The sequence below is a fragment of the Tachyglossus aculeatus genome, chromosome 1 (assembly GCF_015852505.1).
Source record: "Tachyglossus aculeatus isolate mTacAcu1 chromosome 1, mTacAcu1.pri, whole genome shotgun sequence".
NCBI classification, from domain to species: Eukaryota; Metazoa; Chordata; class Mammalia; order Monotremata; family Tachyglossidae; genus Tachyglossus; species Tachyglossus aculeatus.
Window position 1 is genome coordinate 98197577 of NC_052066.1, and position 71300 is coordinate 98268876.

The following is a 71300-nucleotide window of genomic DNA, read 5'->3' on the forward strand; positions in this document are numbered from 1 at the left end:
ACACAGTGAGCGCTCAATAAATACGATTGATTGATTGAAGTAGCCGGCCGCACGCGCACGGCCGGTGGGCGTGGCCCCCCTCCTCCCGCCCCTTTCCCGTGGACCAATGGGAGGGCTCGGTGGGGGCGCGCGCCGCGGGGCTCCGCCCCCTCGGAACGTCCGCGCGGCGGCCCCTCCCCCCCGTTATTCGTTCATTCATTCAATCGTATTTATTGAGCGCTTCCCGTGTGCAGAGCACCGTACTAAGCGCTTGGCGGCGCGCGCCCCCGCCGAGTCCTCCGATAGGTCACGCGCACCGGCGCGTGCGGACGGGGGGGAGGGGCCTCGTCGTCGCTGCCTCAGGGACGCGCCCGCCCCCATGGTCGCACTGAGGGGGCGGGACCCCGCGGCGCGCGCCCCCAACCGAGCCCTCCTATTGGCCCACGGGCAGGGGGCGGGAGGAGCGGGCCACGCCCACCGGCCCGGCGCGTGCGGACGGGGGGGAGGGGCCTCGTCGTCGCTGCCTCAGGGACGCGCCCCCCCCACAGCTGTCGCTCTGAGGGGGCGGGGCCCCGCGGCGCGCGCCCCCAACCGAGCCCTCCTATTGGCCCACGGGAAGGGGGCGGGAGGAGGGGGACACGCCCACCGGCCCGGCGCGTGCGGACGGGGGGAGGGGCCTCGTCGTCGCTGCCTCAGGGACGCGCCCCCCCCCACATTGGTCGCTCTGAGGGGGCGGGGCCCCGCGGCGCGCGCCCCCAACCGAGCCCTCCTATTGGCCCACGGGCAGGGGGCGGGAGGAGCGGGCCACGCCCACCGGCCCGGCCCGTGCGGACGGGGGGGAGGGGCCTCGTCGTCGCTGCCTCAGGGACGCGCCCCCCCCCCAACGGTCTCTCTGAGGGGGCGGGGCCCCGCGGCGCGCGCCCCCACCGAGCCCTCCTATTGGTCGACGGGCAGGGGGCGGGAGGAGGGGGCCACGCCCACCGGCCCGGCGCATGCGGCCGGGGGAGGGGCGTCCATCGCCGCCACCGCGGGGAGGCGCCCCTCCCCCATCGCTCTCAGAGGGGCGGGGCGGCGCGCGCCCCCAGCGAGTCCCCTTATAGGTCACTCAGTCGTATTTATTGAGCGCTCAGAGCGTACCGTATTAAGCGCTTGCGAAGTACAACTCGGCAACATAGCGACGGTCGCTACCCACCAGCGGGCTCCCCACAGTCTAGTAGGGGGAGACGGACAACAAAACAAGCGGACGGTCGCACGCGGTTAGCCAGTGGGCGTGGCCCCCCTGCCCGTGGACCTATAGGAGGGCTCGGAGAGGGAGCGCGCCGCGGGGCCCCGCCCCCTCGGAGGGGCGGGGAAGGGAAGGAGGTGAGGGAGCAGCAGGAACGCTGCAGCCCCCCCCCCATCAGCCGCACTCGCCCGGCCGGTGGGCGTGGCCACGCCCTCCCGCCCCCTGCCCGCGGGCTTATAAGGGGCTCGCTCCGCCCCCGCCCCTTCAGAGCGAGGGGCGCCCCTCCCCCGGCCGGTGGGCGTGGCCTTCTCCTCCCGCCCCCTGCCCGTGGACCAATAGGCGGGCTCGGTGGGGGCGCGCGCCGCGGGGGGACGTCGGAGGTCCCTCCCCCGGCCGCACGCGCCTGGCCGGTGGGCGTGGCCACTCCTCCCTCGCCCCTCAGTGGCTCACTCCCGGCCGGTGGGCGTGGCTCCCCCCTCCCGCCCCCTGTCCGTGGACTTATAGGAGGACTCGGTGAGGGCGCGCGCCGGGGAAGGGGGGGAGAAGCGCGTCCCCGCGGCGGCCGGCCTGGTGGGCGTGGCCACCCCCTCGCCCGGCCCTCAGTCACACGCTCCAGGCCGGCGCGCGTGACCGCGTCCTCCCTCCCCCTACTGGTGGACCTATAAGGGGACTCGCACCGCCCCCTCAGAGCGACGGGGGGGGGAGCGCGTTCCCGCGGAGAAGACACCAGAAGCCCCTCCCCCGGTCGCGCGCGCCGGGCCGGTGGGCGTGACCACGTCTTCCCGCCCCCTACCGGTGGACCAATAAGGGGACTCCCTGGAGGCGCGCGCTGCCCCGACCCCGCCCCGTCAGAGCGAGGGGAGGGGGGGAGCGCGTTCCCGCGGCAGACGCCGAAGGCCCCTCTCCCGGTCGCACGCGCCGGACCGGTGGGCGTGGCAACGCCCGCCCTCCCTCTAAGCGTGGACCTATATAAGGGGACTCGCCGGGGGCGCGCGCCGCCCCGGCCCCGCCCCCTCAGAGCGACGGGGGGAGCGCGTTTCCGCGGGGAAGACACCAGAGGCCCCCTCCACCGATCGCACGGGCCGCCCCGGTGCGCGTGACCACGTCCTCCCTCCCCCCTATCGGTGGACCTATAAGGGGGCGCGCGCCGCCCCGTCCCCGCTCCCTGAGAGCGACTGTGAGCCCACTGTTGGGTAGGGACCGTCTCTAGATGTTGCCAACTTGTACCTCCCAAGCGCTTAGTACAGTGCTCTGCACACAGTAAGCGCTCAATAAATACGATTGATTGCTTGACGGGAGAAAGGGGGAGCGCCTTCCCGCGGCGAAGACGGCGGAGGCCCCTCCCCCGGTGGCACGCGCCGGGCCGGTGGGCGTGGCAACGCCCTCCCGTCCTCTAAGCGCGGACCTATCAGGGGACTCGCTGGGGGCGCGCCCCGCCCCCTCAGAGCGACCGTGGGGGAGCGCGTTCCCGCGGCGAAGAGGGCGGTGGGCGTGGCCACGCGCTCCCGCCCCCTACCCGCGGACCTATCAGGGGGCTCGCACCAACCCGGCCCCGCCCCCTCAGAGATGGGGGGCGCGTTCCAGCGGCGAAGAGGCCGGTGGGCGTGGCCACGCGCTCCCGCCCCCTACTCGCGGACCTATCAGGGGACTCGCTGGGGGCGCGCCCCGCCCCCTCAGAGGAACCGGGGGGGCGCGTTCCCGCGGCGAAGAGGGCGGTGGGCGTGGGCACGCGCTCCCGCCCCCAACCCGCGGACCTATCAGGGGGCTCGCTGGGGGCGCGCCCCGCCCCCTCAGAGCGACCGTGAGGGGGAGCGCGTTCCCGCGGCGAAGAGGGCGGCGGGCGTGGCCACGCGCTCCCGCCCCCTACCCGCGGACCTATCAGGGGACTCGCTGGGGGCGCGCCCCGCCCCCTCAGAGCGACCGTGGGGGGGGAGCGCGTTCCCGCGGCGAAGAGGGCGGTGGGCGTGGCCACGCGCTCCCGCCCCGTACCCGCGGACCTATCAGGGGACTCGCTGGGGGCGCGCCCCGCCCCCTCAGAGGAACCGGGGGGTGAGCGCGTTCCCGCGGCGAAGAGGGCGGCGGGCGTGGCCACGCGCTCCCGCCCCCTACCCGCGGACCTATCAGGGGACTCGCTGGGGGCGCGCCCCGCCCCCTCAGAGCGACCGGGGGGGGGGAGCGCGTTCCCGCGGCGAAGAGGGCGGCGGGCGTGGCCACGCGCTCCCGCCCCCTACCGGCGGACCTATCAGGGGACTCGCACCGCCCCGGCCCCGCCCCCTCGGAGATCGGGGGGGCGCGTTCCCGCGGCGAAGAGGGCGGCGGGCGTGGCCACGCGCTCCCGCCCCCCGCCCGCGGACCTATCAGGGGTCTCGCTGGGGGCGCGCGCCCCCCGCCCTCCCGCCTCGGTGGGCGTGTCCCCGCCCGCCCGCGGGGGCGCGCCCCGCTCCTTCCCGCCCCGCCCCGCCCCGTCCCGTCCCGCTATAAGTGTGGGGCGCGGCGGGAGCCGGGGCGGCTGGGCTCGGCGCGGCGCGGGGAGTGTGGGGTCGGGTCGGGTCCGTTCCCGGGATGTGGCGGGGGGGCCCGCCGAAGCTGGGCCGCGTGTCCCGGCTGCTGAAGCTGGTGGCGCTGGTGGGCGTGCTGCTGCTGACGGCGCTGCAGTCGCCGTCGCTGCTGGCCTCGTGGCAGCGCAACGCCCTGGCCGACCGCCGCTTCCTGCAGCTGCACAAGTGCCCGGCCTGCTTCGGCACCAGCTGGTGCCGCCGGTTCCTGGGCGGCCAGGTGGCGCTGGAGGCGTGGGGCCGCCTCCGCCTGCTGGACTTCCTCAACGTGAAGAACGTCTACTTCGGCCAGTCGGGCGAGCCCCGGGAGCCCGGCGGCCGCCGGCGGGTGGTGCTCAAGCGGCTGGGCTCCCCGCGAGAGCTGGCCCAGCTCGACCAGGGCATCTGCAAGCGGGCCACGGGCCGCCCGCGCTGCGACCTGCCGCAGGCCCTGCCCCGGACCGAGTTCGCCCGCCTCAACGGCGACGTGCGCCTGCTCACCCCCGAGGCCGTGGAGGGCTGGTCCGACCTGGTGCACTGCCCCTCGCAGCGCCTGCTCGACCGCCTGGTCCGCCGCTACGCCGAGACCAAGGACTCGGGGAGCTTCCTGCTGCGCAACCTCAAGGACTCGGAGCGGATGCAGCTGCTGCTCACGCTCGCCTTCAACCCGGAGCCCCTCGTGCTGCAGGTCGGGACCGGGGGGTGGGGGGAGGAAGGACCGCTCCCTTCTGCCGCTGCTCCCTTTCCCGCGCGGCTCCCGGAGCGGGGGGGGGTTCCCTCTTTCGCCGCCAGGGGGCGCCCGAAAGCAGTGTGGGGGGGAGAGAGGGTACCCCCCCTTCACCGCCGGGGGGCGCCCAAAAGTAGGGGGGAGAGGGTTCCCCCTCTTCGCCGCCAGGGGGCGCCCGAAAGTAGTGTGTGAGGGAGAGAGGGTTTCCCCCCCCTTCACCGCCAGGGGGCGCCCAAAAGTAGTGTGGGGGGGAGAGGGTTCCCCCCCTTCACCGCCAGGGGGCGCCCAAAAGTAGGGGGGAGAGGGTTCCCCCCTTCGCCGCCAGGGGGCTCCCAAAAGTAGTGTGGAGGGAGAGAGGGTTCCCCCTCTTCACCGCCAGGGGGCGCCCAAAAGTAGTGTGGGGGGGGAGAGAGGGTTCCCCCTCTTCACCGCCAGGGGGCGCCCAAAAGTAGTGTGGGGGGGAGAGAGGGTTCCCCCCCTTCACCGCCAGGGGGCGCCCAAAAGTAGTGTCGGGGGGAGAGAGGGTTCCCCCCCTTCACCGCCAGGGGGCGCCCAAAAGTAGTGTGGGGGGAGAGAGGGTCCCCCCCTTCGCCGTCAGGGGGCGCCCAAAAGTAGTGGGGGGGGGTGGAGAGGGTTCCCCGCCGCCAGGGGGCGCCCAGAGGTAGTGGGGGGGAGGATTTCCCCCCCTTCGTCACCAGGGGGCGCTCAGAAGCAACGGGAGTCTCCCCCCCCCCCCCCCGCTGCCCCAGAAGTAGTAATAATAGTAGTAGTATTAAGCGCTTACTACGTGCAAAGCACTGTTCTAAACGCTGGGGAGGTTACAGTAATAATAATAATAATGATGTGACTGTGAGCCCACTGTTGGGTAGGGACTGTCTCTATATGTTGCCAATTTGTACTTCCCAAGCGCTTAGTACAGTGCTCTGCACACAGTAAGTGCTCAATAAATATGGTTGATGGTAATGATGGCATTTATTAAGCGCTTACTATGCGCAAAGCACCGTTCTAAGCGCTGGGGAGGTTACAGTAATAATAATGATGGCATTTATTAAGCGCTTACTATGCGCAAAGCACCGTTCTAAGCGCTGGGGAGGTGACGAGGTGATCAGGTTGTCCCACGGGGGGGGCCTCACAGTCTTCATCCCCGTTTTGCAGATGAGGGAATAGAGGCACAGAGAAGCGAAGTGACCTGGCCAAAGTCACCCAGCTGACAAGTGGCGGAGCTGGGATTTGAACCCAGGACTTCTGACTCCAAAGCCCTGGCTCTTGCCACTGAGCCACGCTGCTTCTCTAAGCAGCTGGTGTGTGCCCCCCCCCCTTCGTCGCCAGGGGGCGCCCAGAAGCAACGGGAGTTTGTTTTTTTTATAGCATTTATTAAGCGCTTACTATGTGCAAAGCACTGTTCTAAGCGCTGAAGGAGATACAAGGTGATCAGGTTGTCCCACGGGGGGCTCACAGTCTTCATCCCCATTTAACAGATGAGGGAACAGGGACAGAGAAGTGAACAGCTGACAAGTGGCGGAGCCGGGATTTGAACCCACGACCTCTGACTCCAAAGCCCAGGCTCTTTCCACTGAGCCATGCTGCTTCTAGGGGGAGAGTTCCCCCTCTGCCGCCAGGGTCGCCCAGAAGTAGTAATAATAATAATAGTATTAAGCACTTACTATGTGTAAAGCACCGTTCTAAGCGCTGGGGAGGTTACAAGGTAATCAGGTTGTCCCACGGGGGGCTCACAGTCTTCATCCCCATTTTACAGATGAGGGAACTGAGGCACAGAGAAGTGAAGTGACTTGCCCAAAGTCACACAGCTGACAAGTGGCACAGTCGGGATTTGAACCCACGACCTCTGACTCCAATGACCAGGCTCTTTCCACGGAGCCACGGTAATAATAATAATGATAATAATGATAGTATTTGTTAAGCACTTACTATGTGCAAAGCACTGTTCTGAGCGCTGGGGAGGTTACAAGGCGATCAAGTTGTCCCACAGGGCGCTCACAGTTTTAATCCCTATTTTATAGATGAGGCAACTGAGGCACAGTGAAGTGACTTGCCCAAAGTCACACAGCTGACATTTGGAGGTGGAATTTGAACCCGTGACCGCTGACTCTAGACTGTGAGCCCACTGTTGGGTAGGGACCGTCTCTATGTGTTGCCGACTTGTACCTCCCAAGCGCTTAGTACAGTGCTCTGCATGCAGTAAGCACTCAATAAATACGATTGAATGAATCATTCATCCCATTTTACAGATGAGCTAAGTGAGGCACAGAGAAGTGAAGTGACCTTCCCAAAATCACACAGCTGACAGTTGGCAGTGCCGGGATTTGAACCCATGACCGCTGACTCCAAAGCCTGGGCTAGCTGCTCCGGCCCCACAGCTCCCGTAGTTAGCAGTAGTATTCATCGTATTGAGCGCTTACATTGTGCAAAGCACTGCACGAAGCGCTTGGGTGAGGCTTAGTGGAAAGAGCACGGGTTTGGGAGACAGGACGTGGGTTCCAATCCCGGCTCCGACACTTGTCGACTGTGACCTGGGGCAAGCCACTTTAACTGCTCTGCGCCTCACTTAGCTCCTCTGTGAAATGGGGATGGAGACCGAGCTCCACGTACCTTGTATCTACCCCAGCGGTTAGAACAGTGCTTGGCGCATAGCGCTTAACAAATACCATCATTATTGCTAATAAGAAGCATGGCGTAGTAGAGCACGGTGCTGGGAGTCAGAAGGTCATGGGTTCTAATCCGAACCCTGCTGCCGATGTGCTGTGTGACCTTATTCATTCATTTAATCGTATTTATTGAGCGCTTACTGTGTGCAGAGCACTGTACTAAGCGCTTGGGAAGTGCAAGTTGGCAACATATAGAGAGGGTCCCTACCCAACAGTGGGCTAACAGTCTGGAAGGGGGATTTACCTTAGGTAAGTCGCTTTACTTCTCTGGGCCTCAGTGACCTCATCTGTAAAACGAGGAATAAGATTGAGCCCTATGCTGGGCGGGGACTGCGTACAACCCGACTGGCTGGGCTCCACCGCAGCGCTTAGTACAGTGCCTGGCATCTAATAAATGCCATCATTGTTAGTATCAGATGCATTCCCCGGAGAAGCAGCGTGGCTCAGGGGCAAGAGCCCGGGCTATGGAGTCAGAGGTCATGGGTTCAGGTCCCGGCTCTGCCAATTGTCAGCTGTGTGACTTTGGGCAAGTCGCTTCACTTCTCTGGGCCTCAGTTCCCTCATCTGTAAAAGGGGATGCAGACTGTGAGCCCCCCCGTGGGACAATCTGATCACCTTGTAACCTCCCCAGCGCGTAGAACGGTGCTTGGCACATAGTAAGCGCTTAATAAATGTAAAAAAAAAAAAAAAAAAATCCCTGCCCACAACGACCTCACAATCTAGAGGGGGAGATGGACATTAATATAAATAAATAGATCTCAGACCTCTCCCTCCCCCCACCCTTTTATGGGATTTCTTAAAGCGTCTGCTAAGCGCTGGGGGCACATGCAAGATCATCATCATCATCAATCGTATTTATTGAGCGCTTACTGTGTGCAGAGCACTGTACTAAGCGCTTGGGAAGTACAAATTGGCAACATATAGAGACAATCCCTACCCAACAGTGGGCTCACAGTCTAAAAGGTCATCAGATTGGAAACAACCCCCGTCCCACCCGGGGCTCACAGTCTTCATCCCCATTTTACAGACGAGGGAAGGGAGGCGCAGGAGAAGTGACTTGTCCAAGGTCACACAGCAGATGAGGGCAGGGGCTGGGATTAGAGCCTCGGGGGTTGGAAGGGAGGGGACCGTCCCTTCGGTGCTTGTTTCCCAGGCCCTGCATCTGTCCCGCAGTGCTTCGCAGAGGGTTCACTGCACCTTCACCCCGGCTTCGCGAGCCCTTCTTTGCCACGTGGCTGGAGGAGATGATCGCATTTAGTTCAGCGCTTTGCCCACAGTGAACGCTCAATAAATACGGTTAAGTGCGCTAGCCAAGGGGCTGAACCCCACCGAGGAGGAAAAAGCAGCTCCTCGCCCCCCGAAAATCTGGGTGCGGAGCCGGAGGGGGATCCCCGCCTCTCAGGGAGCCTTAAAAATGCCCAGGACCCTTCTGCACCGGCCCTCGGAAGCAGCCCGTGCTCAAGAAGGGCTCTCCAAGCTTCATTTTTAAGAGCTTGTTTCTGCATAGTAAAGGGAGTCCAGTTTCAGAGCTAAAAACTTGCAAAAAAAAAAAAAAAAAAAAAAAGTTGGTTCCCAGGCTTAGAATCCAACTTCGTTCCTGAACTATTCGCTCTTGTTAGAACTGTAGTAGCTGACTTTGGTATTGTGTCAAAAAGAGCAAAATATTCCATTTATATTTGTATTTCCCACCTCCCCCAGCGTTCAGTACAGTACCTGACATGTAGCGCTTAGCATAGTATTGTTATTATTATTATTATCTTAACACTTTAATCTTCTAAATGTAGCACTCTGCCCCCACGCCCTATCTTTTAAGAATATGGAATCGTAAATATCCAAACCGTTGCTGGCAGGAACGGATGGGATGATAATGAATTGGTGAAGCGTTTGCCCCTTAGTTTTATACAGTTTTCCCCGTCCCCCTGTAAGGAAAGCCCCGCTATTTTTCTGGTCACCTATGGACCGTGATAAGTGATACAATTCAACCAAAGTGGTTGGGAATCCTAAGGGCTTCCTTAAATTCGACTAGATTACAATCTGTGGGTTCCCTTATCCGGTGTGATCCTAGAGGAGCCCAAGTACACGTATATATGTTTGTACATATTACTCTATTTTACTTGTTCATATCTATTCTATTTATTTTATTTTGTTAGTGTCTTTGGTTTTGTTCTCTGTTTCCCCCTTTTAGACTGTGAGCCCACTGTTGGGCAGGGACTGTCTCTATATGTTGCCAATTTGTACTTCCCAAGCGCTTAGTACAGTGCCCTGCACACAGTAAGCGCTCAATAAATACGATTGATGAAGTACACAAACTGTCTCCCAAGCTCAGCACCCGATCAAATAGCACTGATTTGGTAATGTGGGGTTGGGGAGAAGGAATGTCTTGAGGGAAGAGAAGCTCCAAATATGAGTGAGTTAAGTAACTCATTTACTTCCCCGGGATTAAGGAGACTGCAGTGTGATCCAACCAATTTTAAGGATTTTTAGCCAGAAAATAGATTAACTTTAGACCTATTTGTGATGGCAAAACCAGCATTTTTTTAAAAAAAAAAGGTTAGTAAAGTAGTTCTTGAGGTTTGGCTTCAAACTTAAAAATGGTTTGCCTTTGAGTTCAGCTATATCTTACTAAAGTCTCCTTTTAAAAATAACTCCATGCAAATTAATTGCACTGTTCCCTAAAAAAAAACCTTGTGAAATTGTTGACTTACTGGTAGAATTTACATCTTCAAAATGTATAAACTAAATCTCTGCAACGAACTCCATCCAGATCTGTGTCTGGTTAGTCACCATTTACAATGCAGGGGAAAAACAAGTCTTTTTTGGGGGGTGGGGAACTGCCGATCCAACTACATTGGCAAAAATTAGTGTTCCAACTTTTCAATCTTCAGCACACAGCTTCCTCTTCCATCTCTCCTCACCCTCCCCTTAAAAAAAATACCGTTGGCTCAGTGCAAAAGCAAACATTCCTAGAGTGTGTGGGAGGTAGGAGAATGTTTATGTGACTCTAAAGTTCCTTTCAGTGTAGAAAAGTGACAATAATATCAACAACGAGGAACTCTAAGCAGGAACGGCTTCTTTTCCATTCCCTTAAACTTCTCTTGAGATTTACTTGGGAGAAATCAAAGATCTGAGGAGGAACTCTCAGTTATCCCCTTAGAAAAGGAAGTGATTTTGTTGCTGACATCGTATTTGTTATGTTTTAGCCTTGTGAAAGTCCTGAATAAGCTAAGCACGGCAATCAATCAATCAATCAATCGTATTTATTGAGCGCTTACTGTGTGCAGAGCACTGTACTAAGCGCTTGGGAAGTACAAATTGGCATCACATAGAGACAGTCCCTACCCAACAGTGGGCTCACAGTCTAAAAGGGGGAGACAGAGAACAGAACCAAACATACCAACAAAATAAAATAGGATAGATAAAATAAGTAGGCAACTGGTTCTGCTTTTCGGTGGGGAAGCTGCTTGGCTCTGTGCTGTAGCCTGTCTTTTAAAATGCCAAATTCATGGTGTTTAAGAAGCTACAAGCAGGGGTAGCACCGAATAGAGGCGTTTGGATCTGAAGGGAGTGAGAGATAGTCCGAGGGACTCTTTGGGCCTTTTTTTAATCACCCAATTCTAATTAGAGCCGGTAGCAGCAGAGTCTTTTGGCAAAGAGCTTTAAAAGGTGTAGCGTTACTAACAGTACATTGGTGCGGCCGGAGAGGGAGGTGGAAGGAACGGGCGAGTCAAGGGGTCCGGGATTTGGGGTGGCTGGTTCTGAGACTGTGGACAAGCAATGAGGGCTGGGTTACTGTATCCCTGAGTGGGAGGTGTGGGTGTGGGGAGAAAGGGTAGCAGCAAAGACACCTCACCATTGGCCTCGAAGCTCTCCATCACCTCGCCCCCTCCTACCTCACCTCGATTTTCAAAATCTACAACCCAGCCCGCACACTCCGCTCCTCTAGTGCTGACCTTCTCCCTGTGCTTCCATCTCGCCTGTCTCCCCGCCGACCCCTCACCCATATTCTGCCTCCATCCTGGAACACCCACTCTCCTTAGATTTGACGACCGTTACTTCCCACCCCCCTTCAAAGCCTACACTCCTCCAAGAAGCCTTCCCTGACTAAGCCACCTTTTTTCTCCCACTCCCTCTGCATCACCCTAACTTGCTCCCCTTGTTCTTCCCCCTTCCCAGCCCCACAGCACTTGTGTACGTGTCTGCAATTTATATTATTTATTTATTATATATAAAAATAATTATTATTTATTATTATTAATTTATTTATCATCATCATCAATCGTATTTATTGAGCGCTTACTGTGTGCAGAGCACTGTACTAAGCGCTTGGGAAGTACAAATTGGCAACATATAGAGACAGTCCCTGCCCAACAGTGGGCTCACAGTCTAAAAGGGGGAGACAGAGAACAGAACCAAACATACTAACAAAATAAAATGCATATCTATTCTATTTATTTTATTTTTTGTCAGTATGTTTGGTTTTGTTCTCTGTCTCCCCCTTCTAGACTGTGAGCCCGCTGCTGGGTAGTGACTGTCTCTATGTGTTGCCGACTTGTACTTCCCAAGCGCTTAGTACAGTGCTCTGCACGCAGCGCTCAATAAATACGATTGATTGATTGATTAATGTCTGTCTCTCCCCACCCAAGTCCCCAACCAACACCCCAGGACTGTAGACTCAATCTGGGCAGGGAATGTTTGTTTAGTGTTATACTCCCAAGCGGTTAGTACAGTGCTGTGCACACAATAAGTGCTCAATAAATACGATGGAATGGAAGAATTAGGGAACATGTAGGGCCGATTTTCACTTGTTGTGAAGGATAGGTTTTTCTTGATGGTAATAATAATGGCAATTGTTAAGTACTTACTATGTGCAAAGCACTGTTCTAAGCGCTGGGGAGGTAACAAGATGATCAGGTTGTCCCACGGGGGGCACACAGTCTTAATCCCCATTTTACAGATGAGGTAACTGAGGCACAGAGAGGTTAAGTGACTTGCCCAAAGTCACACAGCTGACAATTGGCAGAGCTGGGATTTGAACCCATGACCTCTAATTCCCAAGCCCGTGCTCTTTCCCCGAGGCACGCTGCTTCTCTCATAATAATTGTGGTATTTAAGTGCTTTACTTTGTGACAAATGCTGTAGTTTTTTTCTTACCGATTGACTTGGGTTTATTTGATCTCTCTAATTTTTAGCAGGATCAGAAAAGGCTTTCACAGTGAGTTATGATCTTGGACCTTGATAGGTGGAGATGATTTGAGCTGATACACCCAGTGACTTGGAGGGTTGTGAGGCCTTTTTATTAGAGGTTAGAAGCTCAGCTTCAGATTTATTTGAGATACGGATTATTTTAAAATGGCAGTGATTAAGGCATGTGGAGTGAGCTTTATCTCTAGCCAGTTTAAAGGTTTTGACGGCAGGAAGCCCTTCATTCGTAATCGATGTAATTTTCATACATCTTAAACTGGGATTAACTCCAGAGAGTCTGTTTCGGTCTCTTCCTTTTAGACTGTAAACTCGAGGGCAGGAACTGAACCTTTTCCTTATTTGTACTCTTGAGTGCTTAGCTTCACTCGCTCTGCAAACAGGCACTCAAATACTAATGGCTTTGCTGAAGGTAGAAGGCTGGCTGAGATGATTTCACTGTCTAGCCTGATCCTAGGATGTATTCAAAGCCATAAACTCGAGGGCACGCTGGAACCCTTCTTAAATGTGGAATCCCTGCATGCTGGATGACCATCTGCCCGAACCAGTTGGTCTTCTGCCATGTCCCTTGTCTGATTCTTAATTCATGTGATGGGGGCTGGGAGGGGGGAGTGGGTGGAGGGGCAGTAATAGCACTTAGAAAATTCCCCGGGCAGTCCTGTGATGTGATGATAATGATGATGGTATTTGTGAAGCGCTTACTATGTGCCAAGCACTGTTCTAAGCGCTGGGGTAGATACAAGGTAACCAGGTTGTCCCACGTGGAGCTCACAGTCTTAATCCCCATTTTACAGTTGAGGGAACTGAGGCACAGAGAAGTTGTGACGTGCCCGAAGTCACACAGCTGATGAGTGACAAAGCCGGGATTAGAACCCGTGACCTCTGACTCCCAAGCCTGTGCTCTTTTCACTAAGCCAGTTTGGAACCACTTACCTTTAGTTGAACTAATAATTATGATACTACTATGTGCCAGGCATTGTGCCAAGCCCTGGAGAATCTGATGAGATACAGTACCTGTCCCACATGGAGCTCAGTCAATAGGGTGGGAGAGCAAGTATCTTACTTTCATTTCATAGTTGGGGAAACCGAGGCCCAGAGAAATTTCAACTTTCAACGGCCATTGGCTGTGCTGGGTTCAGACCCCAGATCTTTTACTCCCTCTAACTGTAATTCAAGTGTCTGTGTTCCCTGGTAGATGGTAAGATCCTTCAGGGCACAGATCATGTCTTCTGCCTTTTCTGTATCCTCCCAAGAGCTTAGTACAGTGCTGTTCACTAAGAAGGCACTCAGCAAATACTCTTGATGATATTTGCAGTGCTTCGTTCTGCTTGTGACGTCTTAGGTATGGGGTCTTCGCCATACCCTAAGAGCCACCCTCTTTCTGGCCCATCCATCCGCTGCTTTTGTTTTCCAGCATTCCACAGCCACGAGACTTTATTGCCCTAAAAGTGTTTCCTCTTCTATTTACTCTTAAATTGGTCTGTTGTCATATCTCTTAAGTGAATGTTTGGGAGACTTGTACTTACAGTGACTGCAAATCTTTGTTAAGTAGGCTGCGATGAGCTGTCCAAGTAATGTAAGGTGGCACCCACCTAGATTATCACCTGTCAGGCTGGTGAATTCCAATTGCCTTCCCTGCCAGTCCTGCATTTATAGCTCATCGCGGCTGCAACAGTTGTGGATATCAGATTGATTTTTTTTTTAATATCACACTATTTTGAGTGTATCTGTAGTGCCTTTCTTTTATTTGATTCTTACCGATTTTGGTTGCAGTGGACTTGATTTCCCTAAACATTCTTTCTTAGCTGCGAGTGAGTAATTGAAGAAGGAAGGGAGTGTCTGGCTCTGATTTTTTTTTTTTTTGTTTTTTGTTTTCTGTTTTCTTTTAGACTTTGCTTTTTTTTTTTTTCCCTCCCTTCCCCTGGTGTGGGGCTTGTGGTCCAGAAAACAGCTTAAACAGCGCTTTTAAAATCAACCTTAGCCAGTTTAGGCTGGAGAGGATGAATGCCTGAAGGCCAACCCTGGTCCTTGGTTGTGAACTGCAAAGCTTAGTATTTGCGGGGGGGGGGGGGGGGGGGGGGGGGGGGGGGGAGAATGCTCTCTAACACCAGATATTGCCAACCCTAGACCAGAATTTCATTGCCTAAATTGTGAGCTATCCAGTAGTAAAAAGCATTTTGGTACTAAATTAATTTTCTCTTTGCCTTTTGAAATTCCAATATTCTTAAAAACCAGTCCTTGTAGACTGCAGTGCAAAGGAAATAATAATAAATAATGATGGTATTTAAGCGCTCACTATGTGCCAGATACTGTACTAAGTGCAGGGGTGGATACAAGCAGATTGATTTGGACACAGTCCCTGTCCCACGTGGGGTTCACAGTCTCAATCCTTATTTTACAGATGAGGGAACTGAGGCCCGGAGAAGTGAAGTGATTTACCCAAGGTCACACAGCAGGAAAGTGGCAGATCCAGGATTAGAACCCATGACCTTCCCAGGCCCATGCTCTATCCATTTTGCCATGCTGCTTCTTCAGAACCTCAGCATTGAAAGTGTGAGAAGCACCAGTTTAGCTGTTAAAATTCTGCTTGCTTTATTATTCTGGTCCAGTATATTATGTGGACAGCAGAAATTAGGGCACATGGTTCCACTGGAAGTGAAGTAAAAATGAAACGGGGGAGAGGGGCAAGAAAGTGTTGAATCATCCCTGTAACTACATTAGGTTCCCCTCCCAGTCAGTCTGTGCAATGGGTGACCACTTTCCATTTAGTCCCCCTTTTCATCTGCCATGCCATGATAAATTCCAAAAGTGCTAGGACAATTAGGTATATGGTTACCCTGTTTTTATAATCTCTGCAGTGGCCTATGAATTCCCAGTTATGGCTGTGACAATTTCTGTGGATTTTTCTTTATCCAAGGTTTTACATCCAACTAGGTGGGTCAGGTTTCTCCAAATGCTGTCTCTGGATTGGGTTTGTCTTGGATCCCTCCGCATCTAATTGCCTTTTAAGCCACTCAATCGACCCGGTCAGTCAATTGTATTTTTTGAGTGCTTATTGTGTGTGGAGCACTGTATTAAGTGCTTGGGAGAGTACAGTGTAACAGACACATTCCCTACCCTCAACAAGCTTACAGTCTAGAGGGGGAGATGGACATTAATATAAATGAATTACAGATATGTACTTAAGTGCTGTGGGGGTGGATAAAGGGAGAAAATGTCAGGGCAGAGCAGAAGGGAGTGGGAGAAGAGGAAAGGAGGTTAGTCAGGGAAGGTCTTTTGGAGGAGAGGCCTCCCTCCCAAAGTGCTTAGAGAAGCAGTGTGGCTAAGTGGAAAGAGCATGGGCTCGGGAGTCAGAGGTCATGGGTTCTAATTTTGCTCCACCACTTGTCAGCTGTGTCTTTGGGCATGTCACTTAAATTCTCTGTGTTGCAGTTTCCTCATCTGTAAAATGGAGTTTAAGACTGTGAGCCCCACGTGGGACAGCCTGATTTCCTTGTACCCCCCCCCCCCCAGCACTTAGAACAGTGCTTGGCACATAGTGCTTAACAAATACCATGATTAGTAGTAGTAGTAGTAGTAGTAGTAGTACAGTGCTCTGCACACAGTAAGTGCTCAATAAATACAATTGAAAGAACGAATGAATGATCTACTGCAACCTAACCTGTACATTTCACTCTAAAGCCCACCAACTCTGTTCTATTGTACTCCCCCAATTGCTTAGTACAGTGTTTCACACTCAGTAATATTGATATTTCTATCTCCCCACCTACCCCAATGCCCACATCCTCCCTCTGGCTTGGAACTCGTGGTTTAGTGGAAGGAGCACGGGCTCGGGAGTCAGGACCCAAGTTCTAATCTCAGCCCTGCCACTTGTTTTCTGAGTCATATTGGGAAAGTCACTTAACTTTTCTGTGCCTAGGTTACCTCATCTGAAGAATGGGGATTAAGGCTACGAGCTCCCAATGGGACTTGGACTGTCCATCCTGCTTATCTTGTTTCTTCACTTAGTACAGTGCTTGGCACATAGTAAACAAATAATAACACTAACCATTATTATTAAACATATGCCATTTTTTGAAAAAAAAAGTCTCCCCTTTCCCACAGACCTTCTTTCCTCACCTTCAAAGCCATCCTAAAATCACATGTCCAAAGGGCCTCCCCCAAACTGAGCTTTCGCTTCCCCTACCCACTTTCTCCTCTTACCTAAGTACCCAGACTGAGCCCCTTCCTTCCTCTCCCCCCCATCCCCCTCTCCATCCCCCATCTTACCTCCTTCCCTTCCCCACAGCATCTGTATATATGTATATATGTTTGTGCATATTTATTACTCTATTTATTTATTTATTTATTTTACTTGTACATATCTATTCTATTTATTTTATTTTTTTAGTATGTTTGGTTTTGTTCTCTGTCTCCCCCTTTTAGACTGTGAGCCCACTGTTGGGTTGGGACTGTCTCTATATGTTGCCAATTTGTACTTCCCAAGCGCTTAGTACAGTGCTCTGCACATAGTAAGCGCTCAATAAATACGACTGATGATGATGATGAAGTACTCTTTTATTTGTTAAGCTCTTACTTGTGCCAGGCACTGTACTAAGCCCTGGGGCAGATACAGGCTAATCAGATTGGACACAGTCCGTGTCCCATGTGGGGCTCATAGTCTTAAACCCCATTTTACAGATGGGGTAACAGGCACAGAAAAGTTAAGTGACTTGCCCAGGGTCACACAGCAGACAAGCAGCAGAGCCAAGTCCTTCTGACTCTCAGGCCTGTGCCGTAGCCACGAGGCCACCCTGCTTTTTCTAAGCTTTGGATCTGTTCCCCTTAAGCACTTGACAGTCACGCCACCCATGGAACTCCTATCCATGTTCGTAAACTCTGCCAATTCCCTTATCCCGTAATTGATTTTAATGTCTGTCCGTCCCCATTTCTCCCTTCCATCCATAAGCCCCTTCTTGGCAGAGAGCGGATCTGCCAACTCTATTGTCTTGTACTCCTCTAAGAGGTTAGTACAGAGCTCTGCGCTCAGTAAGTACCATTTATTGAGTTTGGATGCCGACTCCTGAGGATTTTTCATATTTATTGAGCGCTTACTGTGTGCAGAGCACTCCCTCACCGCTCCTCTGTAGCCTGTCACAGGGCTGTAGAGTTTTAAATGCTAGGAAGGTGCTCTTGGAAGCCTGAGAAAACCGGCTGTCAATCAGCTGCCAATTTGTACATGGGTACAAATTAGTCCCACGGACATGACCAAAAAACTGTACCTATATATTGGTGATCTCCCCTCACTCCCAGTCCCCCAGCCTGTTAGGAAGGGGCTTCTGGCAAGCCTCGATTTAAATCACCCTTTTTTGGAGGAAAGAAATTCTTTCAAACAAAAAAATTATCCATTTGCTTATGAAGTTTATCTGGGCGCTTGCGTTCCTCCCCTTCCTGTCCCATCCCCTGACCCTCAACCCATAAATAGCGTGGAAGCAAGAATTTAGGCATGATTCATATTTTGCGACAACAAAAAACTTACCAAACACATTTATCTCTTTAAATATGATAGAGGGAAGAGGCAAAAGAAAGGAATATCATTTTCCAAAGCACAGATTAAAGTGCTTATCTCCAACACTGATAAACTCATCTCCAGAATGATTATTGAAATACCGGATCCCAGACTATTCTTGTTGAAGATTTTAGCGGAATGCCTCTTTGGTTTTCGATCCAGGGGCATTTTAAAATTTGTTTTGAATGTCAGATGATAAACTATAAAAGAAAAAAAAAGTCAGTTTGCCAACCAGTCCATGTGGTATGTTGACTTAGTACAGTGCTCTGCATGCAGTAAGTGCTCAATAAATACGATTGATTGATTGATTTGAGTGTTTGCTGTACATGTACATCGCTGTGGAGAGCTCCAAGAAATGGAAGACAGGACTTAGTCCTTGGATCTGGTGACATAAATGTTATGTACTAAAGTGCACAAGCTAGGTGTTCTTAAAGTAAGGTTCTTAAAACTGAGCATTCCGCTTTTCTGAAGGTATTGTCAAACTTAAAGAAGAGGCTTTATAAAATTTGTACAAGAGCATAGATAGCTAAAGTGGTTGCTTTGGACCCATTCTTAAAATAGCTGGCTTTTTCTTTTCTTTTTTGAACTAGAACCTTAGGGATTCCATCTTAACATTCAGGCACTCCTCTTGCAGAGGGAGATGAGTCAGTTTGTTTATTTCAGACCGGGACCTTGGAATTAAGCCACTGTCAATACATCCAACATTGCTACCAGCGTGTTCCGAGGGTATATGGTAGTTAGGGAGGAAGTTTGTGGCTTTCTTTTACAGAAATGATGGCTTTACTAGAGACGAGTGGTTTTTTTTTTTCCACTTGAATACACTGACATCCAAAACCTTATATCTAATTGTTGCAAGGTTGCCTGATTAACAATCTTCGTTAAAACAAAAAATAATTTCCTTGCTTTTGGAGTTTGGGAGTATGGATTTTACCCCCTTCTCCTCCCTTCCTCCTCCCCCCCCCCCCCCCCCAAATAGTGCAGAGGCAGGAATTTAGGTAAAATTCATATTCTGTGATTTACAAAAAAAATTTACTAAAATTGATCTCTTTGAGTGCTTAAATATGGACTCTTCCAATGGACTATCAAGCCTGATGTAAAGTCCCTAAAGTAGGCGATGGCGTGCTTGACGGAATATTGGAATTGCTGCAAGATTCAGGGTCAGCCTCTCCTTGAAAGATGGCTCTGGGTGTGGGGGGCGATCAGAATAGAAGCCATGGAATAAGCTTAGCTTTGTAGTTCAATTCTTAACTGTTGGTAAAATTCCTTCTTGCATTTCAGAGCCTTGCAAGTGTAACTTTATACAGTTCATTAAAGTGTGTCTGCAGTTTTTCCATGTTGAGTAGATTGTCAAACAGGCAGATCCACCATTTACACTGAAAAGCCCCATCAGCGCCCTGCTTGGTAACCTGGTGGCTAACTACTTCGTGCCATAAATGGGAATTTACGTGATATTCTGGAACCCTAATTTAACCCCTGCCCCCATTACATTTTGGGGTAGATTTCAATTGTTTTTAATTTCCTTTAGAATAAATGTACTTTTGTTGAGTTACTCCACAGTGAGTGCAGACTTTTTTGAGGTCAGCCTTGACGACTCTTAAATAATCCACAAAAGATGCATTTTGTCCTACCAATGCCAGTTTAAACCCATTCATTTGAAAAGCTTCCAAAAGTGTGGACAGCAAGACAAAAAAATCCTGTAGTCTCTTATGTGAGGCATAATCTGAATCTGTTACCATTGCCAAAACTGTTGCTGCACTGAGTGTTTTATATTCCTACACTTGCTGTTTATCCTCCTGTGCTAGTGACTTGGAAAATGAAATCTGGGTGGGGGTTGTCCTCTGTTGGTTGGAATGGGGCCAGTAACAAGGAGTAGTCTGTACATTTTCAGATGTTGGCAGAATTCCCTCATCTTGTTGTCAAAGAACCATTTTATTATCACAAAGGAATATTTGGATCAAGCGTACAATGTAGCATGTGAATTTTATACCAATATTGTTCTGGGGGGGGGGGGGGGGAACGGGTGGGTTGCAAGTTGTTTACCAGACCCAAGTATTCATATCGAAGCACCAATACTTCAGATGCTGCAGGCAGTACAAGAAATGTATGGAAAGCTCAATTCCTCCTTCGTAACTTTCCCTGAGCTTGCCTTGCAGTGTCCAGAACAGTCCCAGAGTTCAACACCGTGCCTCACTGTGGGTGGGAGAATGAAATAGCTAGCAGTAAGGAGTGTTTCCAAAAGATAGCTTGGTCTGGCACGTTTGTAGGCCACCTGCAGCTAATTGATCATCTGTGCTGCGAATCAGAATGGCCTGGTGGAAAGAACACAGGGCCCAGGTTCTAATCAGCAACTTATAAATACAAGGGAAGCAGCATGGCTCAGTGGAAAGAGCACAGGCTTTAAAGTCAGAGGTCAGGGGTTCAAATCCCTGCTCCGTCAGTTGTCAGCTGTGTGACTTTGGGCAAGTCACTTAACTTCTCTGTGCCTCATCTGTAAAATGGGGATTAAGACTGTGAGCCCCCTCAACCTGATCACCTTGTAACCTCCCCAGCACTTAAAAAAGTGCTTTGCACATTATAAGTGCTTAATAAATACCATTTATTATTATTATTATTATTATTGGTGACCTGTGGCCCTTGCTTCCCAAGTCAGGTTGCCTGGAAGAGATTAAAGTTACAAAACCGCTGGAATAGCCTTGATCCCGAGCAGTTATCTCAGAAGCCTTTGCTGTCAAACAGTCCAGGAAGACTGTTGTTGAATTAATGTTTTCCACTGTTCAAGCGACTGTATTTATTGAGTAACTGTTGTGGACGAAGCACTTGGAAGGCATACGTGATCCTTGCCCACAAGACGTTTATGGTCTAACCCGGGAGACTGACACAAGATGATTTTATTTTTTAGCTGGGAGTAAGAAGTGCTTAAACAGCAGACCCTAAATTGTCGCGTATTGAGTAGGAGGGATGAAGGGGGTGCAGAAGTGCTGAGACAACGATTGGGAGGGTGTAACCTGGGGAAAAAGGAAAATGGAATTTGTTAGGTACTTAGTAAGGGCCCAGCATCTTTCTGAATGCTGGAGTCGTTCGTCCCTGTCCCACATAGAGCCACAGCCTAAGCCGGAGGAAGAATGGGAATTCAATCCCCATTTTACAGATGACAGAGCTTCATGAATTAATTTTACTATACTGATTAAAAAATAAGGCAAGTTCCACCGGGTGACAGCCCTAAAACTAGTCTGAAAACAACATTGCAACTTCAGAACATGATCACCTGAGATCTGGACTTGATCTTTATGGTCTGAGGAAGGAAGCCCTTTAGTCTGACACTCTTACCCCCAATATTTTGACCCAAGCTCTTTCCTGTTGGTCTCTTGGCTTGTTGGGGGTAGTACTGAAACTTTCTGAAGGCACCACGAGCCCAAGAACTCTAATTTTGAGGGAAAAGTGGATGTTTAAAAGAAGGCTTCTCTGTTCTTTACTCCGTCGAATTTTCAGTGACCTGGTTTGTTTAAAGAAATTCCTTGAAAGTGAAATGGGTGTAGACCGAAGAATTTTATAAACTAGTTTAGCAAAACCTTCATTTCAGAATGTTTTTTTTTTTTCTCTGAACAGCTATCAAGTACAGTAGGTGACTTGTTTTAGCTTCCCTTTCTACAATCAGGCGTTGTTGCTGATGACCACACAATATGGCTCAGTTTCAGAAACTGGGCAGCGTGAAGCTGCATGACATAGTGGATAGAGCATGGGCCTGGGGGGTCAAGGAGGTCTTAGGTTCTAATCCCAGATCTGCCACTTGTCTGCTGTGTGACCTTGGGCAAGTCACTTCTCTGTGCCTCCGTCACCTCCTCTGTAAAGTAGGGATGGAGACTGTGTCCAACTTTATTTGCTTGTATCCACCCCAGCCCTTAGTACTGTCCTGGCACATAGTAAGCGCTTAACAAATATCATTATTATTACTGTTAATAATAGAAACCCGTTAGGTCACTTGTACATTGAATGCATCAGTGAGTTTCCAAGAGGGTTTCTGTGGCTTGTCTGGTCTGATTCCAGGTTTAAGCATCAGTATTAGGAGGGTTTGCAACTTGGTATTTCCAGCCCTATTGTTTGTTTCTACCTACATTGCAGCTGGTCACGCTGTTGACATGTGCCCTCACAGTAAAAGAGGCACACAGCCCCGTATCAACTCCTGATGGTTTTTTTTACTCTGTTATAAATGTTTCAAAACCTCAAATTATTTTTTTCAGGTTTTTAAACCTGTGGTATATTATACCTTGTTCCCTGCTCAAGGTATTTTTTAAAAAAACAAATTTCTTGGACCTATTTGCCTCTTACCAGTTAGAAGCCTCAGGCAGCTCAGGTCTGCTGGATGGCCTCCCTGTACGAGGAATCGGTCCTTTGAAGGAGCGTGGTTATTTTTTATTTTTTTATATATATATTTTTGAGGTGGAATATGATCAGTTTCCCATTTTGCCCTCCATATACTTTGGAAAGGTTCTGCAAGGATGAATTGGATAAATTAGATAACACTCCCCCGATGCTGTAAGAAAAGAATTCAGGTCATTATACTGAAGAATTCTGGGCTCTTTTGGCCACTGGGGAACACTGAGAACGGATCATTTTTCTCATCATTTGTAAAATCTGATGAGGGCTTTTCTATATCTGGAAACATAAATATTCATAGCTTTAGAACAATTGCAAATATGGATTTATAAATCTTAGTGACTTTTGAAAAGAGAACTATTTCTTTTGAAAATGAAGACTTATCTAAGATCCACAACATAGATGTGTGTTTCATTGTTTCTTAATGTAACATTATAATGGGAAGCAACTTTAAACTAAGCTGTAAAAGTTGTTTGTATGTGCTTTGTAACGCCATCCACTACCAAGTGGGAGGAGAAATCTAGGTCTTTCACAAATTTACTGTAGCAGAGTGGCGTTTATTTTTTATTTCCCAAGTACGCTTACTGTAGCAGCCTTGCAACACCCAAATTCCTCAGACTAGTAAATACTTGCATTAGGTATAAAGGATCTGTAACAAACAATACAGGGTTCTAAATGTATTTTACTACCCAGAATTTATTTGGAGTTTAATCTTTGTGGCCGCTGCAGATTGCATCTCTATAAAATAAGTTTTTATTTTTTATTTTTTTAACAGAGCTTTCCATCAGATGAGGGGTGGCCATTTGCAAAATACCTTGGAGCATGTGGAAGGATGGTGGCTGTGAATTACGTGGGAGAAGAGCTTTGGAGTTACTTCTATGCCCCGTGGGAAAAACGAGTGGATCTGGCGTGGCAACTGATGGAAATAGCTGAGCAACTTACCAACAATGACTTTGAATTTGCACTCTACCTCCTTGACGTCAGCTTTGACAACTTTGCTGTTGGTCCTAGAGATGGGAAGGTGATCATCGTGGATGCTGAGAATGTTTTGGTTGCAGACAAAAGATTAATCCGACAGAGTAAGTGTGTGACTTGAATGGTCACTTCCTCTACTCGTCCACCCCAGTCCTCAATTGCCCTTTCTTTGAGTACTCTTTTTTTGTTTTTTCTTGAATTTAATCATGCTTCAAATAGTTAACAAACCAGTCTCAATTAAGAATACAACCACTGGAGTGCTTTGGGGATGAAGAGAAGTTGTAGCTTTAGAAGCTAATTATCTGGAGAATGTCAATCTATCCAAACCAGTTGGTGGGGAAGGAGGCGCCTGATAGCCGACTTCTGCCTGTTTAGTTATATGGGCTGCTGCTGATGGCTAAAGCCCATCTCGACAACTGACCCTGCTTGTGTGACCTCAGGCAATTAACTTGATTTCTGTAAAAACCCGTGTCAACAATTTAAATTTCAGGCTAAAAATCCCCACAGTTGGTCCGGAAGAGACTGAGCCGCTGAGGCTCTCCTTGAGTTTTATCTGTCAGTATTAATGCTCAATACTTCGAATTGTTCTCAAGAATTGGAAAGCTATGTTAAAATATAAAGGGGCCTTTTCAAGAAGTCACTGGGGAATGCTGTTAAAAGCTACACTTGGTAGCATTTACGGGCTTTGACTTCATCACAAGATGGAAGCCAATAAAATGTTCGTAGATGCTCTTCAAGACGTAAATGCAGTAGCACCAGTAATAGATGAGGCACACAGATGGAAATTCCTGGAAGCTCAGCCTTCTGGTCTAGCCCTAATGTTGCTATGGAATACAAGGAGTTAGGGGATGGGAGAAACCCTGGAACACTGTGGCATCAGCTTATCATCATTATTGAGGTATGTAATGCTCATGTGCCAAGCATTGTACAAAACGCTGGAACCGATACAGTATATAAGCCCGTTGGACAAACCCCAGTTCCACATGGGGATCACAGCTTAAGAGGGAGAACAGGATTGAATCCCCATTTTACAGATAAGGAAACTGAGGCACCGGAAAGTTAAGTGACTCAGCTGAGGTCACACAGCAGGGAAAGTCTCCACCAGTCCGTCTGACACAGGATGTGTTCATGAATCATGCTGTGGGCAGGGGACATGTCTGCCAACTTTGGATTGTACTGTCCCAAGCATTTAGCACAGTGCTCTGGATACAGTAAGCCCTCAGTAAATACCATAGTTTCAGAATTTGAAGCAGATGATAATGGTGCTAAGGTTAAATGAATCAATCAATCAATCGTATTTATTGAGTGCTTACTGTGTGCAGAGCACTGTACTAAGCGCTTGGGAAGTACAAGTTGGCAACACAGAGACAGTCCCTACCCAACAGCTGGCTCACAGTCTAGAACGGGAAGACAGAGAACTAAACCAAACGTACTAACAAAATAAAATAAATAGAAATAAGATGTGTTGCCAACGTGTACTTCCCAAGCGCCTAGTACAGTGCTCTGCACACAGTAAGCGCTCAATAAATAATCAATCAATAAATAAGAAAGAAATAATCAATAATCAATAAATACAATTGAATGAATGAAAAGTAGCAATAAAAGGTCTATCAATCTGGCATCTCCACAACGAAAACGGTAACACTGCCGTCTGTAAAATTAAAACTGTGTATGTCAGGACCCAAGTCCTGACAGACAAAAATTGATATTTGTTCAGCTCAATCTAGGGCATAAAAATACAAAATAATCGGTCTCTAAATACACCACAATTCTGTTTGAAGTTGTGGGGGCTCTCTTAGGGTTTTCAACAACGAATAGTAATTCTCCCACACACTCAGCGCTCCCCCAGGGTTTAGTACACCCCTCATATGTAGTTCAAAAAGATTTTCCAAATAGTCGTACTTGAGCGCTTACTGTTTGCGGAGCACTATACTGAGTGCTTGGGAGAGTACGATACACCTGGGAATGAACAAGACTCTTAAAAAATAAAGCCAGAAGTAATGGCTATTCCTTTTCCTTGGTAAAACGGTGGTTGTGCCATCCAAAATGGTCTTGCGCGACAGTGAAGAAGCACCTAAACGTAACGCGTTTCCCCAACTCAACTTGGAGTCACAGTAATAGTTTCTAGGATGCCTAGGGCAGTCTCATCACGCTGAATAAAAGATCTCAGCCCAAGGTTTTAGAAAACTGACGCGCGCGCGCGCGCGCTAGGAAAGCGCAGCTATTCAGAAGCCGGCTTGTACATTGAAGATTAATCAGATGGGACACAGTTGCTCTCCCACCCAGGATTAACAGTTTGAGAGGTAGGGAGAGCAGGTATTTTCCTTCCCATTGTATAGATGAAGAAATTGAGGCACAGCAGAATACGTGGCTTGCCTCAGGTCACATAGGCAAGTAGCAGAGCTGGGATTAGAACCCTGGTCACCTGAGCCCCAGTTCCAGGCTTATTCCACAAGGAAATGTCCCATTTGATGGTAACTTTTTTTTTTTTCTTTCAACCCTCTAGTTTCACAAAGATAACAGGTCATCAAAAATACATTCTTATCTTAAGGATTTAACTGGTGGTGTCCCCATTTCTCCCTCCCTCCCCAGACCGGACCTCGGCCTTTTTCTATCTACCCTGCCTTGATCCTAACATGTGCCCAGTCTGGAACACTAGGGTAGCTTTCCTTGAACTAGGAAGGCTTATTTATCACTCTGGCTGACAAGTCAAATCCTCCCTTTTAAAAATCAATTTAAAGCCCTCTTGAGCAACTCCAAAGCACTGAACTAGGTGCTTTGGACAGTTCACAAGAATTAGGAGACATGATCCCTCCTGTTAAGTTGTCTTCAATCTAATAGAGACAGACACTAAAATGAATTAGACAGGAGGAGGTAATAGGATATGAAGAAAAGTGCTACTGGGGAGGTGGAAATATTGAACAGATAGAGGTGGGATCCGTGTAAGAGTGGAGATTTGCTGGGGTGAAATGCAAAGTGCTTAAGATTTCCTTTTGGCTGTGTTGCACCTGCCTGTTCACTCCCAGTCCCTCTCTACCTTCTCCGGACCCCCTTGTATATCATCATCATCATCAATCGTATTTATTGAGCGCATACTATGTGCAGAGCACTGTACTAAGCGCTTGGGAAGTACAAATTGGCAACATATAGAGCCAGTCCCTACCCAACAGTGGGCTCACAGTCTAAAAGGGGGAGACAGAGAACAAAACCAAACACACTAACAAAATAAAATAAATAGAATAGATATGTACAAGTAAAATAAATAGAGTAATAAATATGTACAAACATATATACAGGTGCTGTGGGGAAGGGAAGGAGGTAAAATGGGGGGAATGGAGAGGGAGACGAGGGGGAGAGGAAGGAAGGGGCTCAGTCTGGGAAGGCCTTCTGGAGGAGGTGAGCTCTCAGTAGGGCCTTCTCACACTCCGTCCCTAACACCCACCAACTCCACAAAGCCTCTTATTGCTTGGTCACTTATCCTTTATGAAACACACGCTGAGTCAATTGTCTTTTACTTAAAGGACTCAAAGTGTTTTATTTGTATCTTAGTGGATCACCTTTTTTTTCTTTCTTTCTTTCTTTCTTTCTCCTCCCCCTGCCCCCTTCACAGACAAACCCGAAAACTGGGATGTTTGGTATGAAAGCAAGTTTGATGATTGTGATAAGGAGGCCTGCTTGTCGTTTTCTAAAGAGATCCTCTGCGCTCGGGCCACCGTCGACCACAATTACTACGCTATCTGTCAGAACCTCTTATCTAGACATGCCATCTGGCGTGGGACGTCTGGGGGGCTGCTTCATGACCCGCCAGCCGACGTTGCCAAAGACGGCCGACTCGAGGCCTTGCTGGATGAGTGCGCCAACCCAAAGAAGCGATACGGCCGATTCCAAGCGGCGAAAGAACTACGGGAATACCTTGCACAGCTAAGTAATAACGTGAGGTAGTCCCTGGCGAATTTCTGCTTACGCTGGCTGAAACTCCACGGCAGCTTGCAGCCAAACAGAAAAGTGGAAACTTCTTCCTTCAGAAGATAAACTAGTGAAATCAAACACCTAAGCCCAGCAAAATGTCATTTCAAAAATCACATGATGCTCATCCGCAAAGAAACATGTACTCGCCTAATTAAGACTTGAGCTCCAATTGGCTTTTCTTTTTTTTTTTCTTCCCCCGAATGCCTGGGGGGCATTTCAGGGAACATCGAGATCACCGAATATGAGCCTGGGTAGCTTAATTGGCTTGTGTGTCAAAGGGGACCTGACATACTGTGCATTAGCGTCACAACTTTGTAACGTTCATGCGTTTACTTGGAAAGTCAAGTTAGTCTGGCCTGTTTTAGAGGCCTCCTTCCTCCTGATGTGCGGGGTTTTTTTCCATTTTTATGTTCATTTTATCGACTTTGTATACATGCAGGTAAATGTAGGTGTTTTCAGAATTAATGGGTTTTTCATTTAATGCTGTGTGGTACCTATGTACTGTGAGGGCAGGATTCCCAAGGTGACTGTCTACCTTTTTTTTTTTAAGCTGGATATTTTATGTGTATATATCTGTTTTGTTTATAAAAGTAGGCATATTGTCATAAGGTTCTCTTTTTTTGTTACTGTGGTTCTGTGCAACAACTTGCATGAGATCACTTGGAATTAATTGAATGGTTATACAGCCTCTGCCAGTAAGTATACCTGTCTGCAGAGCAGAAGATCCTTGCCCTGTCATTTTAAGCAAGCTGTCATTAAAGACTACCAAATGATTGAGGGGAAAATACTGCAAACGGAGATGAAATCCACATCCTCTGACTAGCTCTTAGAAACACAAGGCGACCCACAAAGTGTAATGGAGTAAAACCTATGCCAAAGACACTGGTTGTACGTGTACATTTTCCTAAACTACATTTTTAACAACACTTAAGTTTACCTGAAAGATCCACTTGCCTCTTAAGTGATGAGTGATGAGTTCCTCTGGTTTCTGAGAAGTCAAACCACCACTTGCAGCATGCACTAAAGGTGTTATTCCCAAGGCAGTGACTATTCACTTTTTTTTTTTTGTGGGGCTTTAGCTGGGAGCCTATTTTTGATTCAAGGCAGAGTGGAGCTCTTCCAACACCCCCACCTCCGTTGAGGTAAATCAGATGCTACAGTGAGCCGGAGCACTTTGCTGCTGCTGATAGGGGCCTGGCTTAAAATGGAAATTGGGGTGTCTGTGGGCCTTAGAACCCCTAGGAAGTTGTTCTCCGGCGGCAGTATAGATATTTGAAATCAAAACAGCGTAAATGGTATGCACACCCGAATGATGATCATGGATCGTAAAAATGCACTTTGCTTGTTGGCCCTATTGGAGCTCTGTTAGCAATCTTGGAGCTGCCCTCTTCTAAACGTTGGAAAACCTAGCCACTGTACGTTTCTATAGAGCAAAGCGTGACACCTTAAAATCAACGGTTTCAGGAGATCCCTTTGACTGGGGAATCAAATAATAATAATAATAATGTTGGCATTTGTTAAGCGCTTACTATGTGCAAAGCACTGTTCTAAGCGCTTGGGGGGGGATACAAAGTGATCAGGTTGTCCCACGTGGGGCTCACAGTCTTAATCCCCACTTTACAGGTGAGGTAACTGAGGCTCAGAGAAGTTAAGTGACTTGCCCAAGGTCACACAGCAGACGTGGCGGAGCCGGGATACGAACCCATGACCTCTGCCTCCAGGGCCGTGCTCTTTCCACTGAGCCACGCTGCTTCTCTGTTTAGCAAATACTGTTGCTAAACCTAAATGAGGGCTTTTTTGTTTTTCTTTCTGGAGCAAAGGGGAATTGATTTCAAAGCTGAAGAATAATGAGGTCCAATTGATCAAATTCATACAACTACCGCTAGATTGTGTTATGGAAGTTTAGGTTTGCAGATTTGGCGTATGTAGTCATAATTTAGCTCTTGATGGGTACTTCTACTTAGCATTAAAATAAGGCTTCCTATGGTTTGTTACCCCACCCCCAGGGGAGGTGGTTGGCAAGGTAACTTTTGTTGTGTTTACCTTTTATTTACCCAACACTCAAACTTGCGAGTCATCAAAATTTGCATAGTTCTTGATAGAAGGAACTTTCTTTAAAAAGGAATGTGTTAACCTCAGAATAGTCACCTATACCAGGCTCAGACTAAAAAGGGTTTGGTTTATCGCTGAAGTTGATACCGTTTTTTTTTTTTTTGTGATTGGAATGTGATTATGGACAGTAAACAAGACACTGCCAGTCCTGATTGCTACCTGAGGTGGATTTTAGAACTGCCACTTCCCCTATTGGATTTGGTATGGGACTCGGAATTCCTTAGAAATAGGCTGCTAAAACAGACGAAGAAAATAATTCGGAATTTTAAAAACTACAGGGAACGCAGATGTGAAAAGCAATAAATATTTTGTTCGACTTGCACCTACCAGATATTTATTCTACAATGACAGTTTATATTTTTAGCCATTGCCCATCAGCGGACAAATGTGGTGAAATATTTTTGAATGAGACGCTTGGGGTTTGTATGTGCATCAAGATTGTCTTTTTGTATCGTAAGTTACTGTTTAATTTGACTATTTTATCAGACTGTCTCCCTGTGCCTTTATATAACAAAGTTGTTTCTACAACTTTTAATCTTAATAAAGAGTACTTTAAGAATCAGTGTCGCTTCAGAGTCTTGTCCTACCACTGTGCAGGCACCGGTAATGAGGGAGAGGTGGTGGGAGGGTAGGGCCAAAGAGATTGGATCTGCCCTCTCAACAGGATGGACTCTGGATCATAAACTGAATGTGAGTTTACATATATATATAAAAGATATATATATATTATATATTATCATATATTTTATATATACTATATATATATAAATTGAATGTGAGTTTACTTATATATATATATGTAAACTCACATTCAGTTTATGATCCAGAGTCCACCCTGTTATATATATATATATATATATACACACACACACACACACACACCTGTCTCCCTCCTTAGACTGTAAGCTCGATGCCTAACTGTATTCTCCCAAGCGCTTAGTACAATGCTCTGCACATAGCACGCAAATACCATTATTTCTAATGCAGCAAAATATTGGCTACGTATCAAAAGACCTATTTGCACCCAACAACTGACCTTGTAGAGAGGAGGTATGCCGTTGAATTTAGGGGTGGAGAGGGGAGTTGGATATATTGGGGGGTTTTTTTGTTTGTTTTGCTGCAGGATCAGACTCACACCCCCATCAAACATGGAAGGGCAGGAAGACTCTTTCAGGTTTTGCTCCCGCCTTTCCCAGGATGGCACCGGCTTGAGGGAGCATGCTATTCCTCCTCCAAACTGCGACAGTTGTGGAGCAAAGGTGACTTGAGGGGGCTGATGGAGCACATAGGTGAGTTTTCTATCCAGAATTCCCAAATCCCTTTGGGGAGTCTGTCCAAAAAATCCTCTGAGCCATTAATTGCTCATTCAAAAACCTCCCAAAATATCAAGTCTGGAAACGCTAACTTCAGTAAGCAACGTAATAATGGCATTTATTAAGCGCTTACTATGTGCAAAGCACTATTCTAAGCGCTAGGGAGATTACAAAGCGATCAGATTGTCCCACGGGGGGCTCCCCATTTTACAGATGAGGCACAGAGAAGTTATATGACTTGCCCAAAGTCACACAGTTGACAATTGGAGGAGCTGGGATTTGAACCCATGACCTCTGACTCCAGAGCCCCGTGCTCTTTCCATTGAGCCAGCTGCTTCTCTATTTGCGCACTATTTGCAAAATTTGCACCTAGTTAAATGAGGAAGGGTGGGGTACAGATAAAACCAGGCACAGCTTTGATGTAGAAAGCCCCAGTGCTCTCTGGAGGGTTTAAGAGGCCTAATGTTTGCCGGACCTCTTCACCATCCCAACTCACTAAGCAAGCGTACTTTGCTTAAAATAGAACTGTCCCTTAGTTCCGTGCTTGGCAGGTAAATTGAGTTTCCCCTGTACCATTTGTCTGCTGGGTGACTTAATAATAATAATAATAATAATGTTGGTATTTGTTAAGCGCTTACTATGTGCAAAGCACTGTTCTAAGCGCTGGGGAGGTTACAAGGTGATCAGGTTGTCCCACGAGGGGCTCACAATTTTAATCCTCATTTTACAGATGAGGTAACTGAGGCACAGAGAAGTTAAGTGACTTGCCCAAAGTCACACAGCTGACAGTTGGCAGAGCTGGGATTTGAACCCATGACCTCTGACTCCAAAGCCCAGGCTCTTTCCACTGAGCCACAGCAGCTTCTCCATGACTCCAGACAAGTGACTTGGGGCGAGTCACTTGTCTGTGCCTCAGTTACTTCATCTGTAAAACAGAAAGAGCCTGGTCTTGGGAGTCAGAGGTCCTGGGTTCTAATCCCAGCTCCCCCACATGTCTGCTGTTCGACCTTGTCAAGTCACTTCTCTGAGCCTCAGTTCCCTCATCTGTCAAATGGGGATTAAGACTGTGAGCCCCATGTGGGACAACCTGATCACCTTGTATCCCCCCAGCGTTTAGAACATCATCATCATCAATCGTATTTATTGAGCGCTTACTGTGTGCAGAGCACTGTACTAAGCGCTTGGGAAGTACAAATTGGCAACATATAGAGACAGCCCCTACCCAACAGTGGGCTCACAGTCTGAAACGGGGAGACAGAGAACAAAACCAAACATACTAACAAAATAAAATAAATAGAATAGATATGTACAAGTTAAATAAGTAGAGTAATAAATATGTACAAACATATACAGGTGCTGTGGGGAAGGGAAGGAGGTAAGATGGGGGGATGGAGAGGGGGGAGGAAGGAAGGGGCTCAGTCTGGGAAGGCCTCCTGGAGGAGGTGAGCTCTCAGTAGGGCCTTGAAGGGAGGAAGAGAGCTAGCTTGGCGGATGGGCAGAGGGAGGGCATTCCAGTGCTTTGCACATAGTAAGTGCTTAACAAATGCCATTATTATTATTATTGGTGACGGTCCCTGTTTTACCCCCTTTTAGACTGTGAGCCCACTGTTGGGTAGGGACTGTCTCTATGTGTTGCCAATTTGTACTTCCCAAGCGCTTAGTACAGTGCTCTGCACATAGTAAGCGCTCAATAAATACGATTGATTGATTGATTGATTGATTACATGGCCAGTGCAGGCCCCCATGACTGTTGCTGGGGATCCCGAATCGTTTGGCAAGGGTAGGGCAAACCAATTGGAAACTCCCACCTCTTCAACATGCCACCAAGGGCCCTTGCTCCCCAGGTGCACACTGGTCTGGGGATAAAAGCTGCAGTTCAGCGCCCTGGCTGTTCTTTTTCCCTGACACACAGTAAGCGCTCAATAAATAAGATTGATTGATTGATTGATTGACTCCAGGGCCGGCAGCAAGCCGCGCTGCCCCTTCAGGAACCGGGCACTGAGGGGGATTCAATCCCTTTCTGCCTTCTACCACCCGGTGGGAAGGAGAAAAGCACCCACAGAAATGAGACCTCCACAAAACCCTGGGAACACCGGGGGCTGCTGTAGCCCTTGGTGTGGCTATGGGTGCGCCTTCGACTCTGAGCCACGAGGAGCCTGAAATTTTTCTAGCCACAGACCCCCGCCGGTATCATCATCATCAATCGTATTTATTGAGCGCTTCCTGTGTGCAGAGCACTGTACTAAGCGCTTGGGAAGTACAAATTGGCAACATATAGAGAGAGTCACTACCCAACAGTGGGCTCACAGTCTAAAAGGTGGGCTCACAGTCTAAGAGTATTTCTCTTTATTATGTATATTTGTCCCTGTCAGGTGGCCTAATGGAAAGAGCTAGGGCCTGGAGTCAGAGCATCTTTTAGACTGTGAGCCCACTGTTGGGTAGGGACCGTCTCTATATGTTGCCAACTTGTACTTCCCAAGCGCTTAGTACAGTGCTCTGCACACAGTAAGCGCTCAATAAATACGATTGATGATGATCTGCAAAATGGGGACCTGTTCTCCCTGCTGCTTAGGCTGTGAACTCTATGTAGAACAGGGATTGTGTCTAAACTGATTCTTTTATCTACCCCTGCACTTAATATGGTATTTGGCATAGAATAAGTGTTGCTTAATCACCAAAATTAGTATTTAGCAGAAAATTTGTTGAGCCTGGATGGTCAGAGAAGCAGCGTGGCTCAGTGGAAAGAGCCTGGGCTTTGGAGTCAGAGGACCCCTGCTTCCTCTCCTCCCCTTCCCCCCCGCCTTACCTCCTTCCCCTCCCCACAGCACCTGTATATATGTATATATGTTTGTACATTTTTATTACTCTATTTTATTTGTACATATTTATTCTATTTATTTTGTTAATATGTTTTGTTTTGATCTCTGTCTCCCCCTTCTAGACTGTGAGCCCACTGTTGGGCAGCGACCGTCTCTATGTGTTGTCAACTTGTACTTCCCAAGCGCTTAGTACAGTGCTCTGCACAAAGTAAGTTCTCAATAAATACGATTGAATGAATGAATGAAGGTCATGGGTTCAAATCCCGGCTCCACCTCTTGTCAGCTGGGTGACTTTGGGCAAGTCACTTAACTTCTCTGTGTCTGTTACCTCATCTGTAAAATGGGGATTAAGACTGTGAGCCCCACATGGGACAACCTGATCACCCCGTAACCTCCCCAGTGCTTAGAGCAGTGCTTTGCACATAGTAAGCACTTAATAAATGTCATCATTATTATTATTATCTTGCCAGAACAGGAGCCCCAGACTCTGATGCAGCACTATATGCCTTTCTTGTCAGCAAACCTGCATCCTTGCCTTGACCAAGTTCCCTTGGGAAGCAGCGTGGCTCAGTGGAAAGACCATGGGCTTTCGAGTCAGAGGTCAAGGGTTCGAATCCTGGCTCCACCACAAGTCTGCTGTGTGACCTTGGGAAAGTCACTTAACTTCTCTGAGCCTTAGTTCCCTCATCTGTAAAAATGGGGATTAAGACTGTGAGCCCCACGTGGGACAACTTGATCACATTGTATCCCCCCCAGCGCTTAGAACAGTGCTTTGCACATAGTAAGCGCTTAACAAATGCCATTATTATTATTATAAGCAGGTGTCTGGTATGTTGTTGCTATTGGAAGCAAGAGAGATGGGGCACAGAAGGTGACGGGCTAAAGCAGAGTTAGGAGGATGAGTGGGCATGAGTGGGAAGCCTAGGGGAATGAACGCTTCCTTGAAAATTTCAACAAAAACAGGCCAAATAGAGAAACAGAAGGTTTAGAGAGCAGAGGAAAGGACAGGACCTGCTTTTTAGAGTCTTTTTGCAGGAGGAGCCTTTTAGTTATGGCAGTTGAGGGTAGCAGCGTGGCTCAGTGGAAAGAGCAGGGGCTTTGGAGTCAGAGGTCATTCGTTCGAATCCCGGCTCTGTCACATGTCTGCTGTGTGACCTTGGGTAAGTCACTTAACTTCTCTGAGCCTCGGTTACCTCATCTGTAAAAATGGGGATTAAGACTGTGAGCCCCACGTGAAACAACTTGATCACATTGTATCCCCCCCAGCGCTTAGAACAGTGCTTTGCACATAGTAAGTGCCTAACAAATGCCATCATTATTATTATTAAATGTTTGTGAGCCAAGCACTGATCAGGTGGGGGTAGAGAGAAGCCTAACAGATTAGACCCAGTCCCTGCCCTACATGGGGCTGCAGTCTAGGTTTGGGGAGACACATCAGGTAATGGTAGCAAGGACTCACATTGTATTCATTCAGTCATTTTTTCATTCAATCATATTTATTGAGACCTTACTGTGCAGAGCACTGTATCAAACGCTTGGGAAGTACAAGTTGGCAACATATAGAGACGGTCCCTACCCAACAGCGGGCTCACAGTCAACAGACAGTCAACAAAACAAAACATATTAACAAAATAAAATAAATAGAATAAATATGTACAAGTAAAATAAATAGAATAATAAATATGTACAAACATATATACATATATACAGGTGCTGTGGGGAGGGGACATGCCGGTCTCACCCCTGCAACATCGCCAAGATCCACCCTTTCCTCTCCATCCAAACCGCTACCCTCCTCGTTCAATCTCTCATCCTATCCTGACTGGACTACTGCATCAGCCTCCTCTCTGATCGCCCATCCTCGTGTCTCTCCCCACTTCAATCCATACTTCACGCTGCCGCCTGGATCATCTTTGTGCAGAAACGCTCTGGGCATGTTACTCCCCTCCTCAAAAATCTCCAGTGGCTACCAATCAATCTGCGCATCAGGCAGAAACTCCTCACCCTGGGCTTCAAGGCTGTCCATCACCTCGCCCCCTCCTACCTCTCCTCCCTTCTCTCCTTCTCCAGCCCAGCCCGCACCCTCCGCTCCTCCGCTGCTAACCTCCTCACAGTGCCTTGTTCTCGCCTGTCCCGCCATCGACCCCCGGCCCACGTCACCCCCCGGGCCTGGAATGCCCTCCCTCTGCCCATCCGCCAAGCTAGCTCTCTTCCTCCCTTCAGGGCCCTACTGAGAGCTCACCTCCTCCAGGAGGCTTTCCCAGACTGAGCCCCTTCCTTCCTCTCCCCCTCGTCTCCCTCTCCATCCCCCCCGCCTTACCTCCTTCCCTTCCCCACAGCACCTGTATATATGTATATATGTTTGTACATATTTATTACTCTATTTATTTATTTATTTATCTTACTTGTACATATCTATTCTATTTATTTTATTTTCTTAGTATGTTTGGTTTTGTTGTCTGTCTCCCCCTTCTAGACTGTGAGCCCGCTGTTGGGTAGGGACTGTCTCTCTGTGTTGCCGACTAGTGCTTCCCAAGTGCTTAGTACAGTACTCTGCACACAGTAAGTGCTCAATAAATACGATTGATTGATTGATTGAAGTCACTTAACTTCTGTGAGCCTCAGTTACCTCATCTGTAAAATGGGGATGAAGACTGTGAGCTCCACATGGGACAAGTTGATCCGATTGTATCCCCCCAGTGCTTAGAATAGTGCTTTGCGCATAGTAAGTGCTTAACAAATGCCATTATTATTATTATTATTATTATTACAGGGCCTGGAACATAGTAAGCGCATAACAAATACCATAGTTATTGTTATTATTATTACTATTATTGGGCCCATAGGGTCGGGGTGGCGGGACTTCCAAACACTCCAAGAAACTTCCCTGTTTTTACGCTTTTTCCAGTTAGAAACCACCCAGGGACTTTCAATCTGAATTGCATTTAGGCAAGACCAGATAAGGGGAAATCAATCAATCAGTCAATCTGAGTTATTTTTTGAGCTCCTGCTGTGAGCACAATGCTGATCTAAGCGCTTGGGAGAGTACATTATAACGGAACTCCGTTATATTGATAGGCGTGTTCTCTGCCCATGTCCTCTGTGAGGGTGGATGAGCAACTCCTGGAAGTTCTCGAGGAGTGGGGAAACATGGCCTGAACGGTTTTGTGGAAAATTATCTAGGCAGCAGAGTGAAGTATGGACTGGAATGAGGTGAAACAGGAGGCTGGGAGGTCAGTGAGGAGGCTGATGCAGTAAAGGCAGGAGAAGATAAATGCTTGGATTAACATGGTAGCAATTTGGATGGAGAGGAAAAGGTGGATTTTAGAGATGTGGTGAAAATAGAGCTGACAGGACTTGATGACACTGAATATGGACAAGCAGCGTGGCTCAGTGGAAAGAACCCGGGCTTTGGAGTCAGAGATCATGGGTTCAAATCCCGGCTCCTCCAAATGTCAGCTGTGTGACTTTGGGCAAGTCACTTCTCTGGGCCTCAGTTCCCTCCTCTGGAAAATGGGGATGAAGACTGTGAGCCCCCCCGTGGGACAACCTGATCACCTTGTAACCTCCCCAGTGCTTAGAACAGTGCTTTGCACATAGTAAGCACTTAACAAATACCATTATTATCATCATCATCAATCGTATTTATTGAGCGGTTACGGTGTGCAGAGCACTGTACTAAGCGCTTGGGAAGTACAAATGTGGGTGGAATGAGAGAGATGAGTCGAAGATAATGCCAAGGATACGGGCTTGTGAGATAGGGAAGAAAGTGGTGTTGTCTGCAATGATGGGAAAGTCACGGGGAGGACGGGGTTTGGGTGGGAAGATGAGGAATTCTCTTTTGGACAGTTCAGTTTGAGGTGTTGGTGGTCATAATAATAATAATAATGGCATTTATTAAGCACTTACTATGTGCAAAGCACTGTTCTAAGCGCTGAGAAGGTTGCAAGGTGATCAGGTTGTCCCACGGGGGGCTCACAGTCTTAATCCCCATTTTACAGATGAGGGAACTGAGGCCCAGAGAAGTGAAGTGACTTGCCCAAAGCCACACAGCTGACAGCGGAGCAGGGACTTGAACCCATGACCTCTGACTCCAAAGCCCGTGCTCTTTCCACTGAGCCACGCTGCTTCTTTGTAATAATAATGGCATTTATTAAGCGCTTACTATGTGCAAAGTGCTGTTCTAAGTGCTGGGGAGGTTACAAGGTGATCAGGCTGTCCCACGGGGGGGGGCTCCCAGTCTTAATCCCCATTTTACAGATGAGGTAACTGAGGCACAGAGAAGTGAAGTGACTTGCCCAAAGTTACACAGCTGACAATTGGCGGAGCCGGGATTTGAAACCATGACCTGTGACTCCAAAGCCCGGGCTCTTTCCACTGAGCCACGCTGCTTCTCCAAGTCATCCAGGTTGAGATATCCTGAAGGTGGGAGGAAATGAAAGACTACATTTCAGGTCTGAATTTCAGATTAGACAAGTTACAACAAACACAGAATTCATCAAAGTTTTTTTTGTGTGTTGTTATTTTGTTTTTTATGGTGCTCATCAAGTACTTACAATGTGCCTGGCACTATTCTAAGCACTGGGGTAGATACAAGGTAATTTGGTTGGGCACAGCTCCTGTCCTATGCGGGGCTCATAATCACAATTCCCATTTTTACAGATGAGGGAACTGAGGCCCAGAGAAGTGAAGTGCCTTGCCTTAGGTCACACAGCATCATCATCATCAATCGTATTTATTGAGCGCTTACTGTGTGCAGAGCACTGTACTAAGTGCTTGGGAAGCACAAGTTGGCAACATATAGAGATGGTCCCTACCCAACAGTGGGCTCACAGTCTGAAAGGGGGAGACAGAGAACAAAACCAAACATACTAACAAAATAAAATAAATAGAATAGATATGTACAAGTAAAATAAATAAATAAAGTAACAAATATGTACAAACGTATATACATGTATACAGGTGCTGTGGGGAAGGGAAGGAGGTAAGATGGGGGGGATGGAGAGGGGGACGAGGGGGAGAGGAAGGAAGGGGCTCAAGGAAGGGGGTGCACATGTCTACACCAGCTGCCTTCAACTGTCTCCTTAATCCACTCCCAGCCCTTGCCGTATCCAATCATCATCATCAATCGTATTTATTGAGCACTTATTATGTGCAGAGCACTGTACTAAGCACTTGGGAAGTACAAATTGGCAACCTATAGAGACAGTCCCTACCCAACAGTGGGCTCACAGTCTAAAAGGGGGAGACAGAGAACAAAACCAAACATACTAACAAAATAAAATAGAATAGATATGTACAAATAAAATAAATAATAAATAAATAGAGTAATAAATATGTACAAACATATATACATATATACAGGTGCTGTGGGGAAGGGAAGGAGGTAAGATGGGGGGGGATGGAGAGGGGGACGAGGGGGAGAGGAAGGAAGGGATGGCTCTAGAAAGTTTAGATGGTGAGCCCCTGAGAAGTAGGAGCTGTAAACTAATTCTGTTGTAACTGACTCTGTTGTACTGTCCTCTTAAGCGCTTAGTACAGTGCTATCCACATAGCAAACACACAATAAATACCACTGTATGACTCATTAGGGTCTTTTTCCCCACCTATGAATTCTTTCCCAGCACTTGGAACAGAGAGTGCTCTTTACATCACAAGTTCTTAGGTACTACTGCTAACATTTTGAAGATTGGACAAATGATGGTCAATAGTGATCAATGATTTTATTTCATTGCTGAAGGCTTAATATTCCTCTGCTAATAATACTAATAATGATGGCATTTATTAAGTGCTTACTCTGTGCACTGTTCTAAGTGCTGGGGAAGTTACAAGGTGACAAGTGGCCATTTGACAAGGTGACAATTACAGCAGACAAGTGGCAGAGCTGGGACAAGAACCCAGGTCCTTCTGACTCTCAGGCCTGCTCTCTACTCATCATCATCATCATCATCAATCGTATTTATTGAGCGCTTACTATGTGCAGATCACTGTACTAAGCGCTTGGGAAGTACAAATTGGCAACATATAGAGGCAGTCCCTACCCAACAGTGGGCTCACAGTCTAAAAGGGCTCTAAAAGGGTGTGATTTTAGCACACTCTAATAATAATGGCATTTATTAAGCGCTTACTATGTGCAAAGCACTGTTCTAAGCACTGGGGAGGTTACAAGGTGATCAGGTTGTCCCACAGGGGGCTCACAGTCTTTATCCCTGTTTTACAGATGAGGTAACTGAGGCACAGAGAAGTGAAGTGACTTGCCCAAAGTCACACAGCTGGCAATTGGCGGAGCCGGGATTTGAACCCATGACCTCTGACTCCAAAGCCCGGGCTCTATCCACTAAGCCCTGCTGCTTGCACCCACCTGGGCTGACAAAGGCCTTAGCTTGCAATGGCAGCCTGGTGGGCCCTCCTCCGCAGCCACCTGATTTGAGCCCAGGAGTTTCTCCTCAGAGAAGACAGAGAAGCAGAGAGAAGCAGCGTGGCTCAGCGGAAAGAACGCTGGCTTGGGAGTCAGAGGTCATGGGTTCTAATCCTGCCTCCACCGCTTGTCAGCTGTGTGACTTTGGGCAAGTCACTTCACTTCTCTGTGTCTCAGTTATCTGTAAAATGGGGATTAAGACTGTGAGCCCCACGTGGGCCAACCTGATCACCTTGTATCCCCCCTAACGCTTAACAAATGCCATTATTATTATTATTATTCTGGCTTGAAAAAGCTGCATTTAATCAACTCAGGGAGACCACTAAATGAGGAAGAGAAACTTTGTAATGTGCAGCACAATCTACTAGCTGAGTTATCTCACCAACCCATCAGGTATTAAACATTCCTCTAAACTGTAAGCTCCTTGCGGGAATGGAAAATGTCTACCAACTCTTGTAATAATAATAATAATGGCATTTATTAAGCGCTTACTATGTGCAAATCACTGTTCTAAGCGCTGGGGAGGTTACAAGGTGATCAGGTTGTCCCACGGGGACCTCACAGTCTTAATCCCCATTTTACAGATGAGGTAACTGAGGCACAGAGAAGTTAAGTGACTTGCCCCAAGTCACACAGCTGACAATTGGCAGAGCCGGGATTCGAACCCATGAACTCTGACTTCCAAAGCCCGGGCTCTTTCCACTGAGCCACGCTGCTTCCCCTGTGTACTGTCCCAAGCACTTAGTGCTTTGCACACAGTAAGCGTTCAACAAATATCATTAATTGATTGACTGTAGGAAGGAAACATTTCTACTGACATGTCCTGACAGAGAAGCAGCGTGGCTCAGTGGAAAGAACACGGGCTTGCGAGTCAGAGGTCATGGGTTCGAATCCCAGCTCCGCCACATCTGCTGTGTGACCTTAGGCAAGTCACTTAACTTCTCTGAGCCTCAGTTGCCTCATCTGTAAAATGGGGATGAAGACTGTGAGCCCCACGTGGGACAACCTGATCACCTTGTATCCCCCCAGCGCTTAGAACAGTGCTTTGCACATAGTAAGCGCTTAACAAATGCCATCATTATTATTATTATTATTACTGACTGCTGTATTTTGCCCTGCAAAGCCCTCAAATACCATTGTTTGAATAATACATTCATATCATGTCTCCCCCTTTTAGACTGTGAGCCCACTGTTGGGTAGGGACTGTCTCTGTGTGTTGCCAATTTGTACTTCCCAAGCGCTTAGTACAGTGCTCTGCACATAGTAAGCGCTCAATAAATACGATTGATGATGATGATATCTGAGGAGCTACAGGTGGGTGAGATGTGGTTTTTATTTTGTGTATTTGTCCTTGTCTTTTATAATAATAATAATAGCATTTATTAAGTGCTTACTATGTGCAAAGCGCTGTTCTAAGCACTGGGGAGGTTACAAGGTGATCATGTTGTCCCATGGGGTGGGGGGGCTCACAGTCTTAATCCCCATTTTGCAGATGAGGTAACTGAGGCACAGAGAAGTTAAGTGACTTGCCCAAAGTCACACAGCTGACAATTGGGGGAGCCTGAATTTGAACCCGTGACCTCTGACTCCAAAGCCCACGCTCTTTCCGCTGAGCCACGCTGCTTTTCACGCTGCTGCTTCTTTTATGTGGCCTAATGAAAAGAGTGCAAGTCTGGGAAACAGAGGACCTGAGGTCTAACCCCAGCTCTGCCACTTGCCCACTGGCCGACAATGGACAAGTCACTTAAGTCTTTTAGACTTTCTTTAGACAGTCTTTTAGACTGTGAGCCCGCTGTTGGGTAGGGACCGTCTCTATATGTTGCCAACTTGTACTTCCCAAGCGCTTAGTACAGTGCTCTGCACATAGTAAGCGCTCAATAAATACGATTGATTGATTGATTGATTTAGACAGTCTTTTAGACTGTGAGCCCACTGTTGGGTAGGGACCGTCTCTATATGTTGCCAACTTGTACTTCCCAAGCGCTTAGTACAGTGCTCTGCACACAGTAAGCGCTCGATAAATACGATTGACGATAATGATGATGACTTAACTTCTCTATTCCTCAGTTTCCTCCTCTATAAAATGGAGATTGAATACCTGTCCTTTCTCCTACCAATCTTTAAGCCCCTTGGGGGTCAGGGACTGTATCCGACTTGATCGCACTGTATTTAAGCCTGACCTTAATGCAGTTCTTGTCCCGTAATAAGCACTTAACAAACACTACAATTATAAGAGGATTTTCTAATCCGGCAGACCTCCTGTCACAGCCACCCTGTCCTCAAATTTCACCTGGAGTATGTGTTAGTGCTCAACACTGTTTCTATCAAATTCTCTCCTTCTTGAACTAGCAAAAACATTCTGTCATCTTCACACTTCTTTCCGGAGAATGAAAGCAAGTCTGAAATAGTCACGCTTCTATGCTAATTTTCAACAGCAGGTCGAAATACTTAAGGGGAGATTTAAAGTAGAATGTGACTCTGTATTAAGTTGCCACAAAAGTGGGAAAGTTACCAGGCTGGTTTCTGGGGTAGAGAAAGTCTGATTTCACTTTCCCAAATGATCCTGCTCACCTTTTTCAATCAATCAAACAATCAGTGGCATTTATTGAGCCCTTACTATGTGCAGAGCACTGTATTAAGGTCTTGGGAGAGTACAATAGAACAGAATTAACAGACACGTTTCCTGCCCATAATGAGCTTACAGCCCAAAGGAGAAGACAGACATTCATATAAATGAATAATTTATAATATATAATTTAAAGATACATACATTTATTTTCTTTTGTTAGTATGTTTGGTTTTGTTCTCTGTCTCCCCCTTTTAGACTGTGAGCCCACTGTTGGGTAGGGACTGTCTCTATATGTTGCCAACTTGTACTTCCCAAGCGCTTAGTACAGTGCTCTGCACACAGTAAGCGCTCAATAAATATGATTGATTGATTGATTGATTGAGTGCTGTGGGGCTGTGGTGGGGTGAATATCAAATGTTCAAAGACCACAGGTCCAAGTTTAGGGACACCACAGAAGGGAGAGTGAGTTGGGGAAAAGAGGGCTTAATCAAAGAAGACCTCTTGGAGGAGATTCATTCATTCATTCAATCGCATTTATTGAGCGCTTACTGTATGCAGAGGACTGTACTAAGCGCTTGGGAAAGACAAGTTGACAACATATAGAAATGGTCCCTACCCAACAGCGGGTTCACAGTCTAGAAGGGGGAGACAGAGAACAAAACAAAACATATTAACAAAATAAAATAAATAGAATAAATATGTACAAATAAAATAAATAAATAAATAGAGTAATAAATACATACATATATACAGGTGCTGTGGGGAGGGGAAGGAGGTAAGGCGGGGGGAGGGGAAGGGGGAGGAGGGGGAAAGGAAGGAGGGGGCTCAGTCTGGGAAGGCCTCCTGGAGGAGGTGATTATTAAGGAGATGTGACCTTAATAATAGTAATAATAATAATGATGATGACATTTATTAAGTACTTACTATGTGCAAAGCACTGTTCTAAGCGCTGGGGAGGTAACAAGGTGATCAGGTTGTCCCACGGGGGGCTCACAGTCTTAATCCCCATTTTACAGATGAAGTAACTGAGGCCCAGAGAAGTGAAGTGGCTTGCAGGTGATCAGGTTGTCCCACGGGGGGCTCACAGTCTTAATCCCCATTTTACAGATGAAGTAACTGAGGCCCAGAGAAGTGAAGTGGCTTGCCCAAAGTCACACAGCTGACAATTGGTGGAGCCAGGATTTGAACCCATGACCTCTGACTCCAAAGCCCGGGCTCTTTCCACTGAGCCAAGCTGCTTTGAAGGTGGGGAGAGTGGTGTTCTGGAGTATATGGAGGGAGAGGGAGGTCCAGGCTAGAGGGAGGATGTGGGAAAGGAGTCAGGGACTCCCTTCCGCACAGCACCTGTATATATGTTTGTACATATTTATTACTCCTTTTATTTATTTATTTTACTTGTCCATATCTATACTATTTATTTTATTTTGTTAGTATGTTTGGTTTTGTTCTCTGTCTCCCCCTCTTAGACTGTGAGCCCACTGTTGGGTAGGGACTGTCTCTATACGTTGCCAACTTGTACTTCCTAAGCGCTCAATAAATCAATAAATACGATTGATGATGATGATGATGATGGATGAGATAGACGAGAGCAGGGCCCAGTGAGTAAGCTGGCATTAGAGGAATACCAGTGTGCGGGCTGAAGATCAGGAGGTAAGGTAGGAGCGGGCAGGCTGATTGCTTTAGAAACCTTTGAGATCATCATCATCATCAATCGTATTTATTGAGCGCTTACTATGTGCAGAGCACTGGACTAAGCGCTTGGGAAGTACAAATTGGCAACACATAGAGACGGTCCCTACCCAACAGTGGGCTCACAGTCTAAAAGGGGGAGACAGAGAACAAAACCAAACATACTAACAAAATAAAATAAATAGAATAGATAGGTACAAGTAAAATAAAGAAATAAATAGAGTAATAAATCTAGATCCGATTGAGTCCTTTAGAAATCCCGCCAGCCTCAGTGGGGAGTCGGTAGAGAGATGGGCTTCTAAAAATCAGCCAGTGAGCAGGCTCCGTGTGATATTGGGACTCTGTCTCCCCCTTTTAGACTGTGAGCCCACTGTTGGGTAGGGACTGTCTCTCTATGTTGCCAACTTGGACTTCCCAAGCGCTTAGTCCAGTGCTCTGCACACAGTAAGAGCTCAATAAATACGATTGATGATGGTGATGATGATGATGTACCAGGCATTGTACTAAGCACTGGAGTGGATACAACACTTGGAAAGTCCGAGGGGCCCAATATTAATAAAAATCCAAAATCTAACGCTCTACCAACGTCATTCTATAAATATGCCGAGGAGAATCCTGTACACGTTTCCTGACAGGTATGGTTTACGACAAAGCTACTGCGGCCTCCGACTTCTATAATAATAATAATAATGGCATTTATTAAGCGCTTACTATGTGCAAGGCACTGTTCTAAGACTTCTAGAAGCAAGCACCTAATAGACTCCCCCTTGTCCCCCTCTCCATCCCCCCTGTCTCACCTCCTTCCCTTCCCCACAGCACCTGTATATATGTATAGATGTTTGTACATACTTATTACTCTATTTATTTTACTTGTACATATCTATTCTATTTATTTTGTTAGTATGTTTGGTTTTGTTCTCTGTCTCCCCCTTCTAGACTGTGAGCCCACTGTTGGGCAGGGACTGTCTCTCTATGTTGCCAACTTGTACTTCCCAATCGCTTAGTACAGTGCTCTGCACACAGTAAGCGCTCAATAAATACGATTGATTGATTGATAGTTTTCATCCCCATTTTACAGATGAGGTAACTGAGGCACAGAGAAGTTAAGTGACTTGCCCCTTTCTGAACCAAATACAGTAAAGAGATCTTCCAATAGCCCCTCGCTACCTGAGAAGCGGCGTGGCTCAGTGGGCTTGGGAGTCAGCGGTCATGGGTTCTAATCCCGGCTCTTCCACATGTCTGCTGTGTGACCTTGGGCAAGTCACTTCACTTCTCTGAGCCTCAGTTCCCTCGTCTGTAAAAGGGGGATCAAGACTGTGAGCCCCACGGGGGACAACCCGATCACCTTCATCATCAATCGTATTTATTGAGCGCTTACTGTGTGCAGAGCACTGTACTAAGCGCTTGGGAAGTACAAGTTGGCAGCATATAGAGACAGTCCCTACCCAACGGTGGGCTCACAGTCACCTTGTATCCCCCCCCCCGCAGCGCTTAGAACAGTTCTTCGCACATAGTAAGCGCTTAACAAATGCCATCATTTTTTTTTATTCCACCACATTGTTCAGAGAGCTCTGTCGAGGCGGAGCAGCCTCTTTCCTCCTTGGTCCTGTGAGACTGGAGCCCCCTTCTCGACTGTGAGCCCACTGTTGGGTAGGGACCGTCTCTATATGTTGCCAACTTGTACTTCCCAAGCGCTTAGTACAGTGCTCTGCACACAGTAAGCACTCAATAAATACGATTGATGATGATGAGTTGTTGGAGTGGGGTGTGAAGTTGGTGGGGGGAGAGAGAGAGAGAGAGAGAGAAAGGTGCTAATGGATTTGGAGGCTGCCCAACTCCTTTTGCTGTAAATTGCTGATGCCCCCAAGGACCTGGGTTCTAATTCCAGCTCCGATACTTAGTAACGATAGTATTTGTTAAGCGCTTGATATATGCCAAGCACCGTTCTAAGCGCTGGGGGAGATACAAGGGTGTTAAGTTGTCCCAGGTGGGACTCATAGTTTTAATCCCCGTTTTACAGATGAGGTAACTGAGGCATAGAGAAGTTAAGTGACTTGCCCACGGTCACACAGCTGGTAAGTGGCAGAGGCAGGATTAGAACTCAAGCCCTCTGACTCCCAAGCCTGTGCTCTTTCCACTAAGTCACGCTGCTTCTCTTGTCTGCTTGTGACTTGCCTGCTGTGTGACACAGTCTTCTAGACTGTGAGCCCACTGTTGGGCAGGGACCGTCTCTATATGTTGCCAACTTGTGCTTCCCAAGCGCTTAGTACAGTGCTCCGCACACGGTAAGCGCTCAATAAATACGATTGATGATGATGAGTTGTTGGAGTGGGGTGTGAAGTTGGTGGGGGGAGAGAGAAAGAGAGAGAGAGAGAAAGGTGCTAATGGATTTGGAGGCTGCCCAACTCATCTCTCGCTGTAAATTGCTGATGCCCCCAAGGACCTGGGTTCTAATTCCAGCTCAGATACTTAGTAACGATAGTATTTGTTAAGCGCTTAATATATGCCAAGCACCGTTCTAAGCGCTGGGGGAGATACAAGGGTGTTAAGTTGTCCCAGGTGGGCCTCATAGTTTTAATCCCCGTTTTACAGATGAGGTAACTGAGGCACAGAGAAGTTAAGTGACTTGCCCAAGGTCACACAGCTGATAAGTGGCGGAGGCAGGATTAGAACCCAAGCCCTCTGACTCCCAAGCCTGTGCTCTTTCCACTAAGTCACACTGCTTCTCTTGTCTGCTTGTGACTTGTCTGCTGTGTGACACAGTCTTCTAGACTGTGAGCCCATTGCCGGGTAGGGACCGTCTCTATATGTTGCCAACTTGGGCTTCCCAAGCGCTTAGTACAGTGCTTTGCACACGGTAAGCGCTCAATAAATACGATTGATGATGATGAGTTGTTGGAGTGGGGTGTGAAGTTGGTGGGGGGAGAGAGAAAGAGAGAGAGAGAGAAAGGTGCTAATGGATTTGGAGGCTGCCCAACTCATCTCTCGCTGTAAATTGCTGATGCCCCCAAGGACCTGGGTTCTAATTCCAGCTCCGATACTTAGTAACGATAGCATTTGTTAAGCGCTTAATATATGCCAAGCACCGTTCTAAGCGCTGGGGGAGATACAAGGGTGTTAAGTTGTCCCAGGTGGGCCTCATAGTTTTAATCCCCGTTTTACAGATGAGGTAACTGAGGCACAGAGAAGTTAAGTGACTTGCCCAAGGTCACACAGCTGATAAGTGGCGGAGGCAGGATTAGAACCCAAGCCCTCTGACTCCCAAGCCTGTGCTCTTTCCACTAAGTCACACTGCTTCTCTTGTCCGCTTGTGACTTGTCACTTGCTGGGGTCCAGCTGCTCCCAAAACAGTGCTCCTCCTCCCGCTGCTTAAGACAGTGCTCCCCTGACTCCTAGGACAGTGCGCCTCCCGCCCCTAATAAGAATAATAATAGTGATAATAATAGTAATACTACTACTACTAATGATAATAGTAATAATAACAGTAGCGATGATTATAGTAACAGTGCTCCCCCGGCTCCCAGGGCAGTGCTCCTCCTGCTCCTAGTGATAATAATGGTAATAGTCATAATAATAAGGACGATAATAGTCGTAATAATACTAGTCATAACAATGATAACGATAATAGTCATAATAATTGTAGTCATAACAATAATAACGGTGTTCTCCCCCTTTTAGACTGTGAGCCCACTGTTGGGTAGGGACTGTCTATGTTGCCAATTTGTACTTCCCAAGCGCTTAGTACGGTGCTCTGCACACAGTAAGTGCTCAATAAATACGATTGATTGATTGATTGATTGTGTGACCGTGGACAAGTCACTTAACTTCTCTACGCCTTAGTTACCTCATCTGTGAAATGGGGGTTAAGACTGTGAGCCCCACGTGGGACAATCTGATTAGCTTGCATCTACCCCAGAGCTGAGAACGGTAGCCGGCACACAGTAAGCACTGCAGTGTGGCTCAGTGGAAAGAGCCCGGGCTTTGGAGTCAGAGGTGATGGGTTCAAATCCCGGCTCCGCCACTTGTCAGCTGTGTGACTTTGGGCAGGTCACTTCACTTCTCTGGGCCTCAGTTCCCTCATCTGGAAAATGGGGATGAAGACTGTGAGCCCCATGAGGGACAACCTGATCACCTTGTAACTGCCCCAGCACTTAGAACAGTGCTTTGCACATAGTAAGCGCTTAATAAATGCCATTATTATTATTATTATTATTATTATTATTATTAATACCAAAAAAAAAAATGAGGACAGGGACTCTGTTCTATTTCCCCATCTCTAAATGGTCTCAAGCAGCGAATGGGACAAACTCTGTCCATTTTCCTTCTGTCTCCTGACCTGTGTGTTTGTGGTGTGCTTGTGAATGTGTGCGTGTGTGTGTTTGTGTGTATGTCTGTCTCCCACACTCTGTGTGTACCTACTTGTTTCCCCCTGTGGTCCTTTCTGTGTCTATGTGTCTGCCTCCCCATATTGGTGTGTGTCCCTCTGTGCCTCTACGTGTTTCCTTCCCCAGCTTTATATGTGTGTGTGTTGCGTTTGTGTGTATGTCTGTCTCCCACACTCTGTGTGTACCTACTTGTTTCCCTCTGTGGTCCTTTCTGTGTCTATGTGTCTGCCTCCCCATATTGGTGTGTGTCCCTCTGTGCCTCTTTGTGTTTCCTTCCCCAGCTTTATGTGTGTGTGTGTGTGTGTGTGTGTGTATGTTTGTGTGTATGTCTGTCTCCCACACTCTGTGTGTACCTACCTGTTTCCCTCTGTGATCCTTTCTGTGTCTATGTGTCTGCCTCCCCATATTTGTGTGTGTCCCTCTGGGCCTCTACGTGTTTCCTTCCCCAGCTTTATGTGTGTGTGTGTGTGTGTGTGTATGTTTGTGTGTATGTCTGTCTCCCACACTCTGTGTGCACCTACTTGTTTCCCTCTGTGGTCCTTTCTGTGTCTGCCTCCCCATATTTGTGTGTGTCCCTCTGTGCCTCTACGTGTTTCCTTCCCCAGCTGTGTGTGTGTGTGTATGTTTGTGTGTATGTCTGTCTCCCACACTCTGTGTGTACCTACTTGTTTCCCTCTGTGGTCCTTTCTGTGTCTATGTATCTGCCTCCCCATATTTGTGTGTGTCCCTCTGTGCCTCTACGTGTTTCCTTCCCCAGCTTTATGTGTGTGTGTGTGTGTGTATGTTTGTGTGTATGTCTGTCTCCCACACTCTGTGTGTACCTACTTGTTTCCCTCTGTGGTCCTTTCTGTGTCTGTGTCTGCCTCCCCATATTGGTGTGTGTCCCTCTGGGCCTCTACGTGTTTCCTTCCCCAGCTGTGTGTGTGTGTGTGTGTGTGTGTTTGTGTGTATGTCTGTCTCCCACACTCTGTGTGTACCTACTTGTTTCCCTCTGTGGTCCTTTCTGTGTCTATGTGTCTGCCTCCCCATATTTGTTGTCTGTCTCCCACACTCTGTGTGTACCTACTTGTTTCCCTCTGTGATCCTTTCTGTGTCTATGTGTCTGCCTCCCCATATTTGTGTGTGTCCCTCTGTGCCTCTACGTGTTTCCTTCCCCAGCTGTGTGTGTGTGTGTGTGTGTATGTTTGTGTGTATGTCTGTCTCCCACACTCTGTGTGTACCTACTTGTTTCCCTCTGTGATCCTTTCTGTGTCTGTCTGCCTCCCCATATTGGTGTGTGTCCCTCTGGGCCTCTACGTGTTTCCTTCCCGAGCTTTGTGTGTGTGTGTGTGTGTGTGTGTGTGTATGTTTGTGTGTATGTCTGTCTCCCACACTCTGTGTGTACCTACTTGTTTCCCTCTGTGATCCTTTCTGTGTCTGTCTGCCTCCCCATATTTGTGTGTGTCCCTCTGTGCCTCTACGTGTTTCCTTCCCCAGCTTTGTGTGTGTGTGTGTGTGTGTGTGTGTGTGTGTGTGTATGTGTATGTCTGTCTCCCACACTCTGTATGTACCTACTTGTTTCCCTCTGTGGTCCTTTCTGTGTCTATGTGTCTGCCTCCCCATATTGGTGTGTGTCCCTCTGTGCCTCTACGTGTTTCCTTCCCCAGCTTTGTGTGTGTGTGTGTGTGTGTGTGTGTGTGTGTCTGTCTCCCACACTCTGTGTGTACCTACTTGTTTCCCTCTGTGGTCCTTTCTGTGTCTATGTGTCTGCCTCCCCATATTTGTTGTCTGTCTCCCACACTCTGTGTGTACCTGCTTGTTTCCCTCTGTGATCCTCTGTATGTCTGTCTGCCTCCCCATATTGGTGTGTGTCCCTCTGTGCCTCTACGTGTTTCCTTCCCCAGCTGTGTGTGTGTGTGTGTGTGCATTTGTGTGTATGTCTGTCTCCCACACTCTATGTGTACCTACTTGTTTCCCTCTGTGGTCCTTTCTGTGCCTGTGTGTCTGCCTCCCCATATTTGTTGTCTGTCTCCCACACTCTGTGTGTACCTGCTTGTTTCCCTCTGTGATCCTTTCTGTGTCTGTCTGCCTCCCCATATTGGTGTGTGTCCCTCTGTGCCTCTACGTGTTTCCTTCCCCAGCTTTATGTGTGTGTGTGTGTGTGTGTGTGTGCGTTTGTGTGTATGTCTCCCACACTCTGTGTATACCTACTTGTTTCCCTCTGTGATCCTTTCTGTGTCTATGTGTCTGCCTCCCCATATTGGTGTGTGTCCCTCTGGGCCTCTACGTGTTTCCTTCCCCGGCTTTGTGTGTGCATCTGCCCCGTGTGTTGCGTTTGTGTGTTGTTCCCCGCCCCAGCTCCATGTGAGTTTGCATCTTACTTTTCTCTCAGAGCCCCAGCCACGAGTTCACTCCTGGGTCTGAAATGTCGAGCCAGCCGCTGCCTCGGCCTTCCGCTGGCCCGTGGGCAGCTGAGGCAGTGCCAACACGGAAGCCGGCACGTATGTCGTAGGGTAAACGTGACCTTCTTTAATGGCCAAATTCCCCATCCCAGGCCCAGGAACCGGACAGCTGCTTTTTCAATCGGGCTCCCGCAAAGCCGGGCAACGTACATTGACGTAATCCGGTTAAAACCGGGGGCTGAAATGAGCGTCCCCCGAGAGCCGTCTAATTCCTCCATTGCCTCTCACGGGTCTCATAGAAGCGGCGTGGCCTGGTGGAAAGAGCCCGGGCTTTGGAGTCGGAGGTCGTGGGTTCAAATCCCAGCCCCGCCACGTGTCTGCTGTGTGACTTTGGGCAAGTCACTTCACTTCTCCGGGCCTCAGTTTCCCCATCTGTAAAATGGGGATTAAGACTGAGCCCCCCGTGGGACAGCCTGACCACTTTATAACCTCCCCAGCGCTTAGAACAGTGCTTTGCACATAGTAAGCGCTTAATAAATGCTTTGCACAGAGTAAGCGCTTAATAAATACCATTTAAAAAAAATAAATGTCATTATTATCACTATTATCATTGTTCATCAGCGCTTAGAACAGTGCTTTGCACATAGTAAGCACTTAATAAATGCTTTGCACATAGTAAGTGCTTAATAAATGCCATTTTTAAAAAAATAAATGCCATTATTATTATTATCATTATTATCGTTATTCATCATCATCAATCGTATTTATTGAGCACTTACTATGTGCAGAGCACGGTACTAAGCGCTTGGGAAGTACAAGTTGGCAACATATAGAGACAGTCCCTACCCAACAGTGGGCTCACAGTCTAAAAGTCTAAAAGAACTGTCTAAAAGACAGTCTAAAAGAACTGTCATTATTATCATTATTATTATTATTGCTGCCCGCTCAGTAACCCATAGCTTCTGCCAGGAGCTAGGTAGACCCCGGCTAGAGAATAGACACAGGAGCCAGAAGAAGGACCAGTTCACATTGTGTACTGGGCCCAGTAACTTCTCCAGTCCAGCCGCCTTTGCCCTTCATTAAACACTTTTCCTCCTCCTTTTTTATGTTTTCATTTTTTTAATGGTGCTTGTAAAGTGCTTACCGTGTATCAAACATTGTTCTAAGCACTGGGGTAGGCCCAAGTTAATTAGGTTGGACACAGTTCTTGTCTCACATGGGATTCTTCTAAGGGAGAATCAGTCAGTCAATTGTATTTATTGAGCGCTTACTTTATGCAGAGCATTGTACTATGCGCTTGGGAGAGTACAATATAAGAAATCCCAGCTCCGCCAATTGTCAGCTGTGTGACTCTGGGCAGGTCACTTCACTTCTCTGGGCCTCAGTTCCCTCATCTGTAAAATGGGGATGAAGACTGTGAGCCCCCCGTGGGACAACCTGATCGCCTTGTAACCTCCCCAGCGCTTAGAACAGTGCTTTGCACACAGTAAGCACTTAATAAATGCCATCATTATTATTATTTGGAGTCATGGGTTCAAATCCCAGTTCCTCCAACTGTCAGCTGTGTGACTTTGGGCAAGTCACTTCACTTCTCTGTGCCTCAGTTACCTCATCTGTAAAATGGGGATTAAGCCTGTGAGCCCCCCGTGGGACAACCTGATCACCTTGTGACCTCCCCAGCACTTAGAACAGTGCTTTGCACATAGTAAGCACTTAATAAATACCATCATCATTATTATTATTAATATAACAGACACATTCCTTGCCCACAATGAGCTTACAGTCCAGAGAGAGAACAGGTATTTAATCCCCATTTCACAGTTGGGGAAACTGGAGCACAAAGAAACATAAAGTGACTTGCCCTAGGTCACACAGCAAACAGTTGGCAGAGCTGGGATTAGAACTCAGATCCTCTGACTCCCAATCTGTTGCTCTTTCCACCAGACCACACTGCTTCTCCTTAGTCTTTGAGGCTCATGTGGGACTGGGACTGTGTCTAATGTGATTATTATATGTCTATCCCTGCGCTCAACACAATGCTTGGCTCAGAGTAGACCCTGAACAAATAATAATAATAATAATAATAATGTTGGTGTTTGTTAAGCGCTTACTATGCGCAAAGCACTGTTCTAAGCGCTGGGAGGAACACAAGGAGATGAGGTTGTCCCATGCGGGGCTCACAGTCTTAATCCCCATTTTACAGATGAGGGAACTGAGGCACAGAGAAGTGAAGTGACTTGCCCAAGGTCACACAGCAGACATGTGGGGGAGGTGGGATTCGAACCCATGACCTCTGACTCCCAAGCCCGCACTCTTTCCACTGAGCCACGCTGCTACCACAATGATTACTATTGTTACTATCTGAGGCAGACAGAACAGCAGGATCCGCTATGATCCAGAGAGGAGCAATTTATCCAGAAGCAAAAACAGCAAACCAGAGGAGCAAGTGTGTTTAGTAGAGAGGAGCTTACAGTCCAGTGACCTACTCCAGAGAGCCTGGGCCTGGGCGTCAGAGGACATGGGTTCTAATCCCGATTCTGCGACTTAAATGTTGCATGGCCTTGGGCAAGTCACTTAAAGTCTCTGAGCCTCAGTTACTTCATCTGTAAAATGGGGATTAAATCCCTCCTACTTAAACCAGCCCATAATTTGGGCATTATCCCTGACTCCTCTCTCTTATTCCACCCACGTATTCAATCTGTCGCTAAATCCTGTCGGTCCCGCCTTCACACCGTCGCTAAAATCCTCCCTTTCCTCTCATCCAAACTGCTACTACCATGTTAATACAGTCACTCATCCTATCCCAACTGGATTATTGCACCAGCCACCTTGCTGACCTCCCAACCTCCTGTCTCTCCCCACTTCAGTCCATACTTCGCTCCGCTGCCCGGATTATCTTTGTACGGATAATAGAGAAGCAGCGTGGCTCAGTGGAAAAGAGCACGGGCTTTGGAGTCAGAGGTCATGGGTTCGAACCCCAGCTCCGCCAATTGTCAGCTGTGTGATTTTGGGCAAGTCACTTCACTTCTCTGTGCCTCAGTTACCTCATCTGTAAAATGGGGATTAAGACTGTGAGCCCCCTCTGGGACAACCTGATCACCTTGTAACCTCCCCGGAGCTTAGAACAGTGCTTTGCACATAGTAAGCACTTAATAAATGCCATTATTATTATTATTATTACAGAAACACTCTGGGCATGTCTCCCCGTCCTCAAAAATCTCCAGTGGTTGCCTATCCACTTCTGTATCAAACAAAACTATTCACCATTGGCTTTAAGGCTCTCCATCACCTTGCCCCCTCCTACAACCCAGCCCGCACACTCCGCTCCTCTGGTGTTAACCTTGAACTTGAACCAGGATGGCATGCTGCAGGGACCAGATTCCTTGAAACTCCTCTGACGTGGGACTATCTTCAGGAAACTTGAGGAAGCCAGTCGGATTGCCTCGGCGGGTCCCAAAATCCAGAGCCGTGGGAGAGCGTGGATCCTGCCCAGCCTCAAAAGTTGCTCTGGATTAACCAGCGGTGGAAGCCCATAGAGGTGTCGCAGAAGGTGAGGAAGCTGACCGAGTGACCCCGGAAATCCAGCGGAATCACCTCCGCACAACCCCATCTTCCGAACCAGCATGCGGAGATGCTTCTGCTGCATTCCTAGGGTCTCCCCACATCCGGGGGCCTCCTCGGACCGCCTAGAGGGCCAGGGACCGGACAAGTGGAATCCAGGCCTAAACCCAGCGCTCCTGGTTTGGCATCCCGGTCTTCTCCGGAAAGCCCAGCCTGCACACTCCGCTCTTCTGGCGCTAACCTTCTCATCGTGCCTCGATCTTGCCTGTCCCACTGTCAACCCCTGGCCCACATCCTACTTCTGGCCCGGAACACCCTCCCTCCTGAAGCCTCCAAAAGTCACTCTTTCCCCCTCCACGAGGCCTTCTCAGACTATGCCCCCCTTTTCCTCAGCTCCCCCTCCCATCCACATCACCTCAACTCACACCCTTTGCTCTTCCCCCCCACCCCACAGCACTTATGTATTTATGTATATATGTATAATTCTATTTATTTATATTGATGCCTGTATACTTGTTTTGATGTCTGTCTTCCCCCTTCTAGACTGTAAGCCCTGTGTGGGCAGGGATTGTCTCTCTTTATTGCTGAATTGTACTTTCCAAGCACTTAGTACAGCGCTCTGTACACAGTAAGTGCTCAGTAAATATGACTGAATGAAAGAACCTTCTCACTGTGCCTCGATTTCTCCTGTCTCGTTGTTGACCCCTGGCCCACGTCCTGCCTCTGGCCTGCAATTCCCTCCCTCCTCAAATCCGCCAGATAATTACTCTCCCTGACCCTTCAAAGCCTTATTGAAGGCACATCTCCTCCAAGAGGCCTTCCCAGACTAAGCCCCACTTTTCCTCATCTCCCACTCCTTTCTGCATCTCCCTGACTTGCTCCCTTTGCTCTCCCCCTACAACCCAGTCCCACAGCACTTATGTATATATCTGTAATTTTATTTTATTTGTATTGCTGTCTATTTGTATCAATGTCTGTCCCCCTCCCTCTAGACTGTGAGCTCATTGGGGGCAGGGATTGTCACTGTTTATTGTTGTATTGTACTTTTTCAAGAGCTTAGTACAGTGCTCTGCACATAGTAAGCCCTTAATAAATATGATTGAATGAATAAATGAAGAAACTGTGAGCCCAAGTGGGACAGGGACTATGTCCAACCTATCTTGTATCTACCCCAATGCTTAGAATAATGTTTAGTGCATAATATGCACTTGTCCCATGATTATCATAATTTTTAGAGGAGAAAGGTAGTTGCTCAATGAATGCCTCAATGAATGAAGCATTCAGTAGTATTTATTGAGCGCATACTATGTGCAGAGCACTATACTAAGGGCTTGTGAGGGTGCAATATAACAATTAGCAGTCACGCTCCCTGCTCATAACAATAATAATAATTAGGGTATTTGTTAAGTGCCTACTATGTGCCAAACACTTTTCTAAGCACTGGGATAGATACAAAGTAATGAGGTTGGACACAGTCCCTGTCCCACATCAGGCTCACACTCCTAATCCCCATTTTACAGATTAGGTAACTGAGGCACAGAGCAGTGAAGTGACTTGCCCAAGGTCACACAGCAGACAAATAGGAGGCCCGGGATTAGAACCCACAACCTCTGACCCCCAAGCCCTTGCTCTTGCCACTAGGTTATGAACAAGCTTACGGACTACAGGGGGAGGCAGACATTAGTATGAATAAATCATTTATGATATATAATTTAAAGATATGTACACAAGTGCAGTGGCATTGAGGATGCGATGAATATCAGCGCTTAGTACAGTTCCAGCACTTAGTACAGTGTCTGGCACATGGTAAGGGCTTAACAAAGACAATAATAATAATAATAATACCTCCTTCCCTTCCCCACAGCACCTGTATATATGGTATATGTTTGTACATATTTATTACTCTATTTATTCATTTATTTTACTTGTACATTTTTATTCTACTTATTTTATTTTGTTAATATGTTTTGTTTTGTTCTCTGTCTCCCCCTTCTAGACTGTGAGCCCACTGTTGGGTAGGGACCGTCTCTATATGTTGCCAACTTGTACTTCCCAAGTGCTTAGTACAGTGCTCTACACACAGTAAGTGCTCAATAAATACGGTTGAATTAATAATAATGAAATAATAATAATAATAATAATAATAATATCAAATATCCAAGGGTCCCAGATCCAAGTACATAGGTGATGTGGAAGAAAGAAGAACGAGCTAGGGAAAAGAGGGCTTAACAGGCCCCTTGGAGGAAATGTGACCTTAAAAATGCTTTGAAAGTGGAGAAAGTGGTGGTCTAGTGAGGGGGAGGGAGAAAGTTGGGAAAGGGTCAGTGATAGACAAGTTTGGGACACAGTGGATAAACTGGAGCTTGAAGAGCAGTAGGTGAGGTACAATGGAGTGAGTTGATGAAGTGGTATTTGTTAAGCGCTTACTATGTGCCAGGCACTGTGCTAAGCCCTGGGGTAGATACAAGATAAACAGGTTGGACCCCAGTCCATGTCCCAAGTGGGGCTCAGAGTCTTAAACCCCATTTTCCAGATGAGGTAACTGAGGTACAGAGAAATGAAGTGACTTGCCCCAGGTCATAGAGCAGACGTGGCAGAGCCAGGATTAGAACCCAGGTCCTTCTGACTCCCAGGCGTGTATCCTATGGTACGGAGTTTCTGTTTGATGTGGAGGTGGATGGGCAGCCACGGGAGGTTCTTGAGGAGTGGCAAGAGATAGACTGAAGATTTTTGTTGAAAAACGATCTGGGCAGCAGAGTAAAGTATGGACTGGAATGGGAAGAGACAGCGCTTAATACAGAGCTCTGTACACAGTAGGCTCTCAATAAATACTACTGAATGAAGAGAAAGGCTGGGAGGTCAGTGAGGAGGCAGATGCAGTAGTTAATTCCTTGTCAGATATGACCCAAAGCAGTCCAGATTTTCCCACTCTACCAATAGACAGTTTGGTCCTATTTGCTGGGCAACAATGAAATATGCTAAGGGACATTAATTGCTTTTAATGGCATTTGTTAAGCACTTACTGTGTGCCAGACACTGTACTAAGCACTGCGGTAGGTACAAGGTAATCAGGTTGGACCCGATCCATGTCCTACATGGGAATCTCAGTCTTAATCCCCGTTTTACAGGTGAGGTAAACTGAGGTACAGAGAGGTGAAGTGACTTGCCCATGGTCACACAACAGACAGGTGGAGGAGCCGGATTATTACCCAGGTCCTCTGATTCCCAGGACTGTGTTCTTTCCACTGACCATGCTACTTCTCTATTTCACTTAAAATTTAGAGTTTGAGTTTGGGCAGCCGGCGTGGCCATTGGAGGACCTATAATTTAATCCCAGCTCTGCTGTTTGCCTGGTATGTGACCTTGGGCAGGTCACTTAACTTCTCCATGTCTCAGTTTCCTCATCTGGAAAATGGGGATTCAATATTTTGTATTGTTTTATTTTATTAGATTATTTTGTATTTACCCCATCAATGGTCCATAGTTACGTTCTTAACAAATATTATTATGATTATTGGGCGCTATGTTGCATTTTGCCTGAAGACTTTTATTCTATCAATGGTACTGATTGAGCACTTAGGATGTGCAGAACACTGCACTAAGCGTTTGGGAGAGTACAACACAACAGAATTAGCAGACACGTTCCCCGCCCATAACGAACTTACATTCTGGAGATGAGTTAACAGTCTAGAGATATAGGACATCACTAGAGGATGGATTGAAAAGTTTCTTTTTTCCGGAAATGATTTCAGGAATCCCTTAAAAGCTGTGACAGATTTCTTTCAGAAGTCTCTCCTAGTTGAAACCTCAAGACTGACAGTGTAGCTTTGCCTCAAATCCTAACACGTCCTTTATGTGGGTCTCCAGGCATAAATGGAGCACAGAACTGCTGTTTTCTGTAACTCACATCCCTCATGTTAGTTTGGTCGTGGGGAGCCTTAGTGGAGAAGCAAAACTTCCTTCTACCAAAGACCCACCTTTAAAAAGATGATGTGTTTAAAATCCTCTTGGGCGAGAAAGTGGGATGAAGGCTAAGTCAGTTTGCTCTTCACAACTCTGAGTTATCTGCCCACCTCTTCATCTGGAAAGGATTACAGAGTGTGTGTTCTCCAAACTGTAATGAAGTGCTTCATTTCCCCATAATTTCTAAAGCTTGAATCCAAACTAATGTTTTTCTGGGCCCCAGAACTTTGCTTGATCTGGCAAAGTCTATTTCACGGTCTGCTAGATTCTAATGGAGACGGTGGGTAATGAGACAATATTTATTTATATAGAAAATACATTTACGGCGCCCTGCATAAAATTCACCAGCACCCAGAAGGAACCAGTCTGTTAAAAAGCAGGGCAATCCATTAACGCTTCCAACGTTCCTTCCCCAGGGAAGCCTCTAGTTGGATTCATAAATGGAGCTATGCTTTTCAAAACCTCGGGAGAGGCCCCTCATTACAGACATTGAAATGAAGCTCTAGGTTATTTAAAGCTCCTGCCAGGAACTCATTCACGAAGTCGCCACTTCTCTTGCTGTCAAAATCAGTTGGTCACAAATGTTATACCTCATTATGCAAAACAACTTCCCTGCCCCAGCTCGTTTTAGCTAAATCTATAAATTGACCCTTACGGAAAACACCAGAGAAACTTTCCTTGGACGCTCATGAAATGCCACTGGAGTGGCCTTGGTATCTGACAGGTTAATAACGTTTCAAATGGACATTGCGGGGGCAACGGGTTTCCAGCCTAGAACTGTGGGATTCATTCCTGCTGCATGGCAGATTTCCATTCAGTTCCTCAAAAAGTCTACCTTCATCCTTCTACTTTCCCAGAGAGAGAGGGACCACCCTCCTTCATCTGGCCCTCCTAGGAAGACTCACCTGGCTTGGGAGTCAGAAGAACTTGGGTTCTAATCCCGGTTTTGCTTCTAATCTGCTGTGTGACCTTGGGCAAGCCATTTAACTTCTCTGGGCCTCAGCCACCTCAGCTATGGAATGGGAATTAAGACTGTGAGCCCCAGGTGGGGCTGGCACGTAGTAAGTGCCACTATTATTATAATAGTGCCGCTATTATTATTATTAGCTCATTGTGGGCAGAGAATGTGTCCAGCAACTCTGTTGTGTTGTACTCTCCCAATTGCTTAGTACAGTGTCCTGCACAAAGTAAGTGCTTTCAGAAGTTTGGCCTAGTGGAGAGAGAGCTCAACTGGGAGTCAGGAGGTCTGAGTTCTAATCCCAACTCCACTGTTTGCCTGCTGTGTGACCTTGGGCAAATCACTTCTCTGTGCCTCAGTTTTTTCCTCTGAAAAATGGGTATTCAATACCTGTTCTCCGTCCCCGTTAGCCAAGACACCAGCCTCTCCAACCTGAGCTGTTTCCCCTTTTCAGTGGTTGATAACAGTGGAGTCTTTCATTAGTGTGCCACCCGTCAGAATAAGTCAACCATGAAAGACACTGAATATTTCATGGAAGTCTGGTGTGAGGGCTGGATTTTTCCAGGAGAGCAAGGATGTATTACTGGCAATTGGATAAAGTTCCAGTTTAGGTGGAGTTATGATTACTGTAATCCAAACCTCAGTCAGGAAGGAAGAATGTTAACTCCTATTTGGAAACTTTCATGTAGCAGGTAAGTGGTTTAGTTGGGAGATGATTTTGAGGTTGCTTGAGGGGCCTGGGAAATGACAGTAAGTAGATCAGAGTGCAATGAAACTTCAAGAGAGACTGTTCAAAGAGGTTGGGCCGCTTCAAGTCAACAAGGCATTGAGCAAACACTCCCTACCCTCCCAACCTTGGCCTCCTTACAGAGAAAACACCATGGGGACAATCGGTTCCTTCTTGGATGCTGAGACCAGCCTGGAATGGGCTTCCATTGAAAACAAAACCCTGAGGCGAGACAGCCATGGGCCTACCAGTCTTGGCAGCATCTCACATGTAGAGTGTTTGGTCAGCTGGATGAAAGGAGGCACAATTTTATTTTATGCCCCACTTTACCTCATAAATATCATGGAGCCAGTAGCAGCAGGTTGGTGGGAGTGGGCATGAATCAAATCATGAGTCTCCTTGGTGCTCAGGAGGTCTGGGTTGTTTCAAGTTCAATTTCAAAGCCTCGAAGCTAGGTGGGTTCGTGGAAAAGTTTTCCAAGAAATTCTGTGGGTCAAATGCTTGTGGTGAAGCAGAACTGATTATAACCCATGTCTGCACCCTATTTCCTGGTGTGGCTCCCCTGGGACACTAAGCAGTGAGTCACACTGGAATCTCAAGTTATCACCTGCTTAGATCTAAAAATGACAGCTTAACTAAATCTTTTATTGATCGTCTTCGACGTTGACAAATAGGCCTAGCAAATCCATTTAATATCCTTTGAACTGCTCCCTAATCAGCCAGACCCTTACGCAATCGGTCACTCTCTGAACACAGTTTCTTATCTGTAATATATTTTCCTGCCTGTAATTTATTTGAATATCTGACTCCCCAGCTAGCTTGAAAGCTGGGCAGGAATCAGGTTCTACTAACTCTATTACAATGTACTTGCGCAGTTGCTTAGTAGAGGTCTCTGCACAGAATAAGCACTCAATAAGTGCTATTGATTGATTGATTCCTCATGTACCTGGTGTCCTGTGAAGAATCACAAATAGCCACTTTTGGTAAGCCAGCAATGATTTGTGCTGGAGAAAGTAGTCATATAGAAATCCTTGATTTTCTTTCTGAATGCTTCTTGTGGAGGTGATTTGTGGGCTTGGACTTAACTGCAAAGCGAAGCTGCTTATGCCTGTTTTGGAACTGGGAAAAATGAATGAAGGATAAAGCAGGAAGCGAGAGGCTGTGAACTGTGAGCAGGCGCAGTAGCTGCCAGAGAGCAGAGCTTCCAGGAAATGTGAGAAGCTAGTTGCCTGGGCCATACAAAGACGAAGCGGCTTTCCTGACAATTGTCCCCCTTGATGTGGCCCAGGACACTGAGGCAGAGGGGTCCTCTTTGAGTCTATGCTGGCCCCAAACCTCTCTGCTCTTCTTTCTTTCTTCAAGGCCTTCATGAGTGGCTGCTTTGGGATTTTTTCCCTTAAATGTTCTCGCCCTCTGCTCTTGGCTGCAGGCCTTTTCAGCAGATGTTACCCTGGCGTGCTCGTGTGTACATGTGTGTGTGTGTGTGTGTGTGTGTTTTATTGATAAACTAAGCAAGAGGATTTCAGGATAGGATCCTTTCTTTTGCAAATTTCAAGGCATTTCAAAAGGAGACCCTAAATCTTTGGAGTTTTTCTTCTATGTTTCTGGGACAAGCACTGCAAGGGTAAGGCCAAACACCTGTATTTATTGAGCACTTACTGTGTGTGCAGAGCACTGTACTAAGCACTTGGTTGTTGGGGCAGCCACTAGGGACAGGTAATGGGAACTCCAGGAAGCCGAGCAAGCAGCAGCAGTAGCTCAGGAACTGGTGATCAGGGAATGTCTTGAGTAGTGCTAGTGCCCTGAGAGTTTTCTTTTGACAACTGAGTTAGCTGCTACACCTCTCTGAGGGCTGCAGAAGTGTGTCAGAGTGTGTGTGTGTCAGAGTGTGTATGTGTGTGTGTATGTCCTTCTTTGTTGGTAAAGGGGCACACCGTAGATATGTGGCGGGTGATGAGGTTGTTGGGAGGGGGGCTGTTCAAGTGGGAGGAATGTTCCAGTCAGTCAGTTGTATTTAAAGGCTTCAAATCAGCGGGGGACATTGTCTAAGAATGCTGGAAGTGACTCAAGTGATTTTCAGAGCGCTAGAAAGATTGGAGGCCTAGTCACAAGGACGTTAAGGAAAGGTTCCCTGAGAGTTGGCCCAGGGGCCCAGGACTCTTCTTCCAGGCCCTACTGAGAGCTCACCTCTTCCAGGAGGCCTTCCCAGACTGAGCCCCCTCCTTCCTCTTCCCCTCCTCCTCCTCTCCATCCCCCCCCACCTTACCTCCTTCCCTTCCCCACAGCACCTGTATATATGTATATATGTTTGTATGTATTTATTACTCTATTTATTTATTTTACTTGTACATATCTATTCTATTTATTTTGTTAATATGTTTTGCTTTGATCTCTGTCTCCCCCTTCTAGACTCTGAGCCCACTGTTGGGTAGGGACTGTCTCTATACGTTGCCAACTTGTACTTCCCAAGTGCTTAGTACAGTGCTCTGCACACAGTAAGCACTCAATAAATACGATTGATTGATTGATTGATTGACCCTGGACTGTAGTAGCACCTAGCTCTAGGGCCACTTAATCAGCTCTGAGGGCATCCTGCAGACTTTGCCTGATTAGCCAAGTGTTTGGGATTTACTCAAATGAGGTCACTAAACTTCAGGCTTAATGGGGGAAGGCTCCTGAGCTTCAGAATCACCAGGGGAGGTCTACTGAGCTCCAGAATCACTGGGGGAGAGATACTAAGCTTCAGACTCATGGGGTCACCTGCTGAGCCACAGGGCATGATGCTTAGTTTGGAACTGGGGGTGCATTGCTAGAATTCATGCTGAAGCATCTCTGAGGCACAGAGAAGTGAAGTGACTTACTTGTTAAGTGTTCACTATGGGTCAAACACTGCTTTGAATGCTGGGGTCAGTACAATTAATTGGATAGGACACCATCATTGTCCCACATGGGGTCACAGTCTAAGTAGGAGGGAGAGCGGGTATCAAATCCCCATTTTACAGTGAGGGAACTGAGGCACAGGGAAGTTAAATGACTTGCCCAAGATCACACAGCTAACAAGTGGAAGAGTCAGGATTAGAACTCAAGTCCTTTGAGTGCCTCGTTCTCACCTGTCCCGCCGTCGAGCCCCCAGCCCACATCATCCCCCTGGCCTGGAATGCCCTCCCTCTGCCCATCAGCCAAGTTAGCTCTCTTTCTCCCTTCAAGGCCCTGCTGAGAGCTCACCTCCTCCAGGAGGCCTTCCCAGACTGAGCCCCTTCCTTCCTCTCCCCCTCGTCCCCCTCTCCATCCCCCCGGTCTTACCTCCTTCCCTTCCCCTCAGCACATGTATATATGTCCGTACATATTTTTTACTCTATTTATTTATTTTACTTGTACATATCTATTCTATTTATCTTATTTTGTTAATATGTTTGGTTTTGTTCTCTGTCTCCCCCTTCTAGACTGTGAGCCCACTGTTGGGTAGGGACCGTCTCTATATGTCACCAAGTTGTACTTCCCAAGCACTTAGTACAGTGCTCTGCACACAGTAAGCGCTCAATAAATACAATTGATTGATTGATTTGACACCCAGGCCCGGGCACTTTCCACTAGGCTAAGCTGCTTCTCTTCAGGCATTTCCCTGACAGGTGCAAGACTGGATGAGATTTAGATAGAGATGTTTTCATTTTAGCTACAGTTCAACACTGTGCCAGATGAGGTCCAGCCCTGTAACATGGTCAGGCCGGTAGAATTTCTGTAGCAACTCAGCATACGAAGAGCCAACCCTGTGGCTGAGTCAGCCATTCCCTTCTCCCGGCTGGAAAACGAGGGAGTTATTCAAACGAGAACCTGAGGAATGGAAGCCGAACCAGCCAGGTGGCATGGTTGGAAAGCCGCCCGTGAGCCTGAGGGATGAGGGTTACGGTGAATTAACAAGACACGGCTCCTGCTCGCGGAGTCTGGCAGTCTAAAAGGGGAGACAGGACAGGCACACATCCATAAACATGAGATGAGAAGGGGAACACAGGGGACAGAGCAGAAAGAGAAGCGAAGCTTGTTCACGGGAGGTTTGTGTGAGTATCGAGGGAGAGGGGCTGTGACCTGTGTTTCTGGAACCAGAAGGGGAAGCAGTATGGTCTAACGGATAGAGCACGGGCCTGGTAATCGAGAAGGGCTTGGGTTCTAATCCCAGCTCTAAAACTTGTCTGCTGGGTGACCTTGAGGAAGTCACTTCACTTCTCTGTGCCTCATCTGTAAATGAGAATTAATAATAATTCTGGTACTTCTTAAGCACTTACTATGTGCCAAGCACTGTTCTAAGTGCTCGAGTAGATGCAAGTTAATGAGGTTGGACATGGTCCCTGTCCCACATGGAGCTCACAGTCTCAATCCCCATTTGACAGAAGTCCAGAGAAGTGAAGTGACTTGCTCAAGGTCACACAGCAGACAAGTGGCAGAGCAAGGATTAGAACCCATGACCTTCCAACTTCCAGGCCCGTGGTCTATCCACCATATCACACTGCTTTGAGAGTCCCATCTGGTACAGTGCTGTGCACACAGTAAGCGCTCAATAAATACGATTGATTGATTGATTGATCTTTTAGACTGTGAGCCCACTGTTGGGTAGGGACTGTCTCTTTATGTTGCCAATTTGTACTTCCCAAGCGCTTAGTACAGTGCTCTGAACATAGTAAGCGCTCAATAAATACGATTGATGATGATGATGATCTGGGACATGGACTGTGTCCAACCTGAGTAGCTTGTCTCTACCTCAGTATTTAGTACACTGCCTGGGACTATAAGGGCTTAACAAATACCATGAAAAAGGGAAGAAACGGGGGTTAATCTGGGAAGCCATTGAGGAGGTGGCTTTTAGTAGGATTTTTGGATGAAGGAAGGGTTGCAGTTTTACAGAGGAGTAAGGACAGCATCCCAGGCTGGGGGAATAGGAGGGGGCACTTCTCTGAGGTGGGAGAGCTGCATAGGTGTGTTGTAGAGAGGTGGACTGTGAACACTAAGAATAAAAGGGAAGAAGAGAAGGGCAATGGACTCCCATAGCCAGAGATCCCTCTACAAACGGTGAGGAGCCACGTCAGAGACAAAGTGCTGTACTCCAAACTTCGCATTGCCTCATCCTACATCCCACAATCCTCCTTGATATCCATCAATCACAGTATTTAGTAAGTGCTATTATTTGAAATAATGAAAACAACACAACCTAAGAGAACAAAGACAATAAACAATTGATACAAGGAGCTGGAGACCATCATGGCTAACAGATTTCTGGCTCCTTACACTCTGGCTGGTTAGAGTCCAACAGCCACAACCTGGCACATGGGCTAAATGTTTGGAATGTGTAGGGCCACTCCTGCTTCTTCTTGCCCCATTACAGCAGGACCGGACCAGCCCTCCTCCCCGTTTCATTCATTTAATCCTATTTATTGAGCACTTACTGTATGCAGAGCACTGTACTAAGCACTTGGGAAGTACAAGGAGGCAACATATAGAGACGGTTCCTACCCAACAATGGGCTCACACCCTTCCAATCTTGGGGATGGGCTGTATCTCTCCTGGGTAACAGTTCTTGGCTCAATGTCATTTGGGAACCTGAGAGACTCTTTCTCTCAATCTCTCTACCCTTTCTCTACCTCCCTCTCCTTCCCTCTTTCTGTGTCTCTGAACAGACATATATAATATACATACACACGCAGACACTCTGAATTTCTACACAACATTGAAATTTCAAATCACAGGCTTTAAAACTGTCCCGCAACTAACCCCTGCTTGTATGTCACTGCTTTCAGTCTTCTGCTGCATCCTTTGCCTGTGTCCTTTCTTAAACTCACCTACTGCTTAGCTACAGGGGGCCAGGAACCAGACCTAAAACATGATCTTTGTCCTCTTCTCCAGCCCTTAGTAGATTTCTCTGCAAGCAGTAGGTGCTTAGTAAAGTGTTCTGCACTCAGTGGGCACTCATAGTGCTCTGTGCTCAGTAGGTGCCCATTATAATGTCCTGCACATAGTGAACACTTGATGTGGTGTTTGCACAGCACTCTGCACATAGTAGGCACTTAGTACCGCATTCTGTTCTGGGAGGTGCTCAATAAATACTATTGAATGAACAAATGAATAAATGAAGTACTGAAGTTAAGACTTTTATTAAAATGTACACATCAGATTGGTAAAGCTGATGTGTTGCCAACAAGCCTTTTCACACGCTTAATTTTTTAATGGTATTTGTTAAACACTTTTTGTGTGCCAGGCACTGGGAATTGAGAAACAGCATGGCGTAGTGGATTGAGCACGGCCCTGGGAGTGAGGAGGTTATGGGTTCTAATAACTCCTCCACTTGCCTGCTGTGTGACCTTGGGCAAGTCAGTTAACTTCTCTGTGCCTCAGTTACCTCATCTGTTAAATGGGGATTAAGACTGTGAGCCCCTGTGGGACAGGGACTGGTCAATCAATCAATCGCATTTATTGAGTGCTTACTGTGTGTAGAGCACTGTACTAAGTGCTTGGGAAGTACAAGTTGGCAACATATAGAGACAGTCCCTACCCAACAGTGGGCTCACAGTCTAGAAGGGGGAGACAGAGAACAAAACCAAACATACTAACAAAATAAAATAAATAGAATAGATATGTACAAGTAAAATAAATAGAGTAATAAATATGTACAAACATATATACATATATACAGGTGCTGTGGGGAAGGGAAGGAGGTAAGATGAGGGGATGGAGAGGGCGAGGAGGGGGAGAGGACCTGATTGCCTTGTATCTACCCCAGCACCTAGAACAGTGCTTGGCACATAGTAAGTGCTTAATAAATATCACAATTATTTTTATTAATTGATTTCCTTATGCCTCATCAATTGAAGTTTGATTCGCTGAATCTGTATAATTTTTCTTCTGTCCACCTTGTTAATAGTTTCACCATTTCCACTGACCATAGAGCAGTTGTTTGGTTATCCTGCTGTCGTCCATTATCCTCACCCACCCTCCTGTCTTTTACTTGATGATCGTTACCAACTGCCTCCCCTCTCAGGGTCAAACCCGGAGAGTTCCCAATACTCTACCCTCGACTAGAGGGAGGGAGAATTGGGAATAGGCATATCCATTCCATTCCTAGCTCAGGCAGTGGCTAGTGAGTGGAAGGCAATCTGCTACAAGTCAAAACTCATCTGTGCTGGGCAGTGGCGGCATGGGAGAGAGTCGAGAGCGGAGACTCAAGTTTACTACATGGAAGGAGGCAATGGTAAACCACTTCCCGTATTTTTACCAAGAAAACTCTATGGATCCACTACCAGAACGATTGCAGATGGAGGTGGGGTATTCTGGGAGAGATGTGTCCATGGCATTGCTATGTATCAAAGATGACTCGACAGTACAAGGCAAGACCAACTTCCTCCTTTGACAAGCTACGTGGGTGCCTGAAAGGGAACCCCTCCCCACTAAAATCTTCCCCCCCCGCACAGTATCCGAGCAGAGTTACCCAAAGAACAAGCTGACATGTCAAAGCATCTGAGGCAATGCTGTTTACAGATCTACATAATGGCCGACCCAAACTAGCCGTCAAGGCCTGGTGTCCCTCAACTTGTGGATTAAAGAGGGGTCAGGGACAAAGTGTTATCCTCCAAGCTTCCCTGTGCTTCATCCTACATCCCCACTCCTCCCTGATTTCAATCATTCAATGATTTCAGTCATTGCATTTATGGAGTGCTTATTGCATGCAAAGCCCTGTTCTAAGCACTGGGGAGAGTAGAGCTGGTAGACACGTTCCTTGCCCTCCAGGAATTTATAGTCTATAGGGGGATATAGACATTAGTATAAATCAATAAATTATAGGTATGTGCATAAGAGCTGTGGGGCTGAGGGAGGGGTGAATAAAGGGTGTAAATCCAAGTGTGAGGACAATGCAGAAGGAAGTGGGAGAAGAGGAAATGAGGGCTTGGGGAAGGCCTCTTGGGGGAGATATGCTTTTAATAAGGCTTTGAAGGTGGGGAGAGTGATTGCCCGTCAGTTATGATTGAGGAGGGCATTCAAGGACAGAGGCAGGATGTGGGCAAGAGGTCAGCAGCGAGATAGACGGGACTGAGGAACAGTGAGTTGGTTAGCATTAGGGGAATTCATTCATTCAATCGTATTTATTGAGCGCTTACTGGGAATGAAGTGTAAGGGCTGGGTTGTAACAGGAAATCAGGATTTTCCCCCTGAAGGCAAGTCTCTCTATCTAAGAGATCATTTCCTGAATGTTCACGGCATTCTTGATTATTATGGGGTGTCTCTGAATATTTGTAGGTGATTGTGGTCAAATCACTTGAAGAAGAAATGAGTGTGACATCATCTTCTCCTGTCTGCCACTGAATTGATTTTGCTCAGCTCTTTCTAAAGGGCACTGTCCATTCAGCTGATACAGAAAACTTCCTTATCTGATCATCCTCGGATGGTAAGGGTTACTTTTCTTTCTCCTTAGTTGCTGTTCTTCATTGTTCAGGGACAATCCCTTGTCTCCTTTGTGCCTGTGGTTTTACCCATTTTCCAAAGCTGATTAGGTCAGCCTGCCCTTCTGGCTATTAGCCTAGTGGAAAGAGCCTGGGCGTTAGAAGAACCTGGGTTTTAATCCCAGCTCCACCCCTTTTCTACTGTGTGACCTTGGAAAAATCACTTGACTTCTCTGTGTCTCAGTTACCTCATCTGTAAAATGGGGATTAAGACTGTGAGCCTCACTTGGGACACAGACTCAGTCCAACCTGATTATCTTGTATCTACACCAATGCTTAGAACGGTGCCTGGTACATAGAAAGCACTTGACAAATACAAAATAGCAAAAGGAAAATCAGCAAGGGAGGTTGATGCAGTAGAACAGTGCTTAGAGCTTAGAACATTGCCTAGCACATAGTAAGAACTTAACAAATACCATAATTATTATTATTATTAAATACCTCAATTCTTCTTCTTCTTCCCCTCATTTTCCTCCTTTCCTTTCTTGTCCTTCTCCATTGCCTTCTCCTTCTTTCTTCCTCCCTTGCTGCTTCAATCCACTGCTCCACCCTGTTTCTCCCTTTCATCTTTTGTTCTTTTTTTCTTTAAAGACTTCCTTTTTTTTTAATATTCCCCCTCCCTGAAAACTTCTGTGTATCTCAAAGCCTTATGTCTCACCCAGTACAAGAGGGTTCCTTCAATGTTGGTGTTTTGACCCCCTGCAGAAGCTCATTCTTAATGATCTGGCCTCGCCAGGTGAGGCTAATGCCAAGGCTGGCATTGGGCCACTGCTCTAGAAGTTTGTTGAGGTTTCTGTAGTAGGTTTCCCAATCAAAGAAAAGACTGGCTATGACACCTGCTCTTGAGAGAGAACAGTGCTGAAGAAAGATGATTTTTATTAAAATAGACTGAATGGAGTTAAGGGAGGAAGCAAAGAGGTTGCTGCAGCAATACATTATCATCATCAGTGATTTTTATTGAGCACTTACTGGTGCTTAAGTGCTTACTCACTTAAGGTGTGAAGGGTTAGGGTCAGAGGCATAGGTGGGAGGGGGTAGATTTTGAGAAGAGGCGGGAGATCTCCCCTTGAGACACTGCTGGGAAAGATGGGAGAGTTGAAGTAGGGGCAAGAGGAGGGAATGGTCAGAGAAGAGCAGGAGAGATTTCACAGCAATCCCTCCTAATGGTTTCCATTTTACCATTGATAAATCAATCAGCGGTGTCTATCAGCACCTGCTCTGTGAAGAGAACTGTACTAAGCTCTACGGAGAGTACGACAAAGCAGTAGATATGATCCCTGCTCTCAAGGAGCTTATAATTTAGTGGGAAAGACAGACACTAAAACAAATTAGAGGTAAAGGAAGCAACAGAGTATAAAGATCCTTGCATAATGACTGGAGTCAGGTGAGTTCCGTAAGTGCTTAGGGGGTAAGGACTCATAGGCTCAGGGGAGATGCAGAAGGAAGGAAAATAGGGTGGGAAGATAAGAGTTCTGGTAGTGTTTAGCCAGAACTGGGGAGAGAAAGGAAGTAGACGGTAGACTAGACTATAGAGATGGTAAGCTTGTTGTGGGCAGGGAATGTGTCCGTTTATTATGTTGTACTCTCCAAAATGCTTAGTATAGAGCTCTGTGCACAGTAAGTGCTCAATAAATACAAGTGAATGAAAGGAAGTAGGTCTGGGAATGATAATAAGAATAAAAATAATAGTAATAATAATAATGGTATTTATTAAGTACTTACTATGTGTCAATCACTGTTGTAAGCACTGGGGAGGTTACAAGGTGATCAGGTTGTCCCATGAGGGGCTCACAGTCTTTAATCCCTATTTTACAGGCGGGGGAACCGAGACCCAGAGAAGTGAAGTGACTTGCCCTTAGTCACCCACCTGACAATTGGCAGAGCCAGGTTTTGAACTCATGACCTCTGACTCCCAAGCCCAGGCTCTTTCCACTGATCCATGCTGCTTCGTAGTATTATTTAAGTGCTTACTATGAGCCAAGCACTGTTCTAAGCACTGGAATAGATACAAGAGGCTCACAGTGTAAGTGGGAGGTAGATCAGTTACTGAATCCCCATTTTACAACTGAGGTAGCTGAGGCATAGAGAAGTTAAGTGACAAAGGTCACACAGCAGACAAGTGGCGGAGGCAAAACTAGAGCCCAAGTCCCCTGAATTCCAGGCCTGGACTCTTTTCACTAGGTCACTCTGGGAAGAGACTCAGTGGCGGATGGACAGGGAGGAGAGACTACAAGGTGGCACTAAGGAGGCTTCTGAAGTCATGCATGTGAGAAGCTGGTAAGGTGTTGGTGGAGATGAGAATCCACTGAAAGGATTAAGGGCCCCTCCAGAAAGCAGAGACTCTTTTCTCAGCTCTCAAGAACTGTATCATCAAGCCTGGATGCAGGATAAGGGAAGAGCTGAAGGAAGAGCCATGAAAAAATCCCAGGGAGGAGGTGAATTAGAAAAGCCTTGCATCCAATTAGTTCATCAACAGTATTTAATGAGCTCCTACTGTTTTCTGAGCCCCCTACTAAGCACTTGGGAGAGCACTTAGATTGTGAGCCTCAGGTGGGATAGGAACTGTGTCTTACCTGATTGACTGGTATCTACCCCAGCCCTTAGAGCAGTACTTGACATGTAGTAAGTACTCAACAAAAAATGTAATCAATCAATCATATTTATTGAGCCCTTACTGTGTGCAGAGCACTGTACTAAGCGCTTGGGAAGCACAAGTTGGCAACATATAG

At 47.4% G+C, this 71300-nt stretch overlaps 2 protein-coding genes across 2 annotated transcripts; both read left to right on the forward strand.

Annotated features, from left to right (window-relative positions):
• Window positions 1-358: 358 nt before the first annotated feature.
• Window positions 359-3685, forward strand: LOC119927098 (basic proline-rich protein-like). Its single transcript, XM_038745642.1, has 4 exons — window positions 359-1063; window positions 1709-1830; window positions 1893-2294; window positions 2650-3685. The coding sequence occupies exons 1-4, from the start codon at window positions 359-361 to the stop codon at window positions 3683-3685; spliced, it is 2265 nt and encodes a 754-aa protein (XP_038601570.1).
• A 72-nt stretch (window positions 3686-3757) lies between these two features.
• Window positions 3758-28753, forward strand: DIPK2A (divergent protein kinase domain 2A). Its single transcript, XM_038749860.1, has 3 exons — window positions 3758-4426; window positions 23028-23331; window positions 26838-28753. Exons 1-3 carry the CDS (start codon window positions 3767-3769, stop codon window positions 27167-27169), a joined length of 1296 nt encoding a protein of 431 aa, XP_038605788.1. The 5' UTR covers window positions 3758-3766; the 3' UTR covers window positions 27170-28753.
• Window positions 28754-71300: the final 42547 nt, after the last annotated feature.

Excerpts from the sequence above, each read along its gene's own strand:
- DIPK2A (XM_038749860.1), top strand. The coding sequence starts at position 3,767 with ATGTGGCGGGGGGGCCCGCCGAAGCTGGGCCGCGTGTCCCGGCTGCTG. Across the intron at positions 4,427-23,027 it reads CGGAGCCCCTCGTGCTGCAG|AGCTTTCCATCAGATGAGGG; the intron begins GTCGGGACCGGG and ends TTTTTTTAACAG. Across the intron at positions 23,332-26,837 it reads CAAAAGATTAATCCGACAGA|ACAAACCCGAAAACTGGGAT; the intron begins GTAAGTGTGTGA and ends CCCCCTTCACAG.
- LOC119927098 (XM_038745642.1), top strand. The coding sequence starts at position 359 with ATGGTCGCACTGAGGGGGCGGGACCCCGCGGCGCGCGCCCCCAACCGA. Across the intron at positions 1,064-1,708 it reads CGGGGCGGCGCGCGCCCCCA|GAGGACTCGGTGAGGGCGCG; the intron begins GCGAGTCCCCTT and ends GTGGACTTATAG. Across the intron at positions 1,831-1,892 it reads CACGCTCCAGGCCGGCGCGC|AGCGACGGGGGGGGGAGCGC; the intron begins GTGACCGCGTCC and ends CCGCCCCCTCAG.